Source organism: Dermochelys coriacea, chromosome 11 (genome assembly GCF_009764565.3).
Source record: "Dermochelys coriacea isolate rDerCor1 chromosome 11, rDerCor1.pri.v4, whole genome shotgun sequence".
Lineage (NCBI taxonomy): Eukaryota > Metazoa > Chordata > Testudines > Dermochelyidae > Dermochelys > Dermochelys coriacea.
This window is the reverse complement of record NC_050078.2, coordinates 60,618,475-60,670,711: the sequence shown is the minus strand read 5'-3', so window position 1 is coordinate 60,670,711 and position 52,237 is coordinate 60,618,475. Positions and strand designations below refer to the sequence as shown.

The following is a 52,237-nucleotide window of genomic DNA, read 5'->3' as shown; positions in this document are numbered from 1 at the left end:
ATGTGTAGGAACCAAGCAGGAAACTTTCCTAGAGTTAGTAATAGAAAGTGTGTGTGTGTGTACACACACAATCAACCAACTTTATTGTATGGACAAACATAAATATGAAAAAACTGATTTTTGATAGGAGGAAAACAAGCATTTATAACTACTTATCAACAAATACTGTTTAAAATTGGGAAGAACCCATTTCTCAGGAAAGTATAAGGAAATAAAGCACAAATATTATTTGTGTACATGATTGTATACACTGGTTTTGTATTATCTTTATTTAATAACAAATTATGCAAATCCTAGTAGACAGTTCCTCAGCATAAAAATATGGTTAAAATTAAAGCCAGTTGGCAGGCTTAGTGACCAAGGAGTCAGTCACTTTGAAGGTGCTACTCTTTCAGCTACAGACTTTTAGAACAAAAGTAAAACAATAATGGAGCATTGGCACTGAACATGCCCTGTGCGGGGCTTGAGTTTCCAATGATGTCAGTCTAGTATCTTCCAGGAACATTAACATTCAGTGCATGTCACTTTTTCTAACATGCTTTGTATAACCTTTCATAAGGATATTGGCAACAAATAAAATAATTCCATCAGAATTAAAAATAGGTGCTCCATTTCTGTAGGCAACTTTCTAGAGAGTCTATTCTGCTACTTAAACATGTTAATAATTCCAGTATTTATTTTTATGGATGTTATGTGTGCATCTCTGTAAATTAAATCCATAGGACTAAATTATGCTTGGCCTTACATGGGTAAAGGAGAGCAGAGATGGTGCAGGGATCCCCTCTTCACCATTGTTCCTGCATTGGAGGCAGCAGTTATAATAGTTTGGCTGAATGTGCTGGCTAATGCTCCCCTGTTCAAACAAACAGCCAGTGATTAAATTTAAGGTAATTAATGTTTCAAAGCCAAGTTTGCCTGCAGTCTGTCTAAGAATTCCAGTATACATTTTTTTGTATGTTCATATGTTTCTGTGGGTATGTGTATGTATATGCTTAAATTACCCAGAACCTAGCCAGGCTTTTAATATTCCTTTTAATATTACAGCCATTTAAAATTGCATCTCAGAAAGTGACACATTGGCTGATGCATGCTTTGTTTTCTTTTACAAAACAATTTTCAGTTTATTAAGCCTCACAATTGAATTTGGATCTAAGTGAGAGCTTTTGTTTGTTTTGTTTTAGCTCCTCATAAAGTTTAGAACAAGTTGAAAAATAAGTTTGAGAAATAAATATATTTAATTAAAAATGTGAAATATTTGTAATAGCCTTAACTGAGATACTTTTGTGGGTTTCCACTTCAGTGGTATCAGTGGTTTTTAATGCAGTATTTTTGTGTTCATTAAAGTATTATGGAAATATTAGTGCCAATTTGTTGGTTTTCTCCATTACTGTTACAAATAACTATAAGCTATGATTGGAAGATTAGAGAAAACTATTTTCCTCTATTTTTCAGATTATTGTACTTTGTTCGTTTTGACATTTGTATATCAGTTTGCCTGTTTCCCCATCAGTCAATTTCCTCCCTGTTGTGTTGGTCTTTCCCAGAGCAACAAGAGAAAGAAAGTCTTAGAAAATGTGATTATAAAACCACAAAAACTGTCAGGGACACTCAGGAATTGTAGTATCTGAAACTACTTTTAACTCATTTATTAGTTGATGCTATCCCTTCAGTGTTGTTTTACACGTCAAAAATATAGTCCCTATTGTTTGAAGCCAACTCACATTAATTTAAAAATAAGTCTTTAAAATTCACATCTTGTACAGTACTGCTTAACTTGTTTTCTCCCCCAAATACAGATATTTGGGATTATGGTCAGATTTTACTCATTCTTTTGCAAATATATGAGTGAATACTATACGCTAAAAATGACAAGATTGGGAAGAACATGCAGACGGAATTATCTTCTATATGTTCATAAAATAATTACTTAATTTTACTTCCTTTTAATTATGGCAGCTATAGTCCTAAATTCTTCAGTGCTGTAATGGGCATGTTATCGATTTGGGTTAGTTCATTGTTATTTGTTGACATTGTTATTGTTCAGGTTTCAGAGTAGCAGCCCTGTTAGTCTGTATTTGCAAAAAGAAAAGGAGGACTTGTGGCACCTTAGAGACTAACGCATTTATTTGAGCATAAGCTTTCGTGAGCTACAGCTCACTTCATCGGATGCATTCATTGGAAAATACAGGGGGGAGATTTATATAGGTAGAGAACATGAAACAATGGGTGTTACCATTGTAAGGAGACTGATCACTTAAGTTGAGCTATTACCAGCAGCAGAGCGGGGGGGGGGACCTTTTGTAGTGATAATCAAGGTGGGCCATTTCCAGCAGTTGACAAGAACCTCTGAGGAACAGCGTGGGAGGGGGATAAACATGGGGAAATAGTTTTACTTTGTGTAATGACACGTCCAATACCCGATATGTATTCAAGCCTAAGTTAACTGTATTCAGCTTGCAAATGAATTCCACTTCAGCAGTCTCTGCTCGGAGTCTGGTTTTGGAGGTTTTTTTGTTGTAATGTTGCCACTTTTAGGTCTGTACTAAGCGATCAGAGAGACTGAAGTGTTCCCCGAGCGGTTTTTGAACGTTATCATTCTTGACGTCTGATTTGTGGCCATTCCTTCTTTGAGGTAGAGCCTGTCCCCTTTGGCCAATGTGCACGGCAGTGGCGGGTGAGTGCTCAGCGCTTCTGAAAATCAGCCCTGTATGTTTGTTGTGGGTTCCAGCCCCCAGGGTGAGGTCAGGGGAGGGAGCGTGTCGGCCCTGTCTGTCCCCACGGTGGAAGGGGTCGGCGTGGGTAAGGCTGCCTGTGCCGCGTTAGGGGGAGGCTCTTCCCTCTCGTTTTCTACCGGGGGCCGCAGCCCTGCGTTAGGATTGGCTCTCGCCTGGCCGCGCGCTTCTCCACTCCCAACCGTCTCCGCCCACGCGCCGGGGCGGCGGCGACGGCGCGCGCAGGGCCGCTCCTCCTCCCGCCGCCAGAGGGCGCGGGCCGCGCGCTGGGGCGAGCGGCCGTTGCCCCCGCTGGTTGAAGCCGGGGGCGGCGCGACGTCGGCCCCCGGGGCTCCCGTGTTGTCGGCCTCCCGGTCCCGCTCCCGATCCCGCTCCGGCCGGCTCGTGACGCGATGGATTCGGTGCAGAGCAGCTCCAGCGGCGGGGCGGCCAAGTTCGGCAAGGCGCGTTCCCTGCTGAAGGTGAGGGCGGGGTGGGGGGTGCAGGTGTGTGGAGGGGGGAGTATTGGAGGGCGGGGGTGTGGGGGGGGTTGGGAGGGAGCGGTGGGGGGGGGGGTATTGGTAGACTGCGGTGCTGAAATTGCACTTGGGTATCTCCCCATCTCGCACCAGCTGTGCATGCACGTGCTTGTTCACATTCCCAGGCTCATGCAAGCTGTAGGGTTCATATGCTCTCAGAAAGGGCCTTGAAGAGAAGTTTCACTGCCTAAGTGTTCTTTGATCAGCTTGGGCATTCACATAAAGACCATGTCACCTTAGGATCTTCTCTGCGGACATCCACCCAGTACGATGGAGGTGCTTATAATGGTGAGAAGCACTGACACATTTTATTTTCATTCATCTACTGATCCAGAAAGTTGAAATTGTGAATATTCATAAGAAAAGCGGCCAGAAACTCCTTTTGTTTTCAGCATTAGAAGCTACCGGTACATTTTGGAGTAGCGACTCCTTATTTTGTAGCAATGAGAAACTCTCATTTGCTGTAGAAATATTTCATACAGTAGTTTATCATCAGCAGTTCATGGGGGCCCTAAAACATTTTGCCACCAGGTTGTCACACTTTTTGGCGAGTGTTTTATCATTTCATTTGTATGTTGAGAGTCCATCCACTGTACAAGACTGAGGCTAAGTTTTTGTTTGTGTTTTGTCAAAAATGCCTTGTGCTCAGAAGATGGAAAAAATAGAATTCAGTTTCAAACGTATTTAAAATTTTTTGAATCGGGCTTCATCCAAAATCTCTTTTTGAATATGTTGGTAGATGATAACCTATGTGACTACACTTTTTGAGTGTTGCCTTGTGTATCCCTATTGTGGGAAAACCATGCTTTCTCAGTTTCAAAGTTCTTTTACTCTAAGATTGAATAGAGCAACATTTGTGAATGGCCATGAAATGCATAGGTATGCCCATTAATATACATAGGAATCATGTTTACAGTCCAAACACCAGTATTAGTGTGCTTTCCTATGGAAGAGAAACTCATATTTTTATAGGGTTTTAGATTTTGTTGGTGTTTGTTCACTGGTGGAGTCATAGGAGTGTTCTCTTATGTTGGAAGCTGCAAAATATACTTGTTCATTAGTGCTTTAACCTCCAAATTAATTAGCAAAAAGAAAAGGAGTACTTGTGGCACCTTAGAGACTAACACATTTATTTGAGCATAAGCTTTCATGAGCTACAGCTCACTTCATCGGATGCACAAAAATAAATTTGTTAGTCTCTAAGGTGTCACAAGTACTCCTTTTCTTTTTGCGAATACAGACTAACATGGCTTCTACTCTGAAACCAAATTAATTAGGAAATAGTATACTGTATTTTCTGTTTGAAAAGGCAATTGTAAAATCTTTTTTTCTTACTTCTGGTAGTTGTTGCAGAAAATCCTGAAGCCATCTGATAAAGGAACTGAACTATCTGCTGACATCCACAGTTTAGTCCCCTGTGGAGATGTGGTATGTACACTACAGACCATTGGTTCTCTGACAGTGGTCTGTGGTACTTGGAGGAATAGCTGGCAATCAATGAAGAGTTAGCGGGTCACATAGTGCAGCCTCTTTCTTCGTGTTTTCAGTTACCAAATTACAATTAAAAACATATAAAAGTAATATTAAGTCAGTGTTTTATGTATTTTTAGTTAAGTACTTGTTCTAGTTGTCACATGGATATTAATGCAGTCATAAACTAGAGGGTGGTGGCTCATATGATAGATAATGAGAGGAGACATGATCTATGAAAATCTCTTTATTAAGATATCTACAAAATGAAGGTTTAGTGTAACAAATTTATTTGAGCATAAGCTTTTGTGAGCTATAGCTCACTTCATCGGATGCATGCAGTGGAAAATACAGTGGGGAGATTTATATACACAGAGAACATGAAACCAACTGTTTCCACATATCTATTCAGGGGACACCATGAGAGGGCCTAATCACATCAGCCACACTATCAGAGGCTCGTTCATCTACACCTATACCAATGTGATATATACCATCATGAGCCAGCAATACCCCTCTGCCATGTACATTGGCCAAACTGGACAGTCTTTACGTAAAAGAATAAATGGACACAAATCAGACGTCAAGAATTATAACATTCAAAAACCAGTCAGAGAACACGTCAATCTCTTTTGTCACTCGATTACAGACCTAAAAGTTGCAATTCTTCAACAAAAAAACTTCAAAAACAGACTCCAGTGAGAGACTGCTGAATTGGAATTAATTTGCAAACTGAATACGATTAACTTAGGCTTGAATAAAGACTGGGAGTGAGTGTGTCATTACACAAAGTTCATTGTGGATGTGTCATTACACAAAGTTCATCAGATGCATCACGAAAGCTTATGCTCAAATAAATTTGTTAATCTCTAAGGTGCCACAAGTACTCCTTTTCTATGTGCTTACAGAGATTTAAAAATTACTATGCAACTCTTGGTAAAATTTAATCACCTGATTCACTTGAATATACTCGTTCAGAGATGTCCTTGAAATTGTTCTATATTGCAAAATGTTTGTTTATTTTCATTTCACTAATAAGCTTCTGTGTTCACAGCTGAAGCCAAGAGACTCATTGTTCAGTTTATTGATGAAATTTTTTTTTGTTCTGTGGATCAGGCACTGTACAACTAAAAGGGAGACATAGCCCCTGTCGCCATGAGTTCACTGTCTTTTTACAAAGCAACTGCAATCTTTGCCTATATCAAATGGAAATTTAATACCAGATCCATGGATTTGGTCTATAAAAAATGTAAATAAATATTGTATCACTCAAAAACAAATTATTTAATGTTTATTTAAAACATTGTTAAAGAAGCAATAATACCTTCCCTAAAGTATAGGCATGTTTGGGTTGTTTCCTGTATGGTCTCCAAAAAATATCATTTATTTACCATCCCTGTATATATTGTAGTGGCTTATTGTTTTTTAAAATTGCTGTCATTGTTTAATTTTTCTCCCTGTCTAGTTCTGAAACTTCTATATCTCTGAGCGGTATATTTTATATTTTAAAAAAGAGTAATGGAATTCTACATAGACTAAATCCTAAAATACTTCCCAAGGCAAAATTGAATAAAGAATTCAGGATTTGGCCTAATGGTTAGAGGGAAAAGGTTTCCACCTTTTGTGGGTTTGCCTGAAGTGTGTAATTTTTCTGAAACCCTGTATTTCTTCTCACCATTTTATAAAGACAAAGTTACTACATTGTTTTGCTACAAAACAACAAATGCATTTGCTTGTATTTAGTAATGACAAATGACTTCTTGTGTTAAGAAGTGCCTATAAAAAATTTCTGTATCAGGACCTAAAGAAAGTTTTAAGATTTTTGTGGGATTGATTTATCACTTGTCCTCTTTTGGGTTTCATTAGGTTGGTTGCCTGGCTGTTCATGTGAAGGTGTGCAAAGATTTTACATCAAAATGTATCCTTTTTCTATTTCCCTACCCTCTGCTAAGCATATTTTCCTCTATCTTTGCACTGATAACACCTTTAGAGTACTCTGGCAGGACAGCATAGAGCATCTCACTCTGTAGGTTCTTGCAGTTCATGTAAAAGATAATGCTTTCTTTCTCTCGCTATTGAGTTTGACATTCATATAGTGTGTGACCTTATTTGGAATTTAGCACTGAGCCAGAGTCCAGTAATAGAATCCTAAGCAGACTCACTGAGTAGAATTCCTTGTTTATGTACTGTAGGAACAAAAGACACATTTACATCAAAAGAAAAATTGTAATTTTAAAAAGCAAGGATATTTAATTATTAGGATTATTATATAGCAATCAGTACTCTATCTAGACTGAATTTTTGACTCATGAAAGGGTGACAAATTATTTTTAAACCATTTACATTGTTACGTTAGTGACTAGAAGACACTTGGGAAATCTTAAGTACAACATTTCAGGCAGTCTGCACAAAACTTCATGTTTGACTAAATGGTATGTTGCTCATGTTTTAAGTAATCTTATTTTTTATCATAAAATAAATGAAAACAATATATGATAAATAGGGCCCTACCAAATTCACGGCCATGAAAAACGCGTTACAGATCGTGAAATCTGTATAGTACAAGGTAAAAGCACACAAAAGGCCAGATTTCATGGGGGGGAGACCAGCGTTTCTTAAACCTAGGATCCTGCCCCAAAAGGGAACTGCAGAGGGGTTGCAAGGTTATTTTAGGGGGATAGTGGTATTGTCAACGTTACTTCTGTGCTGCCTTCAGAGCTGGGTGGCTGGAGAGCTGCAGCTGTTGGCCAGGCGCCCAGCACTGAAGGCAGCGCCCCGCCAGGAGCAGTGCAGAAGTACAGCTGGCAATATCATACCATGCTGCCCTTACTTCTGGGCAGCTGGAGAGTGGTGGCTGCTAATTGAGGGCTTAGTTCTACAGGCAGCAGTGCAGATGTAAGGGTGGCAATACTATGCCTTGCTATCCTTACTTCTGTGCTGCCGCTGGCGGCAGCTCTGCCTTTAGAACAGCCGCAGTTCTCCAGCTGCCCAGCTCTGAAGGTAGTGCCACTGTCAGCAGAAGTGCAGAAGTAAGGGTAGGGATACCACGCCCCACGTACAATAACCTTCCAACCACCTCCGCAACTCCTTTTTGGGTCAGGACCCCTACAATTACAACACTGTGAAATTTCAGGTTTAAATAGCTGAAATTGTGAAATGTATGATTTTTTAAATCCTATGACTGTGTAATTGACCAAAATGGACTGTGAATTTGGAAGGGCCCTAATAATAAATCTTCAAGAGTTTAATTATTTCTCTTTTCAGGTGTTTTTCCCCCCACTATGAATAGTACATCAGCTTCCTAACATTACAGTTAATCACAGGCAGTCTGTGGGTGTGTTTTGTTTTCTGTTTTAATCACAGGTCTCACAGTTCAGTGCACTGCATTCTTCAATGTGGCAACATCGAAGTAACTTGCCTTTAAGACCCTGTAGCAGAGCAGTTACCCAGCTCCTAGAAAAAAGGCTAGGCTGATTGGGGGAAGCAGCCATAGCTGGGCCACGCCCCAGTCGGACCACATCTGGCCCTGTTATAAGGGCCCAGGGAGGAGCTACGTCAGTCTCTCTCTAGCTGTAGAGAGAGAAGGACCTGGCTGCCTGGGAGCTGAGCAGGGTACCTGAGTGGAGCAGGGCTGGGGAAAGGCTAGAGGAGGTGGGGAGTTCCATTCTGGAGAACCCCCGCCCCAGGCTGCAGGCCTTGCTAAAGGCTGGGAAAGGTACTGGGGTTGCAGAGGTGCAACCCAGGGTTACGCAAAGGCAGCAGGTCCAAACCCCTCTTGCCAGTGATGAGTGGATTACAGACTGCAGTCTGCCCCAGTGAGCGGAGGCTAGATGGTGACTGGCAGTAGCTGCTGAGGCAAGGTGGGGATAGAGGGTTGGGGGTTCCCCGCGGAGGGGAGACCCAGAAACTGCAGGGGTACAGCAGAGGGCAGAACCCTGAGGTAAGGGGCACCAGGATCTGGGAGGGACTCGGGGGCTGAGGCAAGCGGGACATTGGCCAGCAGAGGGAGCTCCAGAACTGGAGAGCTAATTCCCAGGATGACCAGCAGGAGGTGCCGCAGCGGTGAGTCGTCACTTTGCTACAGTACCTTTGCCAATTTTTGTGAATTTACAGTCTGATCTTAAAAAAATAATAATGCTGTTTTAACAGTATACAGGTGCAACTGAATTACCCAAAAAAGGGAAACGGTAAAATTGACAATAGTGTAATAGTGAAGAGACAAATGTGAATTCATATTTTGACCACTGCCAGTGGTCAAATATCTGCTTATTTCTGAAAGAAGAAATAGCAATATGATCTTGGTTAAGTGCCAGTGTGGACAGAAAAAGAGAAATTTTAATCTTAAAAGAATACCCAGGTTTATTAATTGGGTTTGCACACAGTGAGGAGAATTAGATGTTACTGACTATTGCTCATTATATTCATGGTAGTCACTACCATGTAACCCACTTTACTGTTGCTGGCTCACTAAAAAGATCTCTCTGTTTCCTAAATGAATGACTTTCAGTCAATGTACAGCAGAATACAAACTTGCTGCTTCGCATTAGTGTTAATGAAGTCATGAAATGCACAAATTCACAGACTTTCAAATCACAGTTAAAGAAGAGCAGAAAGGACATGGTGATTCATTTTGAAGATGTGAAATATTTTTCTGTACAGGTGGTATTACAGCTTCTGCTCTTTTATAATGTAATTCTCATTATTGGTTTAATAACATGATAGCACTAAATATCTAGAGCTGTATTTTCAGAGGCAAGGAGGAGGGAATCTCGTGTAATTTGTGAGTATTCTCTTTTTTTTAATCAATGTACGTCTCATCTGGGTTCATAAAGTAAAACTGCAATAAAGTCTGCAACAAGACTGTTTTTCCTCTGCCCAGAGTTGAGAGATTGTTATTGTTGTCTGGTCAAGAGAGGATGAACTGGAGATTATTCTCTGGTTGAGTAGGGTGCACATACAGGGGGGCTTGATTTGATGCAACATCATAGAAATCATTGGAGTTACATTGGTGTAAAACTGGTATAATGGATTGGTGAGTCAGGCCCGTGGTGTTTGCTTGGTGCTTTATATTCATTTGTCAAGTATGGTACAGTGTACTGGGGATTTGTGGCTCATTCTGTTCAAGCTAAATTGTGAACAGGCATACAGTTGTTCCATGATTTAGATTGGAGAGTGGAGGGAATAAAAGGGCTGATTTAAGACTGTTTTGGGTAGTAAAACTCTGCATTTCCATGCTTTCCAATGTTTGATTTTAGTGTAATCTTAACTTTGAGTTTCCGGGCTTTCAGATATTTATATTTTTTTTAATTGCAATGTTTTAAGATATTTTCCCTCTGAAGTTATTGATACATATTTACAACCTTATGTCCTGCTTAACTTGTTTCGATGTGGAATTATTTTGGGCTCATTTTTAAGAAGAGTTTAGCTCTACTCTTAGCTCTACTTTAGCCAATTCCACTACACCATACCATCTTTGTCAAACTAAACACACTTAATCTGGGCTGTGCTTAATCTGGGCTGGGAGGGTGGAAGGTGGTGGGATTGATGTGAAGCATGACTGGGTGATATGGGGGAAGTCAAAATGCCTTTGCTAGTGGGTGCGATGGGGTTCTCCATTTAGCCTTTGTTGTGGAGCATAAATTCTATTATTTGGGGCAACTGAAACTTACTATTACCCCTTTTGACCCAAGCGGTAAGCCAAAATTCAAGGTGTTTTGGGTTGTTTCCTTTAGGAGAAATTGATGATAGTCAGATGTTTCTTTGATGCAGTCCTGTTTACTTACAAAGAAAGTATACAAAGCCCTGTTTCTCTGAAAGCAGTAAGGTCATCCAGCAGGAGGCAGTTTCCTTGCTCATAATTCCAAGCCTGCATTTCAAACCAGCATTCTGCCCCCAAACCCTTTTTCTTAGCTTTCTGTTATGCTCATGCTACCAATTATTCTCTTACTGTCTCCTGGCTTTCTGCTTGCCTCTGACATGCAACTGCAGTTCAATTAATTGCCAGTCCCTGCATTTATCATCCTTCAGGGCATCCTACTGGACCAGATGGCCCCGCTGCTGCCCAGGCCTGTGTGAAGTCTACTCCTTCATTGGAAGTTTCCATTATTTCAACTATTGCAGTACTAAACAGAGGGACATTTAATTGTTCTCCCATCTAGCCTAAATGGAAGGTGCCCACTAGCATGCCATCAGTTTCAAAGAGATCTATGAGTGCCCAGCCTTCACTTGTTCCCCTCAGAACTGTGTAGTGAGTGCTGTAGCAAATAGGTCAGTTTGCCCCAGATTTAACCTTTTCCTCAGTTGCTCTTGTTGCTCCATGTGAATAGCACGTAGATGTTGTGTTTTAACTTTCAGGTTCCAAGGCGGCAACAGGATGAGCGGAATAGGATTATTCTAGAATTGGTAGGATTTCAAGGTCCAAAAGACTTTCCAAGGTTGCTGGGTAGTGCAACTGTACACCTTTATGAAGTCATTAAGGTGGGTCTGACAAAAGAAAAGATGATCTAGGATGAGTTCTAAGTAGTTTGTTCCACACATGCTGTGGCAAGTAGTACGCAAGATAAACCATACTTACACCATCAGGATACAAATTAATCCATAATATTTGTATGTTGATTTGAATTGAAACAATAGAGTAGTTAATATAAGAGAGCAATATTTCCTTAGGTAAGGGTCCAGTTGTTAGCCGACTGGGTGATAATGTACTGTAATAATAATAGTTGGTACTTATATTGTTCTTTCTATCTTTGAAGTACCTACAAAAATGTAATCCTCGTAAGACTTGCAATACATTTCAATATCCCTGAGATACTGAGGGCTTAAGGCCAGTTTTTCAAATGTGGGTGTCAAAAGTTATTTCCCAAAACAAGTGTTTAGGCACCTAAATATAGAATTGGGTCCTAATCCTGCAACAACTGACATGTGCATAACTTTACTTATGTTAGTAGTGGCATTAAAATCTATGGGACTACTTTCATGCATAATGTTACTCGTGTTCTTGCAGGATCTAATTTTCATCACTCAAGTTTGAAAAGCTGGTTCTAAATAACTTTTGGAAAGACAAAAAAATGAGTGGCAGAACTAGGATTTGAACTCGGGAATTGCTTTCTCACAGTCTCAAGGTCAGACAACTAGACTGCCCAACTGCCTTTCCACGTGTGCTTACTTTTTCCACACATTGTTATAGTTTAAAATTAAAATAAAAGGATGTGGCATCTTCATCTATTGTAGTTACAAATTTTGCGTATTCTTCTTACATGCTTGGTAATATACTGCTGTAAAACACTAGTTTTGGAGATTTGTGAATCTAAATATTCCTTTTCTTTCTTTCCCCACCCACCCAGAAAGGCCACTTCATTGAAGTATGTGCCATGAGGATTGGAAACATGGTAAGATTTCTTTGGTGAAATTACAAAACAATATACACAGGTGACTTAATATCATTGCAAAATAATTTTAATTGCATACAGATACATGCATATAAATTGAACACTGCATTATAGCCTTCCAGGATCACTGAATGGTAAAGTGATTAAAAACAGAGAGAAAAGGATAGTGAAAGAGAAGAATGGCAAGTAGACCCCAATCCTTGGCTGGAGTAAATCAGCATAGCACCAGTGAGATCATAAGGTTCAATACAGTGCATGGGCCATAGTCTACACAATGATGCCAGCAGAGCATCATTGACTTCAGAGGAGTTGCACTGATACTACTGACAACAGAATTTAGATAGAGTCTGCATAATAAGAAAATTTCAGATTTATAAAATTATTAGGGAGAATTAATACAGAAAAATCAGTCTGTGTAAAACTGTGTACTAACCTAGTGTATACTAGCCAAATTTTGAGGCCATGTGAATTTTCGTAACATATTGAGCCATCTCTAGTTTCTGACACACATTGGTTTGTAGGTTTGGCGATGCAAGTCAAGCCAGGATTGAGATTGTAGCACTGTAGAGCCTTACTGTGGCATAACCCTTGAGGGCAACAAAAACTTCTCTCAGGTTTCAGAGTAGCAGCCGTGTTAGTCTGTATTCGCAAAAAGAAAAGGAGTACTTGTGGCACCTTAGAGACTAACAAATTTATTAGAGCATAAGCTTTCGTGAGCTACAGCTCACTTCATCGGATGCATTTGGTGGAAAAAGCAGAGGAGAGATTTATATACACACACACAGAGAACATGAAACAATGGGTTTATCATACACACTGTAAGGAGAGTGATCACTTAAGATAAGCCATCACCAGCAGTGGGGTGGGGGGGGGAAGGAGGAAAACCTTTCATGGTGACAAGCAAGGTAGGCTAATTCCAGCAGTTAACAAGAATATCAGAGGAACAGTGGGGGGGGGGGGGGTGGGAGGGAGAAATACCATGGGGAAATAGTTTTACTTTGTGTAATGACTCATCCATTCCCAGTCTCTATTCAAGCCTAAGTTAATTGTATCCAGTTTGCAAATTAATTCCAATTCAGCAGTCTCTCGTTGGAGTCTGTTTTTGAAGCTTTTTTGTTGAAGTATAGCCACTCTTAGGTCTGTGATCGAGTGACCAGAGAGATTGAAGTGTTCTCCAACTGGTTTTTGAATGTTATAATTCTTGACGTCTGATTTGTGTCCATTCATTCTTTTACGTAGAGACTGTCCAGTTTGGCCAATGTACATGGCAGAGGGGCATTGCTGGCACATGATGGCATATATCACATTGGTAGATGCGCAGGTGAAGGAGCCTCTGATAGTGTGGCTGATGTGATTAGGCCCTATGATGGTATCCCCTGAATAGATATGTGGACAGAGTTGGCAACGGGCTTTGTTGCAAGGATAGGTTCCTGGGTTAGTGGTTCTGTTGTGTGGTGTGTGGTTGCTGGTGAGTATTTGCTTCAGATTGGGGGGCTGTCTGTAAGCAAGGACTGGTCTGTCTCCCAAGATCTGTGAGAGTGATGGGTCGTCCTTCAGGATAGGTTGTAGATCCTTGATGATGCGTTGGAGAGGTTTTAGTTGGGGGCTGAAGGTGATGGCTAGTGGCGTTCTGTTGTTTTCTTTGTTGGGCCTGTCCTGTAGTAGGTGACTTCTGGGTACTCTTCAGAGGAACCCACAGGTGCCCATTGTATCCACAACATTGGACAGTGCTGAGTGGAAAGAGGGCACAGCCTGGATGATCAGAAAATGCACCAGTTCAGTGCATCCCTTTGCAGACTCCATTGGGGAAGCTCTTATGTAAACCTTGGCAGAAACTAAACTTACCTTCCCATGTTACAACCCTTGAGGGAAGTTGGCAGGAGAAACAATGCCTGCTCTTTCCCCTTGATGAATGTCCCCTCTGCGCTGGGTAGGTGAATCTAGCCCATTGTGTCTATGCAATGTAGAGAATACAGGTTGGTAAGATTGATACTGTCATTATGTATGATCCATAGCAGTATGAAACAATGTACATACAGTTTATGCTACTTTATGTGCTCTTAAATGTATACAGTGTTTTATGAGAAGTTTGAAAATGCATTAGACAGATTAAACACTATGAGTTTTTGGTACATTATGCTTTTTCTAGGCAAAGCCCATAAATGAACATGGGTCTTCTGAATTCAGTGCTCAGATGAATATGTGTACTATCAGGAGCAATAGATAAATGAAAATAGACAAGGAAAAATTCTCCTTTGAGTGACTGTACCCACATACATTCCACTGGAAGTGTATGTGTGCCCAGTGCACTCAAGTCAGAGAGTTTTACTGGCCATACCTGCAGGCGGTGCATGGGCCCTCATTTTCCTCATGTGCCGAGCCTCTAAAGGGGCATGGTTGGCAGCTCCCTCTCAGTTCTTTCTTACTATCTGTGGTGAAATTTGGATCTCCCCATCACCCTTGAGCTTCAGATAGTCAGCCTTTTGAAAATAATAAATAGTTCTTTTATATAGCTGTAGTTTAGTTTAGTGTAGTTAGTAAATTAGTTTAACTGGGATTTAGTATGCAGAAATCCCCAGGTTTTAAACAGTATGCCATATGCAGGGCTGTGATCCCTGTTAGTTGCCTAATCTGCTTAGGCAAGGGACATGTGAAGAACAAATGTCCTATTAGTTCTTCTGTCCTGACAAGAATAAAGAAACAAAGGGATTTCTGCCTTAAAGTGCATTTTCTCATGAAGGAAATGCGTCTTTCCACAGAGACTGACCCTGACCAGAAGAGGTCAGAGAGTTTTTCCTGAAGAATGCTCCTCCCACTGCCTCAGCCAGTAAACTGAAATCTGGTGAGAGATGTTGCTCGTTTTCCTCTTCTACAGCCTCCTTGAAGCATTCAAAACTATCTTTGTCATCACAGACTGATATACCTTCAATGTCTCTTTCTTGGACTATCAAAAAGGCTCTGAAAAAGTCCTTTGGTGCTGAGTTGAGGTCTGGTCGCAAGTTCCAGCAACATCCAAGGTGGCACTGTCGACTCCAGATTCAGCAGGTCTGTGAAAACCAGTGCCTGCACTTCTACTAGAGAGAGATTTGACCCTGGCACTGTTGGGTCCAGCACCTTTGGTGTCAGTAGCCAACACTTACTTCTGCAATCAGTGACATTGATGCCACGAGCTTTTTCGTGGCAAAAGATGTTTTGTCTCCCTCTCTTCCAGGCTCTTGTTGCGTTGTCTGGTCCTGATCTCAATGGCCTCCACTACATCAGCACTACCAGCATTACTAATCGCTAGAGCTCCGTGTTTATCACAGAGGTCACAGATTCCAAGACTTCCTGCGACTTCCGTGATTTCTGCAGTGGCTGACCTCAGGTGGCCCTGCAGCCAGCCACACCAGCCACTGCTGAAGCGGCCCTGCACCGGCTGCTGCTCTGGTGGCCCTGGGCAGCTGACCCCGAGACCACCCGAGCAGCAGTCGATGTGGCTGGCCTTGAGGACTGACTAAGCAGCGGTGCAGGGGGCAGTTGAAGCAACGACTGGTTCCCCGACCCCTCCGGCGACAACTAGAGCAGCTGCTTGCCCCCCAGGGCTTTCTCCCCGCACCCCCTGGTGGCAACCAGAGTGGCAGCAGGCCCCCCAGGATTCTCCCCCTGGTCGCTAGTGATGAGGGCTCCCACCCCCTAAGATTCAGTCAGGGGTATTTATGGTATAAGTCATGGACAGGTTATGGGCCATGATTTTTTGTTCCCTGATCGTGACTTGTCCACAACTTTTTCTAAAAAAATACCTATGATTAAATTGTAGCCTTAATAATCACCACAGCACCAGCAGTTCTATCTTCTTCATAGATGCAGCCTGCTTCCTCTCCTTGGCACCATCATCAGTAACTCAACTGTCTGCATTATGTCCTCCCCGTTTGCTTCCACCAACACCGACAGATACATCATCGACGTTGGTACTTATGGGACAGCATTGTGTGTCACCCATGCAGAGACCTCCATCAACACCTACTGGGATTGCTCTGCCATTCATTGAGGGGAGTAATATTGCCTCATCTTCAGACACTGACCATGATAGTCCCACGTATCTGTCAAGGTCTTTCAAGTCACCATACAGATCATGCTCTAGGGATACATGAACCCTATTAGAACAGTATTATGATGCCCACCACAATGGCTGTACAAAGACTGGGCTCTTAGACCAGTGGCTCTCAACCTTTCCAGTCTACTGTGCCCCTTTCAGGAGTCTGATTTGTCTTGCATACCCCCAAGTTTCACCTCATTTAAAAACTACTTGCTTACAAAATCAGATATAAAAATACAAAAGTGTCACAGCACACTATTACTGAAAAATTCCTTACTTTCTCATATTTACCATATAATTATAAAATAAATCAATTGGAATATAAATATTGTATTTTCAGTGTATAGTATATAGACTTCTCTCTTTTTTGGAGCCCACAGAGAAAGAGGAAACTAGAGATAAACCCCTGGATAGTCCCCCTCCATATTTCTTTCTCTTCCACAGATGAGGCCATCACCCCAGAGTCAACATTGCCTCCTCTTGAAGACCATAAAGTTTTTCAAGTTCTCATTAGGAGGGTGTCCACATATCTGGGAATACAGGTGGATCTTGTGTAAGACAGTCCATACAAACTATTGGATATCTTACAAATTTCCACTCTGGGAACAATTGCCCTTCCCATTAATGAAGCTTTGCTGGATTCCCCAAAGACCCTTTGGGAGACACTGGTTCTCTATCCAACCCACTGCCAAATGAGTGGACAGATGGTATCAGGTTCCCAGGCAAAAATTTGAGTTTTTTGTTTTACCCACCTTGCTTCTTTAGGACTCTTCAGTGGTCACAGTAGTAAACAAGCATTTAAGGCAGTCTTACCCTCTGACTACCCTGAAGGATATGGAGTATAGAGACTGAACCTGTACAGTAGAAAGGTTTATGCCACTGCAAGCCTTCAAATGAGGGTGTCAAATGAGCTGACATTATTGTCCAAATGCACCTTTATTAACTAGTCAGCAATTTTAAAATTTGTGAACAAACGGCTCGAAGAGTAGAGGGATCACTTTTCAACTTTAGTCTTTGAGGGTCATCTCACAGAACAGACGTCTCTCCAGGCGATTATAACATGTCAGATACCGTGTCATGTTCGGTGGCTTCAGCCAGCTCAATGAGATGCTCTTCTTGGTTGCAGGCCTCCGGCATCCCAAAAGACCTACAAAATACAGTAGAAGATCTGCTGTTTGAAGGTGCTAAACTGAGAAGACCAGTGACACCATGTGCATGTTGAAAGAGTTTCATGTGATCCTTCATTTGCTGGGTTTCTATATTCCAATAACAAAGAGGAAGCTGTTTAAGCCCCAAATGCGGTACTGATCTTACTACCAGCAGAAACCTGAATGTAGAGAAATCAACGTTACAACCAACACAGTGAGTAGGTTTCATAGGGGCAGATCTCGATACCACAATCGCCATGACTTACCTCCCAATGATGAACTGGTTCCAGTCCATAGTCTTTCTGTGTGAGAATCTGAAACCCAAGGACAACAGTGCTCTTGTGTCTACAACTGTTGGGACACATGGCTTTGTGCACATACGTGACTTAGCATGTCAGACTGCAACTGAGATGTCTGGAGGCCTGGCTTCACTCAGTACATCATCCAAGCAGACATTCACTGGACACTGATTTGTGTACCTGCATGAGTGGATCAGTCCCTGAATTGGTTGTAGATCCTTAGAATGTATGCAGGGGCTTCCTTTCCTACCACCAGAACCAACTGTGACTTTGGTAAGAGATGCATCCACTGGAGTTGGGGCGGGGGAGGGGCATCTGGGTCAGCTTTCAGACTTCAGTACTTCGGATGCCTCAGGAACTTTTGTTCAATGTTAATGTGCTGGAACTTTGAGCTATTTGTTGGGCCTGTGAGATGATCATTACTACCATCAGAGAGCAGGTTGTTCAAGTTCTCAGCAGCAACACCACTGCTATGTTTTATCTGAACAAGCAGGGAAGTGCAAGGTTGTCTCAGCTGTGCCAAAAAGCAATCCACTTGTGAAACTTCTGTATAAAGAACAATAGCTTGCTAAAGGCTTTTCACCTTCCAGGGTGAGGAACATTATTGCAGATTCTCTCAGCAGAAACTTCATAGACCACCATGAGCTGTCAATAGGGAGGGATATTCTGTTAGAGGGGCTGTGCAATAATAAACTTCTTTGGAACCAACCTGAACAGCAACTGCAGGAGGTTCTGCTCCAGGGCAGGTCACAGCCCAGGTTCCGTGACAGATGCCTTTCTTTTTCCCTGGTCGAACCATCTACGAACTACTGTACGCATTCCCTCCAGTCCCTCTGATTCTGAGGGTGATCAGGAAATTAAAAAGAGCCAAGGCAACCTTAATTCTTATAGCATCTGCCTGCCTGATCTGGCCAAGATAGTACTGGTATACGGATCTATTATCAGCTCCCCATTTGTCCACCTGTATCTCTACTCTGGTCGAGGATCTCTTGTCTCAAAACCAAGACACGTCAACTTAGTCTCTTCACCTAAAGGCATATAAGATCTTATTTGAGCAGTGAGGAAAGTCTGCTCCTGTGATGTCCAAGCCATTCTAGTGAGCAGCAGAAAGGATTCCACCAAAACCACATGTGCAGCAAAATGGAAAAGGTTTTAAATCTGGGAAGAATGTCATAGCTATCTGTTGATAACACAAAGATGAGACTACCTACTGCATTGGAATCCTCTGGTCTATCAGTTCAGTGAGAGTCCATTTAACAGTCGTGTATACAGTACACCCAGCAGTACTGGATGGATTTTCCATTTTTTTTTGCATCACTTGATATCCTTAAGTTATCCGTATCCTTAAGTTTATGCCCAAAGTGATGTTGCCATTGCACCTCAACCAGACTAACATCTTCCAGTGTTCTTTCCAAAGTCTCATTCTTCCAAGGCTGAAGAGAAGCTTCATACCTGGGATGTTTGGAGTGCTCTGGCATTTTATGTGGACTGCACAAAATTTTTCAGATCCTCTCCCAGGATGTTTGTAGGCTATGTTGAGAGCATTAAAGCACCACCTGTTTATAGGTCTGTGTATTTCACATTGGATGTCAGATTGTATTAAATGTTGCTATGATCTGGCAAAGGTCTCTCTGCCATCAAGGATAATAGCTTACTCCACTAGGGCTCATTCCACTTCATCAGCTTTCTTTAGCACCTTTGCTATAATAGACATTTGTAAAACAGCAATGTGATCACTTATACATACCTTCTCCAGATACTATGCTATTACTCAAGCTTCCTGATAGGATGCCAACTTTGGCAAGTCAGTGTTGCAGTCTCTCTTCAGGTAGTCGGAAGTCCTGCCACTTGTAAAGAAACGGCTGGTGAGTCACCTACAGTGAAATATATATGTGCACTGTCACTCAAAGGAGAAAAGAAATGACTTACCTGTATGCTGTTTGTTCTTTGAAACGTATTGTGCATTTGTACATTCCATGACCCTCCAACCTTCCCTGCAGCTTTGGGTTTAGTTTACAAGCTGCGCGAAGGAACAGAGAGGGAGATGGTGACAACACCTCTTTATACCCTCAGGTTGGTACACAAGGATAGCAGGGGTGCACATACTACCCAATGGTATGATGAGTAAAAGTCTCTGACTCAAGAACATTGGGTGCATGTACACCTACAGTGGAATGTACATGTGCAACACATCTTGAGAAACAACAGTTACCCTATAGGAAAGTAACTGTGGAGATTTTATTTATCCCTAATAGGAATTGCCTATTAAATAAGTAACGTGTTAATAAAAAGGGTGCGTCATGTATTTGTCCCTTTGCTTACCATACTTGTACTTGTTTACTGTAGAACTTGTTTGTAAATGTATTTGCTATAAGAGTTAATTACTTTTTATGTTTAAAAGAGATAAATGTTGTTACACTTTCAGGTTTTCTGCACATTGGAAGTGGAGTTTATGTTCTGTTATGGAAGTTTCGGATATGGCTACTCGCACCAGGTTAGCCCCACTCTTTTTTTTTTTTTTTTTTTTGTGATCAGTTATGATTTTGGACTAGAGCTATTCCATTCCAAAGGTCAAACATTTATAACTTCCATAAAAATTTGTATTTGGGGATGATATTTTTCAATTTGGATTAAGCCTTATGTGAAATCCTTTTGTAAAGATTGAACAAAATTCATTGATATGGTATTTGAGTGAGATGAAGATGAGAAAAAGTTGTATGCTTAAAACTATATATATATATATATATATATATATATTTGGTGTTCATCTAGCTAGTAAATAAATTATAACAGTACACTTGAAGTTTTTATACTCTTGATAATTTTCCCTGGGTGTATAGACCCCATGCTGGCATGAGGTCTAGGGGTTAATGAAACAACTACCAGCTGGTGCTGACTGGCACATCCTCGCAGCAACTGGGAGAATAAAATAAAATTGAGAAGCAGAGGGACAGAGTGGCTGCCAGAGGAGCAAGCAGACTAGAGAAGGAAAGTCCTGCCAGCAAACTGGTGAGAAGCCAACCAGGGACAACTCTGTAGAGAAGGGATGACTGAACCACAGGCTGAAGTAGCCTGCAGAAGCAAAAGAGGTAGGAAGGAGCTCAGGATACAGAAGGAGGAATTGTTAAGGACTGATTCTGCCTGTCTGGTTTAAGGGCCCTGACAGGGTTTCACTGCTAATCCCTCAACAGAAACTTAAGAACCAAAAGGGGTTTGCAGGACCCCTGAGGACCAGGACTAGCTAGCCCCTGCCAAGTATAAGGGGAAATGTGTACACCACAGAAGGACTGAAATTAACACCCTTCATAGTCCAGAATAGGACTGCCATAGAGACTCAGGCAAGAAGAGCTGACTCATGGTCATAGAATCATAGAATATCAGAGTTGGAAGGGACCTCAGGAGATCATCTAGTCCAACCCCCTGCTCAAAGCAGGCACAATACCCAGGTTTTTTTGCCCCAGATCCCTAAATGGCCCCCTCAAGGATTGAACTCACAACCCTGGGTTTAACAGGCCAATGCTCAAACCACTGAGCTATCCCTCCCCCCTGCTGGACTGAACAAACTGTCCAATGCTCCGTCTGACTAAAGAGGGTGCTGATACATTAGCACACCAGCCCATATGTGGTACCAAAAGTGGGGTTTCACTGTGTCTGAGCCCCCAACAAGGCTGAAGATGGAGGCAGCACTCAGATTGCTAGCCCAGCAGTGGGCTGCTGTCTTGGATCAGCAAGCAATGGCACAGGAGCAACAACAACAGATGCAGACCTTGACGCTACACTTGTTATAGGCCCAGCAGTGGCAAAATGACCTGCAAGTAGTCTCTCACTGACAACAGCAGGAGGCCCGCCACCCAGGCCACGACTCAACAGCAAAGCCAACAAAAGTTGGATATGTAGCCACCCATCAACAGTAGCTGGGTATATGTATGGGGGCAACACTTAGGATAGCACCACCCCCACTGGCTGGATCTACGGCATAGTTGATGAGTTGGTCCCGCAGTCCTGTGCTATCCAAGATGGGACTTGAGGATGACCTGGAGGCCTTTTAGGAGATCTTCAAACACCTCACCACCTGCATCCACTGGGACCCTGAGACATGGGTAATCCACCTAGCTCCTGTTTTGACGAGGGAACCACAGGCCCTCAACCAACAATCTGCCCTTGACTACCCAATGGTAAAGGCAACCAAATTTGACTGGCTGCATTAAGTGAAGAGACTTGCTGCTATTTCAGAGAGCAGAGATTTAGCATATTCATGCAGCCCCAGGCACTGGCAAAGAAATCCAAAGGTGTCGGCTGGAAGCGAATGAGACCTGAGGCTAGAATGAGCAAGCAGATAGTTGAACTGATCATCCTTGAACAAAAAGAAAAGGAGTACTTGTGGCACCTTAGAGACTAACAAATTTATTAGAGCATAAGCTTTCGTGAGCTAGAGCTCACTTCATCGGATGCATCCTAGCAGATCACCAGTCCAGATAACACCATAGGGGAATGTCACACCCAGCATTACAGGATTCACTAGGGAGGATGATTTATTTCCAGTGCGAACAAGGGCATGTCAAGAAAGTTGCCCAACCATAGAGTCTAATTATGAGGCAGGCTTCTCTTTACCCAGCCTGACCTAAATGCTAGGCAGTTTAAAGTTGACAACCATAATGCATGTTGACTAGCTTGAGTTAGCCCCAATGGACTCACATTGTAAACAAATGCTAGTGAGAGAAGATCTGCTGAGGAAAGCTGAAGTCCACTCAGAAGGCATAGTGTCCCTAATGTGTTGCCATGAGTACATGAGGGACTCCTCTTGTACTAAAGTCTATCTAACAGCAGGTGGACTGGCCACCTCATGGTAGGCTTAGTATGTATTACCCAATCCTGTTGGGATGGGATTGTCTTCACTTTCAAACACTGTTACAGATGCTCTTGAGAAGCTGAATGGAGGTGGCTGGTGAAATAGAACGGAGTCTGGACGACCTCTTTCCCGACAAGGACAAGGACTTTTTCCTACCCCAATGAAGGTCTGGTGGACGAGGAATGAGAAATGTGCTGCCAGATGTGAGAGATGCGACCTACACAAAAGAGACCAGTGTGTTGTCTGGGCGAGTCAGACAACTCCCACTGGAATGGGTGTTCCTAGAGTTCCAAACCAGGAACAAGTCCTGGTGGATGTGGGGAAGCTGTAGGTATCATCTGACCTGCAAGTCCAACAGCAGAGGAAAGATTCCTTCTGGAGAGTCTATGAAGAAGGCATAGCTTTATAGATGGGGAAGGGGTGACAGCTGAATTAGCCACTCACTTGTCTTGTTTCGAGTTACGGGGAGACTTTGTTGCCTAGCACAAGGTACGCTGGATGGTGAACAGTACATCAAACTCTTTGTACTCCATATATTCAGGCAGGAAATACTCAAGCTGGCCCATCAGGTACCAATGGTGAGCCACCTGTGCCAGGAGACAACTCTTGGCTGTCTATTACCATGTTTCTTTTGGCCCAGAATCCATTTGAAGATAAGAGATTATTGGGCTTCCTGTCCTGGTCGCCAACTGGAAGCCCCCAAACAAGTGTGACTGGCCCCATTAGTTCCCCTTCTATTGGTGGACATCCCATTCAAGTGGATAGAAGTACCTGTCATCATCACCTGTAGAGAAGAGTACTGCCAGTTATTAATACATACTGGCTGGCATTGAATACGTCACCTGTCGTCCATTCCTAGCTTCTGGCAAACAGAAGCTATGGACACATTCACTGCCTATCCTGTCTTATAACCACTGATGGACCTATCCTCCATGAATTTATCTAGTTTTTTTTTTTTGTTTAGTTTTTTAACCTGTTATAGTCTTGGCCTTCACAACATCCTCTGGCAAAGAGTTCCGCAGGTTCACTGTGTGTTGTGTGAAGAAATACTTCCCTTTGTTTGTTTTAAACGTGCTGCCTGTTAATTACATTTGGTGACCCCTAGTTCTTGTGTTATGAGGAGGAGTAAATAACTCTTCCTTATTTTCTTTATCCATACCAGTCATGATTTAAGAGACCTCTATCCCCACCTCAGTCATCTCTTTTCCAAGCTGAAAAGTCCCAGTTTTATTAATCTCTCCTCATATGGAAGCTGTTCCATGCCCCTAATAATTTTTGTTGCCTTTTTCTGAACCTTTTCCAATTCCAATATATCTTTTTTGAGATGGGGTGACCACATCTGCAGGCAGCATTCAGGATGTGGGTGTACCATGGATTTATATAGAAGCAATATGATATTCTGTTTTATTATCTCTCCTTTTCTTAATGATTCCCAACATTCTGTTAGCTTTTTTGACTGCTGCTGCACATTGAGTGGATGTTTTCAGAGAACTATCACAATGACTCCAAGATCTTTCTTCAGTGGTGACAGCTAATTTAGACGCCATCATTTTATATGTATAGTTGGGATTATATTTTCCAATGTGCATTACTTTGCATTTATCAACATTGAATTTCATCTGCTATTTTGTTGCCCACTCACTCAGATTTGTGAGATCCTTTTGTAACTCTTTGCAGTCTGCTTTGGACTTAACTATCTTAAGTAGTTTTGTATCATCTGCAAATTTTGCCACTTCACTGTTTACCCCTTTTTCCAGATCATTTTTGAATATTTTGAATATTGTTGGTCCCAGTACAGACCCCTGAAGGACACTAGTTACCTCTCTCCATTCTGAAAACTGACCATTTATTCATACCCTTTGTTTGTTATCTTTTAATCAGTTACTGATTCATGAGAGGATTTTCCCTCTTATCCCATGACAGCTTACTTTGCTTAAGCGCTTTTGGTGAGGGACCTTGTCAAAGGCTTTCTGAAAATCTAAGTACACTAAATCCACAGGATCACCTTTGTCCACACGCTTGTTGACCTCCTCAAAGAATTCTAGTAGATTGGTGAGGCATGATTTACCTTTACAAAAACCATGTTGACTCTTCCCCAACAAATCATGTTCATCTATGTGTGTGATAATTCTGTTCTTTACTATAGTTTCAACCAGTTTGCCTGGTACTGAAGTTAGGCTTACTGGCCTGTAATTGGTAGTATAGGTGCTGACTCCGTGAGTGCACCAGGGCACACTTGGGGAAAGGGGCGGAACTGGGCAGGAAGAGGTGGGGGTGGACGGAGGCAGGGGTGGGAGCTTGGGTGAAGTGGGGGTAGGACCTAGGGCTGAGCCCAGGTTGAGCATCTCTGGGGAAAGTTGGAAGCCGGCACCTGAGATTGCTGGGATCACCTCTGGAGCCTTTTTTAAAAATTGGTGTCACATTAGCTATTCTCCAGTCATTTGGTACAGAAGCTGATTTAAATGATAGGTTACCTACCATAGTTAGTAGTTCTGCAATTTCACATTTGAATTCCTTCAGAATTCTTGGGTGAATACCATCTGGTCCTGGTGACTTACTACTGTTTAGTATCAGCTTGTTCCAAAACCACCTTTAATGACACCTCGGTCTGGGACAGTTCCTCAAATTTGTCACCTAAAAAGAATGGCTCAGGTCTGGGAATTTCCCTCACCTCCTCAGCCATGAAGACCGATGCAAAGAATTAATTTAGTTTCTCCACAATATCCTTATCATCCTTGAGTGCATCTTGATTGTCCAGTGGCCCCACTGGTTGTTTAGCAGGCTTCCTGCCTCTGATGTACTTAAAATAAAGTTTGCTGTTACTTTTTGAGTCTTAGGCTAGCTGTTCTTCAAATTCCTTTTTGGCCTTCCTAATTATATTTTTACACTTCATTTGCCAGATTTTATGCTTCTTTCTATATTCCTCACTAGGATTTAACTTCCACTTTTTAAAGGATGCCTTTTTGCCTCTTACTGCCTCTCTTACTTCGTTGTTTAGCCATGGTGGCACTTTTTTGGTTCTACTGTGTTTTTTAATATGGAGTATACATTTAAGTTGAGCCTCTATTATGGTGTCTTTAAAAAAATTTCCATTCAGCTTGCAGGGATTTAACTTTTGGCCCTGTACCTTTTTAATTTCTGTTTAACTAATTTCCTCATTTTTGTCTAATTCCTCTTTCTGAAATTAAAAGCTACCATGTTGGGCTGCTGTGGTGTTTTCCCCGCCACATATATAATTTAATTATATTATGGTCACTATTACCAAGCGGTTCAGCTATATTCACTTCTTGGACCAAATCCTGTGCTCTACTTAGGACTAAGGGAATGGCTACATTTGCCGATGTAGAGCACTTCGAGTTAAACCAGCCTTGCAAGTGGCTGCAACGTGCTTTTCAAATGGGGGGGGGTGAGGGGTGGAGTATGACAGGGAGTGAGTTGTGTGTATGTGGGGGGAGAGAGAGAGGGTTTTTGGGGAGGGCTGAGACCATGTCAGCATGCTATCTTGTAAGTTCAGACAGCAGCAGACCCCCGCCTCTCTCTGTCTCACACAGCATTCCACAGTAATGGTTGCTTTGTCTTGGAGCAGATAAGCAGCCAGCTGTCAGAAACGGAGCTTTCAAAGGGCATAGCCGCATTCCTACAGCAAGTTCAAAACAATGAGAAGAGTGGCCACTTGACTTAAGGGGATTATGGGACATTTCCAGAGCCTGATCAGAGTGCAGTAATGCAACATCTCGTTCACAGTGACACCCAGCCGTTTCAGCCTTGGTGCAACAAGTGTTAATCTTCTCGCCAAAGTGGAGTACCAGGAGCGCTCTATGTGCCTTGCCAGTGTGGATGGGTAGTGAGCTAGAGCGCCCAGAGCTGCTTTAATGTGCTCTAACACGTAAGTGTAGCCAAGCCCTAAATCAAGAAATTGCCTTTCCCCTTGTGGGTTCCAGGACTAGCTGCTCCAAGAAGTGGTAATTTAAGGTGTCAAGAAACTTTGTCTCTGCATTCCATCCTGAGGTGACCTGTATCCAGTCAATATGGAGATAGTTGAAATCCCCCATTATTATTGAGTTTATGTTTATAGCCTCTAATCTCCCTGAGCATTTCACCGTCATTATCACCATCCTTGTCAGGTGGTTGGTAGTATATCTCTACTGCTATGTTCTTATTATTCAAGCATGGAATTACTGTCCATAGAGATTCTATGGTACAGTTTTCAGAGTAGCAGCCGTGTTAGTCTGTATTTGCAAAAAGAAAAGGAGTACTTGTGGCACCTTAGAGACTAACAAATTTATTAGAGCATAAGCTTTCGTGAGCTACAGCTCACTTCATCGGATTGAAAGCTTATGCTCTAATAAATTTGTTAGTCTCTAAGGTGCCACAAGTACTCCTTTTCTTTTTATGGTACAGTTTGGTTCATTTAATATTTTTACTTCATTTGACTCTACCCTTTCTTTCACATATAGTGCCACTCCCCCACCAGTACAACCTGTTCTGTCTTTCCGATATATTTTGTACTGTGGTATTACTGAGTCTCATTGATTATCCTCATTCCACCAAGTTTCTGTAAGTTACTCTCCCATCGAAAAACATACACAATAATTGAAAAGGAGTGCCTTGCAGTGAAGTGAGCTATTGAGACACTAAGATACCATCTGCAAGGCAACCACTTTAAGCTGGTGACTGACCACACCCCACCAAAATGGTTAAACTACATGAAAGAAATAAACAAGAGTAATGAAGTGTTACCTTGGCCCACAATCCTCCTCCTCCTCAGTTGAGCATTGCCCTGGCCATCTAAACAAGAATGAGGATTTCTTCTCACAAGAAGTGGGGAGCACTTCTTCCACAGAGAACGCTTCAGTCCAAAGGAGGGAGCTCTGTTGTGGGGTGAATAAACCCCCATGCTGGCCTAGCCACCAAGGAGATAATGCAGCAACTGCCAGCCAGAGCCAGTTGGCATCTGCACAGCAGCTGGGAAAATAGAAGAAGCAGTGGGGTGGGGCAGCTGTCAGAGGAGCAAACAGACTAGAGAAGGAAAGTCCTGCCAGCAAACGGGTGAAAAGCCACCCAGAGACAACACCTTAAAGAAGGTATGACTGGAACCACAGGCTGAAGAAGTAGGAAAGAGCTCACGGTATGTGTCAAGGTTCCTTCCCCATTCTGAACTTTAGGGTACAGATGTGGGGACCTGCATGAAAACCTCCTAAGCTTACTTTTACCTGCTTAGGTTAAAACTTCCCCAAGGTACAAACTATTTTACCTTTTGCCCTTGGACTTTCGCTGCCACCACCAAACGTCTAACCGGTATTTAATATTGGGAAAGAGTTTGTTTGGAAACGTCTTTCCCCCCAAAATCCTCACCAAAACCTTGCACCCCCCTTCCTGGGGAAGGCTTGATAAAAATCCTCACCAATTTGCATACGTGACCACAGACCCAAGCCTTGGATCTTAAGAACAATGAGAAAAGCATTTAGTTTCTTAAAAGAAGAATTTTAATTGAAGAAAAAGTAAAAGAATCACCTCTGTAAAATCAGGATGGTAAATACCTTACAGGGTAATTAGATTCAAAACATAGAGAATCCCTCTAGGCAAAATCTTAAGTTACAAAAAGACACAAAGACAGGAATATCCATTCTATTCAGCACAGCTTATTTTCTCAGCCATTTAAACAAACAGAATCTAACGCATATCTAGCTAGATTACTTACTAAGTTCTAAGACTCCATTCCTGTTCTGTCCCCGGCAAAAGCATCACACAGACAGACCCAGACCCTTTGTTTCTCTCCCCCTCCAGCTTTGAAAGTATCTTGTCTCCTCATTGGTCATTGTGGTCAGGTGCCAGCGAGATTATCCTAGCTTCTTAACCCTTTACAGGTGAAAGGGTTTTTCCTCTGGCCAGGAGGAATTTTAAAGGTGTTTACCCTTCCCTTTATATTTATGACAGTATGGCAGGAGGAATTGTTGAGGATTGATTCTGCCTGCCTGGTTTAAGGGTCCTGGACTGGAACCCAGAGAAAAAGATGGCCCTTGGCTCCCCTACTGTTCCCTCAACAGAGGCTTAAGAACCAAAAAGTGTTTTCAGGCCCCTGGAGAACCAGAACCAGCTATCCCCCACCAAGCATAAGGGGAAACCCATACACCCCAGAGGGGCTGAAATTAACAGCCTTCACAGAACGGGATTGCCATCAAGACTCAGGCAAGAAGGGCTGAGTGACCATTCTGCTGAACCAAGCAGACTTTATGCAATGCTCCGTCCCACATCAGCGCACCAGTCCACAATAATTGCAATTATTTCTCCGCTTTCTACATATATCCTATAATGGGGAGTGCTCATCTTGTAAGTGCCTGCTGCTGCTTGTGGTATTGCAAGCCTTTTCCTCTCCTGGCACCTCTTTGTTGGTTTTCAGCCTTGCATGGCAGGTCTTCAGTGGCTCGGCCCTCCAGCCAGGTCACACAGTCAAAATAAACCCCTTCTGGGGTTGCAGAGAGTCCAACAAAACTGTGTATCTGGCCTCACCAGTGTCTTCAGCCCTCTCTCTGGGCCCTTTAAATTCATCCCTTCACTTAGGCTTCCAAAGGAGCCTTGTGCCTTTCTGAGGGTTTAGACTACTTCGCTGGTGGCCAGTTGGGGAAACAATGGCCCACCCACCACTCCAGCTTTCAGAACAAGGACCCTATAAACAGCAGCTACGTACTACTCACTTCAATTAATTGCTGCTTGTTCCCTGGGCCTCTTCCCACCTGGCACCTTTATCTTTACTCCTTTCATTAGAGTTAAAGTTCTCAGGTTCTCTCTCCAAGTTTAAGCAAAATGCAGCCAGAACCAAACTCCGATTGTCTCTCAAGCTTCTTTGGCCAGAGAGGCACAGCCTTCCTTGCTCCTGTAATCCCAGCTAGGAACTGACCTGCTAAGGCTCTGCATCTCCTTTTATCTGAGCCTGCTGGCCTAAGATTCGCTGCTTCCATGCAACCTCTCTAGGCAGGCCAAGAGGATTCACCTTACCAGCTCCTTTCCTGGGGTAGGTGTGTAGTAGGACCACATGGCCTCCAGCAGGAAGCCATGAAGGCCTGGTATACCGTGTTACACACCCCCATAAAACTTATGGAAAAAACACTTCTACTCAGGAACTCTTGAAGTGAAACTTGATTTTTTTTTTAAGTGAATCATTTTCAGCAGTATGAAAGGCCAAGATAAGCCAAAAAGACATTAGGAAAATGTGAAATTTGAATGACCTGGACTTTTTTATACCCCCATGTCTGTAATATTCCGTATGTGATTTGTCCCAAACTTTCTCAAAAATTTCTATCCTAGAATGGAATGTGGCATAAGAAATTTCAGATAAGTTGGTTTTGTTTTTAGTGAGATAAGGTTTGGTTTTGAAAATGAGTCTTCTAATGAGAAACTAACTTTAGCCTTAATTATGGAGGAACTAGCATCCTTCTATAATAGGAACCATGTGAGTGAGTTTAACAAAATATTTCAGTTATAGTACTATGCAACCCACAAATTGGTTTCAGTAATTGAATTTGATAAATTATAAGCAAAACAGTACCTTATCCTCACTTGCTCACTGTACAGCTTTTTCTTGTGTCCTCCCGAATTTTTCAGTCTCTCTGGTTTTACTGAAGGATTCAGATATTTCCTGGGTCCATCAAATAATTGGGTGGTACTGTCTACAATGCCATTGCTAATTATTCACTTTAATATCAGTGTTTTCCTTTTGTAGCTGAAACTTTCTGAGGCAGATCTTCAGAAGACCACTAAACATTCCATGTTTATTCGTATTCCACCACCTGAAGACAGAACAGATCCTCAAAGGTTCTTAAGAATAATTTTTGTTAGTGATATTTAAAAATACCATGGACATCTATGTATCTGTCCACGTGTTGTTTATATGACATTTCACAAATGTAACTGTTGCAAGTACAGTACTATTCATACAATCATACTTCTTGCATCACTGGGGAAATAAATTTTCTAATAGTTAACCTAAATTGGAGGAATTAGGATCGAACTTATTTGTCTTCCTCTCAGCTATTCTGCATGAAGGCGAGGAGGAAAGGAAAGGAGAGTTCCCCAGGACTTTCTCCTTTCCCCAACCTCTGCAACCGTAACACTTCAGTAACGGCCAGTGAAGCTCCCTGACTGTGTATGGAGTACTTGCTAAGGGCCAGATCCTGCAACAGGATCAGCAGGAATATACCCCTATACCCCATTGAAGTCAGTTGGGCTCCATGCAAGCACAGGTTCTGCTCACATGGATTCTGTTGCAGGATCTGATCCTTAGTGATTGGCACTTCATTTACAGGCAGAGTGAACAGAACAGTGACTTCTTCCTTGCAGACTTCGTGCCTGGGTATGAAAGCTACCAGTCAAGGCTCCCATCTGTTGTACATGTGCTTTCTGAGCCCTAACCATGGAATGGGCCTGACAACCTTCTTCCATTCCTACGGAGGAATTACGGCTCTTCTGTTCCCTCCTCCTACACTAGGAGAACAGAGGTTCATGACTGAGTCACAGACATGGTATCATGATAACGCATGTTGAAAATGGTCTGAACCATCCATTTAGTCCAGAAACTTGTCAATCATTTCAACATGTCTATCTGCTTGTGACATAATACTGTCACCATGGCCATGCAGGCTGATGGGATGGCTCCAAAATGCAAAGCCAAATGGCAAACATTTCATAATTTAAAAATAAATTAATGTATAACCATCAAAATTGTTTGAGGTTCCCAATGACACAATAGGCAATGGAAATCACTGCTGTGAGGGTATGTTCTGAGTACAAAAATCATGAAGCATGAAAAATACTGTTTTTATAGTCTGATAATGGAACTTTACCAAATAGAATTTTGTAAACAATTATAAAATGATTTTTCTCTTGGCTGAGAGAGAGCATGAGAAATTTCATACTAAAGGACATTTTTTTCAGAAAGTGTGTGAAAACAACAACTTATACAGTGCGCTCTCAACCATAGCTATAGCACTGTTTTTTTAATTCAAGAATAATCACTTTGGAGTAATCTGTCATCATGATGAGATAAGGGACTTCTCTTCCCCTTCCAGAATAAAATCTTAACATCTAAGGTCCTGTGGGAGAAAAACCATCAAATGTATTACCTGTGACATTACAGGGACACTAAAGTAACATAGAGGTTATTCATTGTTTTTGTAAAGATGATTTGTGCATTATCCTTACACAATTTTCTTTTACTACTGATCTTACAATGGTTTGTTTTATTGTAGTAATATTACCATAGCACAACACCTGGGATACCCAGCATTCTTATCCCCAGATCTGAATGTGAGAGAAGAGACTCACGAGAAGGATATTCCTACAACATCTGGTGTGCCTTCTGATGGTTTAGAAATGCTTCAGAGTGTTCTGAATAGAATGTCTCCTCGAAACAGGCAAGAAATGTGCAGAGGACACAAAATGGATTCCTTCTTATTTAACTTGTGCACTTAGCCTTGTTGTTCTTTAAAAAAGTAGTAGTAATAGTTTTGATATGGGGCATGAGTAGGTGGTGGTTCATTTTGGTACTTACTGTTTCTGCCTTCATGCTGTGCAGAATCATACTTCACAATCTGCACTGATGGCAGCACAGTCAAGTGCAATTTTTCTCTTTATCTGCTAATTTTACTATCTGTGACTTGGTTATACCAGTGCAGACATTCACCCAGAAAGGATTTTATTAGGAAATAGACAGAGAGTTGGTCTTATAAATAAAGGTAGAACCAGAGTAAAGCTAATGTGCTACATTCATTTATGGAAGTACTCAAAGAAGAGGAGCAAATAGGAATGAAAAGAGGAGGACCTCTTTGATGAGCATCTTAGTTGTAATTGCTGTCACCTGTCTGTCTGACAGCATAGTGGAAGAATACCCTTCAAATAGCACTGGTGGGACTGTCATTAAAACAAAGTGAGTTGGTGAGGAAAATGTCTTTTGTAGTGATATATGTGCACTGAATCTAGATTTCTTATGTTTTTTTAGCTGTACAGCAGTTGTAAATGCCAAAAAACTGATGCAATAAGCCCTTTGATCTTTTCCTTAGTTACATGCTGTAATCACTGATGAACAACCCTGCAAGTTTACATATTATAAACGTCTTGACTGATTCTTCACTTTAGGTTGGAAAAAATGAAAAAGGAGTATCGGGGTCTGAAAACATGGCCCGAAAAGGCTGAGTATTTAGACCAACTCATCATGAAAAGAGGACCTAAAATGACAACAGAGGGGACTACGGTAACTAAAGAGCAAGTAGAAAGCATTCTGTATACACTTTATTGTTGTTGTTCTTCTTGTTGTTGAAACATTACCAGTAAATAAGAAAAGGAGTTCTTGTGGCACCTTTGAGACTAACAAATTTATTTGAGCATAAGCTTTCGTGAGCTACAGCTCACTTCATCAGATGCATGCAGTGGAAAATACAGTGGGGAGATTTTATATACACAGAGAATATGAAACAATGGGTGTTACCATACACACTGTAATGAGAGAGACCGTACTTAAGTGCAGGGTTGTGCTCTGTGCATAAGGGCCTATTCTCACCATATCTAACAGTGATCCCCAAGCTTTTCATGGTCAGACCTCCCACTTACCCTGTCTGGGCCTCCTCCCTCTCCCTGGGAGTAGGGCCCCATGGCTTGGGGGTGGGACAGGGGGCACTGGACAGGGGTAAGGAGACCGAGCCTGTGGCCACAGCTGGGGGCAGGGCTGAGGCTGAGGGCGGGAGCGGAGCCACAGCTAGGAGCTAGCGCCATAGCAGAGCTGGGGCTGGAGCAGGGCTTGGTGGTGCTCCCTTCCCGCCCCCTAAATGTTCCTCCATGCCCCACAGTTTGGGGACCACTGATATCTAAGAAGGATGTGCAGGATGGACTTTGCCTAGCTAGAAAAACTGACAAACTTTGGAGATGAGTATGGGGAGGATGCATCTCAGAACTTCTATTGTTTTCAGAGATCTGTATCACTCTCAAGTACTTTAACAATAAAATCTTGTTGGTTAAGAAATCCTTTTGCGAAACCTGTGTTTCGTGCTTTCCTGCCACATTGTCCCAGATGGGATAAACTAGAAGACCAGGGTGCTCACAGCCTTCGTGGAACTCTGGGCGACCATGTATAAGCGACTGGGAGTTCCCGGGAGATCTTCGGTTTCTGGGAGACTCTGGCTTGGAGGTTGAGGGTGGCTGGTGGTGGTGCCCCACTTTCCATGGATGAGCATCAGACAAGTGGTTTGAGCCTATAGATGTGTTCTGAGGCCCCAGAGCTAGAAACAGTGAATGTGCCCAGACCCAGGTGACGTAGAAGCAAGTGATAGTTACCCTGCAATTGGGTCCACTTACAACTGACTAGTGACCATACAGAGTAATACTGGGCCAGTTTGTAATAATAGATATAATGTATTTATTCAGATTACTGAAATGTACCCTCAGCCTTAACACCATTCTAAATTAACTTTTGGCAGGGAATTACATTATTATTATAATTATTAAATTAATTGTGATTACAAAATAAAAGTAACTGTCATCTGCACTAATCTCAGTAGTTTGCTTCCCCCTCTTGAACTTCATCTAGCAAGAAGAGAGACTTCCTTTTGTGTGTTTGGCTTATGTTTGACAGAATGAGCTGATGAAAAGAAAAGTTGTAACAAATGGTCTTTCTAGAGTTTATTAACAATATACAGAGCTAAGGTATGAAATTACTTGACAGATTACTTGAGCTTACTTGACAGATTTAAAATGTCTCTACTAAAGTTCACAAAGTGACACTCTGAGAATTTGCACATCAAAAAGTGTGACTCTGTAATGATGATAATTCAGGAGGAGAAATTCAGATACAGTACTGACAAATAACCTTTAACTTTTCACCTTTTTTGGGTTTTAGGCTTCTCGCTTCAGGGAAATGGTTGGAAAGATACAACATGTTACTGAGGAAGGAATTGGAAGGTGTTCTGACACATCAGGTTTGGAGAACATTAGTATTTCATATTTCAAAAAACAGCAAGTGGCAAGGACAGTGCCAACAATACGATTTTGAGCCTCTTACCGATGCAAAATATATAAATCTCTTTGCTCACAATTTTAAGTATAGTTGGTGTGTATATAAACGATTATGAATAAAATAATTAAAGAAGCCGTATTAGAGAAGAGAAATAGTCCTAGTCAGAGTCAAAATATGTGCTCCAAATTTTGGTCTTAGTTCAGTTTTAATTTGTTTTTCCTTATAATTTAGGGAGATGCCATGTATTTTAGAGATACTGTCATACAAACCTGTGAGGTGAATTTTAAGGTTTGTGACAGGCTATTTGTTATGGTAATGATTAGCCAATAGATGACTTGCTAGAATTGGTGTGAATATTGGGAGGTTATGCATATGAGTTATCAGTAAGCAGGTGTTGTAGATGACCTATTGTGAGCTGTTACATTCAGTTTAATGAACTGTATTGGACATGTTATTACATATGAAATTTGACCAAAGCAAAAATCTACTATGGTCTGTGTTTTCAGTTATTATAAAGTAGTACACAGTAAAATTTACATACAGAGACAGGGGACTGTACTTCTCATGTTGGCAAATATCATAGAATCATAGAATATCAGGGTTGGAAGGGACCCCAGAAGGTCATCTAGTCCAACCCCCTGCTCAAAGCAGGACCAAGTCCCAGTTAAATCATCCCAGCCAGGGCTTTGTCAAGCCTGACCTTAAAAACCTCTAAGGAAGGAGATTCTACCACCTCCCTAGGTAACGCATTCCAGTGTTTCACCACCCTCTTAGTGAAAAAGTTTTTCCTAATATCCAATCTAAACCTCCCCCATTGCAACTTGAGACCATTACTCCTCGTTCTGTCATCTGCTACCATTGAGAACAGTCTAGAGCCATCCTCTTTGAAACCCCCTTTCAGGTAGTTGAAAGCAGCTATCAAATCCCCCCTCATTCTTCTCTTCTGCAGACTAAACAATCCCAGCTCCCTCAGCCTCTCCTCATAAGTCATGTGCTCTAGACCCCTAATCATTTTCGTTGCCCTTCGTTGTACTCTTTCCAATTTATCCACATCCTTCCTGTAGTGTGGGGCCCAAAACTGGACACAGTACTCCAGATGAGGCCTCACCAGTGTCGAATAGAGGGGAACGATCACGTCCCTCGATCTGCTCGCTATGCCCCTACTTATACATCCCAAAATGCCATTGGCCTTCTTGGCAACAAGGGCACACTGCTGACTCATATCCAGCTTCTCGTCCACTGTCACCCCTAGGTCCTTTTCCGCAGAACTGCTGCCGAGCCATTCGGTCCCTAGTCTGTAGCGGTGCATTGGATTCTTCCATCCTAAGTGCAGGACCCTGCACTTATCCTTATTGAACCTCATTAGATTTCTTTTGGCCCAATCCTCCAATTTGTCTAGGTCCTTCTGTATCCTATCCCTCCCCTCCAGCGTATCTACCACTCCTCCCAGTTTAGTATCATCCGCAAATTTGCTGAGAGTGCAATCCACACCATCCTCCAGATCATTTATGATCATTTATGAAGATCATGAAGATCCAGATCATTTATCATTTATCCAATATGTTCAGCATAAAGAAGTAAATCAAGTGATTGGAATATGTCAGCCTTTTGTGAATAAGACTGATGTTTTGTCAGTTATTACTATAACATAATAAAGGCTTTAGAATGGAATGTTTAAAATCTAGAAAGGAAAATTTTAAAGGAAATATTTAAACGGTATATTGTTATAGGTATCTCAGCAGTTATAGGTGAAATTGCATAAAATAATCTGTTGAAATTTATTATCTAGTCAGCCTGGTGATCTAGCTAGTTCAGAGATGAAATTTACGAACTAAATCAGTTTTTTACCTGCTTTGTGTAACTTGGCAGTGTCCCTTAAACTAATGAAGAATAAATTGGAATTTAAACATTTTTTCTGCTTGTGATGTGCTTCACACACAGTAAGATAAAGAATGTATATAGTTTCTAATTATTCTTTTCTCAGTTAAAGATGATTCACAGTTACAGGAAGAACAGCTGTTTGGATTTGAGGTAAAGATGTTTATTCTTCAAAAATTAATTGCATTTTCATAGAATGAAATGTTGATGTTTGTACTTAGGGTTTGAAATACCATAACGCCCTGAAACCATTAGTTTGAATCTCAGCAGGGGTCATCTCAGCTCTTTGCATTTCTGTGGTAGGTGGATTAACTCTCTGTGCTCATTTACTCAATGGGTGAAATGCTGGCTCCATTGAAGTCCATGGCAAAACTCCTATTGGCTACCAGGTGATCAGAGTTTCACTTTATCTTCAAGTGATGATCTGGTGGTGGTCATTTGGAAGATATGATATAAATGGAGGACCTATCTGTCCTGAGTAGACATTAAAGATCCCATAGCACATTTTGTCTGAGTAGAGATTTTCCCTCGTATCGTTGGCTAAAATTTTTCCTACCCAGTCTGATTTATATTTTTACTAGGGTAACCAGACAGTAAATGTAAAAAATCAGGACAGAGGGTGGGGGGGTAATAGGTGCCTATATAAGAAAAAGCCCCCAAAATCAGGACTGTCCCTATAAAATTGAGACATCTGATCATCCTAATTTTGACTGTCACCCTTCAGTGCAAGGGTACCTGGAATTCACTTGTGTTTATATATATATCGTGGACAAGGCTTGGAACACTTACCTGACACCTACTAGTTATGATGGAAAAAACCTTTGCCTTTGCACCACTATTAGAAGCACACACTCTCCTCCAACCCTGCAGCTGCAATGAATTAGACAGTTGCACACTCTTTATTGTAACATACTGCTAATACAGTTTTTAAAATGTAGCTTGAATGTCTCTGATTTGTTGGTTTTCATTCACTCTGTCATTTTTTCATGCTAGATTGTAGTCATCTTTGTGTATGTTGTTTCCAATGTCTGTTTTATTTTTTTTCTTTCCTTCCACCTCCTTGTATCCCTTTCCATTTCCTATATTGTATGCTTTAACTTCTCTGCTATATTTGCCTTTCTCATGTCTCCCCAAAATCTTTCACTACCCTGACTTCTCTTTTGTAACTTGAATTATTCTCTCTCTCCCACCCACACCCATATATGCATTCTCTCACACACTTTCTCCCCCATGCATAAATGCTTCATAAATAGGGCTTGAAAAGCTTACCATACACCTAATAGCCAGAATGCTTAACTAGCTCAACTTAGGTTTCAGAGTAGCAGCCGTGTTAGTCTGTAAATGCATCCGATGAAGTGAGCTGTAGCTCACGAAAGCTTATGCTCTAATAAATTTGTTAGTCTCTAAGGTGCCACAAGTACTCCTTTTCTTTTTGCGAACAAAAACCAGTTGGAGAACACTTCAATCTCTCTGGTCACTCGATTACAGACCTAAGAGTGGCTATCCTTCAACAAAAAAGCTTCAAAAACAGACTCCAACGAGAGACTGCTGAATTGGAATTAATTTGCAAACTGGATACAATTAACTTAGGCTTGAATAGAGACTGGGAATGGATGAGTCATTACACAAAGTAAAACTATTTCCCCATGTTATTTCTCCCCCCCACCCCACCCCCCACTGTTCCTCAGATATTCTTGTTAACTGCTGGAATTAGCCTACCTTGCTTGTCACCGTGAAAGGTTTTCCTCCTCCCCCCCCCCCCCCCCCCCCCCGCTGCTGGTGATGGCTTATCTTAAGTGATCACTCTCCTTACAGTGTGTATGATAAACCCATTGTTTCATGTTCTCTGTGTGTGTGTATATAAATCTCCCCTCTGTTTTTTCCACCAAATGCATCCGATGAAGTGAGCTGTAGCTCACGAAAGCTTATGCTCTAATAAATTTGTTACTCTAAGGTGCCACAAGTACTCCTTTTCTTTTAGCTCAACTTAGAAGCCTGGCAAGAAATGGAAACCTGGTTGCTAAGTGTGTAAGCAGATCAGTAACAAATACATCTATCTGCAAAGGTCATGACTAGGAATTCTGATTTCTAATTTTTATTAACTGTATGTGTTTAGGTTTTGAATTGGATTAGTTGGTGCCTGTTCAGTTAGAAAAATCAGATTCTGTAGTTTTATTTGACACTCCTTTGAAGCAAAAAAAAAAAAAAAAGAGAGAGAGAGAAGGGGAAAGTACCAAAAGTAAAGAAAATGAAGCCATCAGCTGCTGAAAAAAATTCATTTGATTCATTTCCCTCTTCCAAGCATAACTCCTGTTACCAGTATATCATTTGTTTTGTGTTTACATGGTTTGCTTTCACTGGGAGAAACTCCACACTTACAGATCACTAGTTTGAGAACAATGCAAGTAGAGATATATTGCAGTAATTCTTGTGAGAAGAACTTTGTTAAACTGTAAGGAAAGAGTAAAGGAGGGAGAGAAGATAGGGTGGAAGGACCCGAAGAGTTTTAAAATCTTTTTTCAAACCATTTACTTTTCATATTCATTTGACAGACTATTCCCCCATTCATTTAAGAATTAATATGTAAATTAAGATCTTGAATAATTCATAACCTGAGGACGTTTTCTCTTAACTCACTAAAAACCATATACTGGATCAGTAACCTCTTTGGCCTGAAAATACATTTCCTATAAACCTTGTAGGTTATGCAGCCCAAAATATACTTGTTATCTCATAAACAGAAAGCACAAAGACACTCCAAGTACCAAGCATAGTTTTAAATAATTTTCTTTTCTGTGAGTCACATATGATGTGAAGAATTTTCAGAGATTTAGATTTTTGTTTCTCCAGACAAACAAGAAAATAATCCTATTTCTAGAAATGGGAATGTCTGGCCAACAATTATTATTATTACATCCTTCTCGCACCAGTGTTGGTGCACAGGGCAGAAACTAGTTTTTTCCATCCCTCTCTGTCATTTGCAGCTGTTTCCATCCATTCTATGGTGTTGAGATAGACTGGTCTACCCTCCCTGCTAAGGATTCTTAAGGTTTCTCTTGAGTGCCCTCATTTCTTCACACCAGTTGGTTTCCACTTGACAGCTTCATGTGGGCGTCTGTATGTTAGCATGCCAAGTAGATGGCCCAAATATATCCAATGCTTCCTTCTAGTGGAGATGAGCTGCTGGTTGGTGATAAAGTCTCTCCAGCCGATGCCCAGGATCTTTCATAGGCATTTATTTTGGAAGACATTAGTTTTCTATCTAACATTTTTAATAGCTCTCCAGCTCTGACAGCTATACACTAGCATTGAGATGACATTTGAGTTGAAAACTCTGTTTTGTTTTGGTACTGTATATTTTGTATCTCTATACATTGTTGAGTTTAGTGAATACTGTGGATATCTTTTGATACCCCACCTTCTGCACTTTGATGTGGATGCTGCCAGTTCCAAGCCAAGATAAAATGGAGAGCGTTGAGAGCAAGGCTAACCACCTAGCTTATTTAAAACAAACAAACCACACACCAAATTGGGTATAGAAATGAAAAAAATGATTGCTTAATAGAGCACACTTTCTGATTCTTCATGTTTCATGAAGTCTAATGGTGAAAGCAGAACCCACCAAAATTTGAGGCTGGCAGCAAGAAGACACTTCTCATGTTCCTGTCAGTTACTGGAACATGAGAACAATCTTTCAAATATCAAAGATCTCACCAATTGTAAGGGAGGTGGACAACTATGGACTTGAAATGCTGTGCATCTGTGAGAGCAGACTGACAGGAGTGACTAGGAAGTGCTTCAAGCAAGAGAAAAAACATTTAAATCTAGTCAGGTCAGGTCATCAAGACAATGCACACTCGGAGACAGTAGCACTCATTATGACAGATTTTGTAGGAAAAACCCCTTATCTGGGAACCTATCAGCTAGTGGTGCCTGTAATACATAGGAATTAAAAAATCAAAAGAATGCTAACTTTGATCATGTTGTTTACCTTTCCTAGGGGCCTGATCTAGCTCCCCACAGGAGTCAATGGGAGTTTGGTCATTAACTTCAGTGGGAGTTGGCTGAGGCCCTAAATAGAAGTACTGTAATGCTGATACATTTTATTTTAATGTAACATTTTCTCATTTCATTTATTTTTATCCTGCTTTTTCTGTAGCTTCTGTTTTATTGATTGACATAATGTTGGATATTTAAAAGCTATTTACATGAGTTATTGTTAAAGGGGGATTTTTGATCTTTACTTTCAAATGTTTATAATAAAAATCCCCAATGTTATTTAAGCAAAAAATCCAGACTCTGGCACAAATTTACTAATTACATAAATGGTGGTGAAAGTTGATTGTAAAACAGATGGGAATTGGTAAAGTCCTGCACAGATTTTGCACTTAATGAGTCTGAAAAATGAGTGTAATTTATAACAGTGTAGTATTGTCGGGGTAGTAGTTCAGTCCTGGTCTGAGTGGGTGCAGCTCCTTTTGAAATCAGTGTGAATTGTGCACCTGCTTTCGCCGGGGTGAATTTAGCCTGTGGTGTTGCGAACAGCATGGGCTTAAGTTAAAGAAGGGGAATTTACTTTACCTTGCACCCTTTTGTTAGTTTCCCCACCCAGTGGGCCAAGTTTTGTTCTGCTACACTGTTGTAAATTCATAAAATTTAATGTGTAAAGTGTGATTTGTGTTGCAAACTGCTGTATGCCAAATCAGTGCAATTTAATTACTTGCCCATTTACACTGTACCAGTTTAAATCTGATGGTTAACTATATACCACCATTTAGCTCATTCATGGAAATCTTTGTGTCAATTTCAGCAGAGTTGCCTCTACTCTTCTAGGCTGCGTTTTGGACATTGATCTTTAAACAATATTAGTAATCATTAGAGAAAAAAATAATTTTTTTTCTTTATTTACAGACTGAACCCAGAAAGGATTTTGACCTGCCCTTGAGAACTGCAGAGACCATATTGAGAATTGTGGAAACAGATTTAAGTGATGCCCAGGAACATTCAGAATCTGAAGAAAATCTTCTTTCTGTTCCCAGAGAGACTGGAATATCTGCATCTACTATTTCTCAAAAACTGCCAACTAAGAAAGTATCTGAAAATCTGACGAGGAAATCTTCAGAAGATCAAGGCAAAATTGTGGACTCGGAAAGTATTATTGCTATACCTCTAGAGAGGGAAACAAAACTGGGAAATAATCATGGCAAAGAAGAAATAGAAGATTTGGAACCAGCAGGCATATCTTCAAAGAGGCCTGATCTATCAGGTTCAGAAGATTATCCAGTAATACAAATACAGGTATCTACTTGCAATATACAAACTGTTTCAGTACATCAGCATCAATAGTGAGTTTATTTAAAGTGCTCCAAACATAGGTCTAACTATTTCTCTCAAAGTGACTAAGTGACTATTCTTTTTAAAATTTAAGTGAATTTTCTGTGATGGCTGTTGTTTGAGATATACATTGTGATGCTCGATGATGAGTCATCCACACTCCTCTCCACAGTGTTGAGGAGTCTCTAACTTTTTTTTGTCATATTTAATTTTTTTAATCACTTTTTACTTAAGTAGTTTCTATCTCCCTTTGAAAAAAATTCGCAAAAAAGAAAAGGAGTACTTGTGGCACCTTAAAGACTAACAAATTTATTTGAGCATAAGCTTGTAGCTCACGAAAGCTTATGCTCAAATAAATTTGTTAGTCTCTAAGGTGCCACAAGTACTCCTTTTCTTTTTTGCAAATACAGACTAACATGGCTGCTACGCTGAAACCTGAAAAGAAATTACCACTCACGACTAAGGCTATAAGGGGACACCTAAATTTCATTTCAGGGGCTGTTGCCGGATTTATGTTCCTGGAGTCAGTGGCTTACATGCTTTGAGAATTCCATCCTTGGTTTTGCTCAGTAGCATGAATCCAAGAATGCTGAGTTTCACATAACTAGAGAATAGCTATTTGATATAAGTAGGGCCCTATCAAATTCACGGTCCATTTTGGTCAATTTCACGGTCATGGGATTTTAAAAATAATAAATTTCATTTTTTCAGCTATTTAAATATGAAATTTCATGGTGTTATAATTGTAGGGATCCTGACCCAAAAAAGAGTTGTGGGGGCGAGGGGTCGCAAGATTATTGTAAGGGGAGTTGCGGCACTGCAACCCTTACTTCTGTGCTGTTGCTGGCAACAGTGCTGCCTTCAGAGCTGGGCAGTTGGAGAGTGATGCCTGCTGGTTGGGATTCCAGCTCTGAAGGCAGAGCTGCTGCCTGTAGAGCTGAGCCCTCAATCAGCAGCCACCACTCTCCAGCTGCCCAGCTCCAAAGGCAGCAGCGCAGAAGTAAGGGTGGCAATACTGCGACCCCATAAAATAATCATGCGACCCCCTTGAAACTCCCTTTTGGAGTCAGAACCCTCAATTTGAGCAATGCTGGTGTCCCCTATGAAAACTGTGTAGTATAGGACACACAAAAGACCAGATTTCATGGTGGGGAAAATAGATTTCACAGTCCATGATGTGTTTTTCATGGCTGTGAATTTGGTAGGCCCTAGATACAAGTAATTCTCTGCGGGGGTTAGAAGTAAATTTGGGTCTAAAGCATGGCCTTATCTGTATGATCCCAGGTGTGAATTTAAACCAATATATTTATACCAGTATAACACACACACCCATGTAGACACTCCAGTATGTGTGCCTTTTTTCAGGTTAGCTTATGTCGCTTGGGAAATGATTTAAGCTAAATCAAAAAAATCTACTTTTCTACCAGAATAAGTGTGTCCGAACAGGAAGTTACACCTGTATCACTATATCAGTAAAACTGGTAAAACTTTCCATTGTAAACAAGTTCTAAGTTCCCCGTTTAATAACTAGGTACAGTGGAGAGGCATGCTTGCTTTTTTGGAAAGGGAACTAATGTAGCTATTCTGACCCAAATTTTCACCTACTCTTTCAGTTATAGTAATAATAGTAGTGTGTGCACTGTTACTACATCTGTGCAAATAAACAGGCATTAGCATGTGTAAAATACAAGTTAGTCTTCCAAATAACAGATCTGTATGTCAGAAACTTGTTTGCATGCAGTTTTGTGCATAGAAAATTTGAGGTAGCTACTTGTAAAATATAATCATCAGTGTCTTTTACTTAACAAAGCATTTTAGGTGAGATGCAGTAGCATTTAATTTTATCTTTGTTAGTCTGTTAGAACCTTAACATTATTTTAACACAGAATTTTGAAGATTTCATGATTTATAGGGTTGAAGAACTATCATTTTTGGTTGTCCAATACATTTTCCCAAAGAAGTAGCACTAGGCAGGCAGCATGGTCAAGTCTAGTGGTAAAAGCACAGGAAAGGGAGCCAGGCAATCCAGAATTTTAATCTTAGCTCTGTCACTGACTCCCTGCATGGCTTTGGGTAAATCATTTAGGCCAAAATATTCAAGCTTTGATGCCCAAAGTCAGGCTGCTAAATATCTATGTAGACAACTTTAAAAAAAAAAAAAAAAAGTGCTTTGATTAGTCAGAGGGGTTTAGGACCCACAGCTTCCCTGGGAAGCAATACTAGCTGCAGATGCTCAGCACCTCTGAAGATCAAGCCTCTTTATTAGGTGAATAAATAAGGATTTAGGTGCTCAACTTTAGGCACTAAAGTTTGAAAATGTTAGCCTTAATCTGTGTTTGTTTCACGGTTGGGCATTTATTTCCATTTTACAATTTCACATTTTATTTGGATTAATTTAATGTTTGTATGCATTTTGAATATTATTCATACTGAATTTTCTCATGGAACATTTTTTCTTGCATATGTTTTGGTTTAATCAGTCTTGAATAACTGTTCTGAGAAAATTAAATAACTGGTGCACTGTTGTAATATAAGAAACTGTTAATTAATCCCTGCTGAAAAATATTTTTTTCATTGATTTGTATTTTATGTTACAGTACCAGCAACCTATTCTTAGTGAAGACAAGTTTGAACCTTTTTTGGGACATGTAGGTAGAACACAATCAAGTGCACAGAATGAAAAGAAAGAAGATCAAGAAGTGCCTATTTTCACTCTTCTGAAAAACAAACTTTCATGTGCAGACATTAAAGAAGACCAGGATCCACCTGTCAAGGCATCTTCAACATTTGCAGCAAGAAGTTCAGATATTAATTTAAGCAAGAACAGTCAGCACCTGTTCATATTAAAACTTGTAGAATCAAAGATGGAATTAGAGGAGGATGGGATTAGCTTTAAAGAAGAGTCCCCAAGAGTGGCTAAAAGAACAGATTTGCCTGAGAAATGGCAAGAGGAGAGGCTTTCAGAAACAGAAATAGTACGTCTAAACTCTTTTTTAAGTAAAACTCTTGAAGACTTTCTTATAGATAGACTTGTAAAAATAATAATGCTAAAATCTGTTTTAAGCAAAAATCTTGAAGGGTTTATCTCAGAGAAACTTTCAGAAATGGGGATAGTCACAAAGATAGAATTAGGAGAAGAATACCAGAACCTACATAGTATTATTGATGGATCACCAGTTGTTTTAGAGAGAGAGTTACTTGAAAAAGGAAAAGATATTTCCAGGGAAAGGTTTTCAGAAGCAGAAATAATAAATTTAAAATCTGTTTTGAGTAAAAACCTGCAAGATCGTCTCAGAGAGAGATTTTCTGAAACAGGGAAAATCAGAGATTTGGAGTTAGGAAAGCAGCACCAGAACCTATCATTACAGGGAATTACAGATAGATCACCAGTGGTTTTGGAGACAGATTTAGCTGAGAAAATGCATGATAGTTGTGAGGAGAAACCTTCAGAAATGGAAATAAGTCTTAAATCTGTTGTAAACCAAAATCTACAATATCTTCCCATAGAGAGGCTTTTAGAAACAAGGCTAATTGAAGAGGTGAAGTTGGGAAAGGAACACACAAACTTTTCTTTGTCAAGGATTGATGAGAGACAACTGAAGCCTGAGGCAGATTTATCAAAGAAGAAGAATGGTCAATCTAAGGAAGAATGTTCAGAATCTGAAATAATAAAATATCTAAGTCAAAACCTACAAAGCTGTGCCATAGAGAGACATTCACAAACAGGGATAAACACAGAGATGGAGTTAGGAAAGGAGCACCCAAATCACTCATTGAAGATCATCAAAGTCAAATTGCCAATGGTTATGGAGACAAATTCACCTAGGATAGGACAAGATTATCACAAGCAGAGGTTTTCAGAACAACAAATAAATCTAAAATCTGCTTCAGACAAAACTCTCCAAGATTCTCACATAGAAAGACTTTTGGCAACAGAAATAATGAGTCTAAAGGATTTTTTAAACAAATGTCTCCAAGATCATCTTCTAGAGAAACTTTCAGAAACAGGATTAATCACAAAAGAGGAATTGGAGACAGTACTTCAGAACAATTCCTTGCTGAACATTCTGGAATGTTCCAATGTTCCAATAGCATTGGAGACAGAATTACACAATATAAGCCAAATTCATTCTGGTGGAAGTCTTGCTAAACCACATATAATAAAAGGAGAACCTGTTTTAAGTGGACATATACAGGACTTCCTTCTTGAGGTACTCTCAGAAACAGAAATAATGAATCTAAAGTCATTTTTAAGCAAAAAGATCCAAGACCATATTGTAGAACGACTCTCTGAAATAGGGTTGATCACAGAGGAAGAATTAAGAAAGATACACCACAATTTGTTTGTGCTGAGAGCTAACGGAAGACTGTCATGGGATGTGGAAGCAGATTTACCTGGGGAAGAGCAAAATCTAAGTCTAAAATCTCTTTTAACCAAAAACCTTAAAGATGGACTTTCAGAAACAAAACTAGTACATCTAAAGTCTCTTTTAAGCAAAATACTGAAGGAAGGTCATAGAGACAAACTTTCTGAAACAGAAATAAAAAGTCTAAAATCTGTTTTAAGCAACAATTTGCAAAACCTTCCTATAGAAAGTGCTTCAGAAACTGGGTTAATCAATGAGATAGAATTAGAGGAAGTATGCCAGAATGCTAAAGGAAAACCACTGATAGTTATTGATACAGATATACTTGAGAGAGGGCAATATCATTCTAAGCAGAGTCTTGATAAATTCAGAATAATAAATGAAAAGCCTATTTTAAGAAAAGAGAAATTCGAACTTCCTGTAGAGAATGTTCCAGGACAAGTAACATGTGTGATGGAAAATGTAATCAATGAAACCAAAACCAATAGTGTAATACACCTTCCTCAAAAAAATACTTTAGAAAAAGAGAGTCAAGACCCACAACGTTGTTTTGGTAAAGCAGAAGTAGCATATTCAAACACAGATTTTGACAAATCATTAAAACCAAAGCCCCTGAATGAGACTTTGAGGGGAACACATGAGACAATAGACTCACCTTCCTTAGGTGCCCATGATATTGCTATCCAAACAGAACTTAAGGAATATCTCTGCAAACCAACACTTTCCTTTCCCGTAAACCCTCAAACATTTATCTTTGTACATTCAGGGTCTGAGGAAGAAACTAAGTCATCAGACAAGTCTCATGAGAAGTCAAAAGGCAAAAAAAAACATGCTAAGCATTCTAAGAAGCATGTTGCATCACGCTGCCCACCCCAGGGACAAGTATTAATGTGCACACAGTTTAAAAAGGAAAAACAAACTGGTTTGAATAACTGTAAGGAGATCTTAAAGGAAAAACATAGAAAACATTCTGAACCACCACGTCCCAGATCATGTGTTTCAGAAGCCAAGAAGGATTCAAAAAACTCTACAGTCTCAAACATTTTGAAAAAGGAAAGCCTGAAGCAGAAAGCTGAGCAAGAAACAGAGAATGATGGGAGACCAAAGAAATCACTTAGCAAGTCTATTAAGATACCAACAGCCACAGTGTCTGAACCACAGCTACAGCACTTGGCAAAAGCATTGCAAGAAAAATCATACGTGAGTAGTTTCCATTTGATTGGAAATAGACCTGTAAGAATAATAATTTTTCTCTCAATTTTCCACCTCATGAATGTCTGAAATAGAAAACTAAATACATGACTTTCTAAATATCTGGAGGCAGAATTATTAGTACAGTGCCTCTTAATAAACTGATAGCTTCCAAGTAAGCAGGCCCAACACTGAAATCCTTGTTACCCCTCAGTCCTAGCCCCCCACCCCACCCCAAAATGTGTTTGTAATGTCACCCAAATAGGGAAGAAAAATCAAAACTAAATACCTCACTCTTCTAGCCGTTCCTCACCTTCTCCCTGCCAGGGAATTCAAAGAAAACCAGCATTTCAATTTCTCTGGCATGTTAGTGAAATAATAGTGAATAACTGTAAATACTGTAGTAAGTTTACTAGAGAGTAAATGTAGCCTCTTGTCTACATTTGCAAAGGAGGAATTGGCAGTTTTTTATGTTTTTGGGTTGCCTCAGACGCTTAAAGACATCTAAGAATTTGGAATTTGAGGTGTTCCTTTTACCCTCACCCCCATGTTCCAGGCTTCCAATGGACATGATGAAGGATTATGCCCCATTGAAGGGTACATGACCAAGGACTTTAATACCCACAAGTCCTTCTCAGATAAAGCCCAAAAGCACCAAAGGACACTCTAATCCAGAATCTCTTCCTGCAGAGGCTCTACAGGTGAGAGTATGGATGACTTTTTCCTAAAAAGGTCTCTCAAGCATATGTAGTATGGCTGGCAAGCCTCCCTCAGTGCCAAGGCCTGAGTCAGACCTCCAGGCTGAAAGGAAGCTGTCTCCTTCTAAAAGGAGGAACAGTCTCTTTTATTTGTTTGCTGGGATTGACTTTAGTGGAACTGCCGAGGTGAGTAAGATATGAAGGATTGGGCCCTGTTGTATTAAGTTAGATGGAATATATGAGCTACTTGCTACCATAACCCAATCACTGTCCAATATTAAACAATGTTAAACAAGGTTCTGCTTGGCACCATAGCAAACAAACCATTAAAAATCCTTATTAAAGATACAGAAAAAAGGGAAAAACAGGTAAAGCCTTTGAAATTTAAAGTATTAAGATTTTTATTTGAACATTTCTTGTTCCCTTTCCTTTTAGCTGGAGAGAGTTTTAGAAATACCCTCCCTCCTACCTTGTTTGACAGTCTTTTAGATTGTATTAAGGATGGAATAACTGTTCTTTTGGGTAAAAGAAGTTGGTTAAGATGGGCTAGAACTGCTGCTGTTAGCATTTACTTGGAGCTAGTAGGGATGGATGTTTCCTGGGTCCTTCTCTCTGGCCTGATCTGATCAGCACATCTCTCAGGATTAGGATGATGAAGGCCCGGGGTCCCAGGAGGTGGTGGCGGGGAAGCCGTGATGGTGAAATTCATCTCACTAGGCTGTCTGGTTTTCTCTCTTCCCCTCCAAAAGCCTTTCTTTAAGGACCCAAAAAGGGAGTGATGAGTGGAATAGCCAATCCTTTTCTTATTATGTCCACCAATTAGGCCTAATATTTGACACACCAATTTTGGTTCATTAATTTTTGGTTCCACATTATCTGTTTTTTATCAAGCATGATTTTAACTCAGTCCTTGAGTTATATCAATGTGGCCTTTTTTGTTTGGACTTAGTTTTTTTGATGGATTTTTTTTTCACCTGTTTGTAACATTCATTATTAAAAGCAATTTAACTTACTTTTTATTACCATTTGTTGGTATAGGTTATTGTAACAGTTTATGAACTTTTATATATTTTTTCCAGTTAAGCTTACAATTAAAGTGAAGTTGTAGGCCCAGTTATTAGAACAGCCCTCAATACTGATTCAGTCAAAACTTCAACTGACTTGGTGAAATTTGCTCTAAATTAGAAAAAACTTGAGATATTTGGGTTGCTTGAGACTATGGGTTGCTTAAGGTTACATTTTAAAAACGTAAGTAAATAGGTAAGAGTTAATATAGCTTTGTGAAAGGTAAAACTGGAGCTTGCCTGGTATAACTAAGAGGAGAACTTGGCCATTGTACCTGTTAGTTACCTTCTGTCTATATCAATAGACAATGAAACGTCTGGCCGAGAACAGAATGTAATCCACTGTATTAAAACAAATATTTGGATGTCTGTTTGAAATGTGCTAGGTTATCATTACCAAGCCTATTTCAGACAATAGGGCCTACACTCTCTTTCTGTTTCTACACATTTGTGTCATATTTAATGTGTCTTGTTACATTAATTATATCTGTCAGGGTACTCACTACTGAAGAAGTGATTGAAAGAAGTTGTTACTCACCTTGTGCAGTAACAATGCTTCTTTGAGATGTGTGTCCTTATGGGTGCTCCATTGTAGATATGTAAAACATCCACTAGCTTGTGGTGTGACTTGGTTACCTCTTGTAGTGGTATCTGTAAAGCTTCTGTTACTCTGTGTCAAGTCCTGGAACGGTTCAAAGTCATCTGCCATAGATGGTGGAGGGAGCATCACTGTCTCATCTGGCGATAATGATGAGACATGGACTTGAGGGGTAACTTGCTCCTCAACTCCTCCTGTTCCTTCCTTGCCTTTTTAGGAGGTTCAGAAGCCCTTGCAGCAGCTGGAGGAGTGTTTTTCCTTGGTTTCTGGTAGGCCACACTAGAATTACAGGAGGCCTATTGTCTTTGAGCCTGTCAGGGATCTCAGTATGGCCATTGCGAGGGTGGGAAAGGACTTGGTGGTTGGCACCATGGCTATCCAAACCAGGGAGGCTCTGGATCAAAAGGACGATATCGCTGAGGTCCATAGTGAAATTGGGCACCATACGTGGGAGACCAGATCCTCTTGTTCACTTTCTGACTTGGAAGATGAAAAGAGTGGGGCACAGCAAATTGTCAGTGAGTCAAAGGCTCTGGGCGAACTCAGTATCAGGGCCCTGGTACTGAGTAGAGGAGAGCCAATGCAACAGACACCAAAAGATGTGTTGTGCACCGGAAGTCCAGCTGTGCTGAAGGCGTTGGTACCAGTAGTGATTGTCAATACCGAAAGGCCTGTACTGACGGGGACGGTGATGCGGACCTGATAGTTTGATCTGTTGGTGCCTGACATACCACAGGTGGTACTGATGTCCGAACTGTTGGAGCCTTCCCCGGGGCAGATTTTCTATCTTTCTCATACCCTGATGGTACTGGTGGTTCCTTGGCTGTGCCCACTGGGTCCTTGGGCAATCTGAAGTACTCTGAGTACTGGATTTAGATGGCTTCGGTGCCATCGGTACCAATGATACTGATCAAGCTGGAGATAGTTTTCGACTCAATGGGGGCTCGCTATGGGGACTCAAGGACCTTTTCTTAGAGGCCTTATGTGAGTGGCTTGCGAGCATCTTCTTGGGCTCGCCTCCCTTGGAAGTAGAGGGTTGTGGTGAGGTCTCCCTGTCATGGCTCTGGTGATTGAAGGGCTGACTCCTTAAGTAGGAATTTGAGCCTCAGTTCTCTGTCCTTTCTGGATCTGGGCTTCAGGTGTTGACACAAACCACACTTCTTCTTTGAGTGCTTATTCATGTCCATGCCAATCAGGTGTGTGCACGTGCGTGCACAGCAGCTGGAAACTTTTTCCCCTAGTAGCTTCTGTTGGGTTGGTGTGGGCACCCCCTGGAGCCACGCCTTCATGGCACTCTATATAGAGCCCTTCTGACCCACCACCCCTTCAGTTCCTTCTTACCACTGGTGATGGCTAGCTGGAACAACCTGTTGCTCTTGCTTTGCAAGCGTGTTTGGACAGTGTCAACTCTTAGTGTTTGTGATGTTGCACTCCATATGTTTTTGGAAATATGCTTATGAGTGTAAATATAATGTAACTGGAATATGCTTTATGCAAAAGGTCTCTTGTAAGGTATCATTATAAAGCTTATAATCTACTGAGTGTGTTCATCCTATTTGTATGAAGTATCATTCTTGTATCTGAAGCTAGAAATATGAAGTATTACTCTGAAGTCCTATTGTAACTATGCAAAATGTGGGCCATTAATGGTGGCTTGGAATCTTGTTGGTTCCCATTAACTAGGACAATTGGTGGTAAATAGCTCTGTTTACCTATAAGCCTTCCTGTATATGTGGGTGCCAGCCAACGAGTAATGAAGTCTCACAGGGCATGTGAACATGTCACATGATACTGGAATCCATCTTAAACTTGGTGCTTTTCCATTAAGAAGGAAGGGTCAGAACCCAGAGAGAGACACAGGATTCCCGCCTTGTGCCAAAGATATAAAAGGGGGTGGAACAGAACAAAGGTGGCTGCAGTCATGAGAAAACCCCTAGTTACCACCTGAGCTGGAACTAACAAGAACTGTACCAGGGGAAAGGATTGGGCCCAGACTAAGAAGGAGTCTAGTGTGTGAAAGAAGCTTATTGAAACATCTCTGAAGCTGAGATTTACCTGTATTCAGTTTCTTAAATGTATTAGGCTTCGACTTGCATGTTTTGTTTTATTTTGCTTAGTAACTTATTTTGTTCTTTCTGTTATTACTTGAAACCACTTAAATCCTACTTTTTGTACTTAATAAAATCACTTTTGTTTATTAATTAACCCAGAATAAGTGATTAATACCTGATGGAGCAAACAGCTGTGCATATCTCTCTATCAGTGTTATAGAGGGCATACAATTTTATGAGTTTATCCTGTATAAGCTTTATACAGAGTAAAACAGATTTATTTGGGGTTTGGATCCCATTGGGAGCTGGGTGCTGGAGATAGGGGACTTGCTGAGCAGTTTTTGGTTAAAGTGTGCAGCTTTGGGGGTGTGGACCAGACCTGGGTGTCTGGCTCAACAAGGCAGGGTTCTGGAGTCCCAAGCTGGCAGTGAAAAACAGGCTCAGAGGTAATTCCAGCACATCAGGTGAGAGCCTCAAGGGGGTCTCTGTGACCGAACCTATCACATTGTTTATAGTTCATTCTCAGTAGTTTTAGTGTTAGTTTAGTATTAGTAGTTAGGTCATAACTTTCCGAGA

The 52,237-nt window shown here is 41.0% G+C and overlaps 1 protein-coding gene across 1 annotated transcript; it reads left to right on the top strand.

Moving 5' to 3' along the window:
• Positions 1–3,010: 3,010 nt before the first annotated feature.
• On the top strand, positions 3,011–51,805 carry C2CD6 (C2 calcium dependent domain containing 6). The gene is made up of 15 exons (XM_043504748.1): positions 3,011–3,193; positions 4,595–4,678; positions 6,587–6,638; positions 9,228–9,379; positions 11,075–11,197; positions 12,064–12,108; positions 20,047–20,124; positions 30,200–30,291; positions 31,725–31,889; positions 32,611–32,725; positions 34,364–34,442; positions 36,465–36,511; positions 41,270–41,656; positions 44,290–47,259; positions 47,807–51,805. Exons 1-15 carry the CDS (start codon positions 3,125–3,127, stop codon positions 47,918–47,920), a joined length of 4,572 nt encoding a protein of 1,523 aa, XP_043360683.1. The 5' UTR covers positions 3,011–3,124; the 3' UTR covers positions 47,921–51,805.
• The last annotated feature ends 432 nt before the right edge of the window (positions 51,806–52,237 follow it).

Bases quoted from the DNA above. Each gene is read 5' to 3' on its own strand.
- C2CD6 (XM_043504748.1), top strand. From the start codon at position 3,125: ATGGATTCGGTGCAGAGCAGCTCCAGCGGCGGGGCGGCCAAGTTCGGC. The intron at 9,380-11,074 runs GTGGTATTACAG...TTTAACTTTCAG, and splicing joins TGAAATATTTTTCTGTACAG to GTTCCAAGGCGGCAACAGGA. The intron at 12,109-20,046 runs GTAAGATTTCTT...TAAATGTTGTTA, and splicing joins CCATGAGGATTGGAAACATG to CACTTTCAGGTTTTCTGCAC.